The 72,089-nt window shown below is 36.6% G+C and overlaps 1 protein-coding gene and 1 non-coding gene across 2 annotated transcripts; one reads left to right on the plus strand and one right to left on the minus strand.

Annotated features, from left to right (window-relative positions):
- The first annotated feature begins 21,304 nt into the window (after positions 1–21,304).
- On the plus strand, positions 21,305–40,377 carry LOC110794930 (replication factor C subunit 2). Its single transcript, XM_021999895.2, has 12 exons — positions 21,305–21,483; positions 21,595–21,673; positions 21,808–21,887; positions 22,467–22,589; positions 22,776–22,845; positions 22,927–23,000; positions 28,934–29,054; positions 29,142–29,204; positions 38,615–38,674; positions 39,203–39,328; positions 39,413–39,496; positions 39,979–40,377. Exons 1-12 carry the CDS (start codon positions 21,440–21,442, stop codon positions 40,075–40,077), a joined length of 1,023 nt encoding a protein of 340 aa, XP_021855587.1. The 5' UTR covers positions 21,305–21,439; the 3' UTR covers positions 40,078–40,377.
- Positions 40,378–41,726: 1,349 nt separating this feature from the next.
- On the minus strand, positions 41,727–41,799 carry TRNAR-CCU (transfer RNA arginine (anticodon CCU)). The gene has a single exon. It is a non-coding gene; the product is annotated as a tRNA-Arg (tRNA).
- Between the last annotated feature and the right edge of the window lie 30,290 nt (positions 41,800–72,089).

Here is a 72,089-nt window from a genome sequence, read left to right on the forward strand (position 1 = left end):
CAAACTACCATAACCTAGCCCACATGGGAGAGAAAAACTATAAATAGACCCTCTCATTAAACCCTCACAAAATTTTCAGCACTCCCTCTCTCTCCTCTTTTTCTCTCTCCTTGCGGCACCCTCTCCTCTCCTCTCGCCCGACCAGCCTTGCGTGCAGCCAAAGGCACTCGTGCCCAGCCCCGTGCGCGCAAGCCCTCGCTGCCCCTCTCTCCTTGCCTCGCAGCGCAGCGCCCGCGCTGCTGCTGTGTGTCGCGTGTGCCTCGTCCCACCCAGCAGCCACGCAACGCGGAGCCTCATGCCCGCTCGTTGCTGTGTCGCGCGCCCAGCACCCTTGTCCCTCTCGCTCTTTGTCGCGTGCTCGTGCGCACTGCCCGCTGCGGTGCGTGCGTGTGTTGTCGTTGTTGTTGCGTTGTTTGTTCGACGCACACACACACAACACAATTAATTGTTGTGTGTGTGTGTGTTGTTAATTGGGATAATCAAATTTTATTTTCAAAAATATTAATTTTCAGTTTTAAATTGATTTAATTATTGTGATTAGTTTAAATATTTGGGTTGTTTAAATTAATTAAAACGGTTATGAACACCGTATTGGGTTAGTATTGTGCTTTAATTAAAGAGATTGGTTTTGATGATTGAGTTTATAATTTTCAGATTTAATAAGTTTATAAAGTGTTGATTTTTGAAGTCAAAACATGTTTTGGAGTAAACTATTGTTAGGGTTTTGATTTCAAATTAATTAAGCGATTGATTCACATAATTTAATGACAATTTAAATTATGGGAATCAACTTAAAATTTCATATTGTTTATAAGCTTTAAAAAGTTGGTTTTTAATGGTTTTAAAGCTAAAAAGTCAATGCTTTTATGTTAGGACTTGAGTTGACTATTTGAGACTATTAAATTAACGATTAACGATTGATTTCTAATTAAACTAAGAGTTTTAGAATCTTAAATAGTTGCTGGAAATTTAGTAAACATGGATAATAATTTAGTTCTCTTGTTTTGTTTATAGGAGTTAATTTCTAGTGAGTCGTGATTCGCACAGTGGCCCCCGTACTTAGGTATTCCAGGTACGTACAAGACTAGGGTGACCACCCATCCCTTGAGGACTTTATGAAGTGTATTGAATGCGAATCATGTGAACTTATATGTTGTTGTGAATTAATGATTGATGATTGGGAATGAATATGTTATTATGAATTCATGTTTGATATTGAGAACGGGCATGTTATTATTATTATCGAATCTATGTGAACGAGCATGTTATGAATTGAATTATGCTTTTATAGATTCTATTGAACTATCATGTTATGGACTTTTATAATCATTGAATTATGTCAAGCATGTTGTTCAAGTTGGTTTGCATGTATGAGTATTGCGCATGCAAGTTGTTATTATTGTTATGCTATAGTACAGGATGTCTAGCATATATATTGAGCCAGTCTAATATTGCCGGAGAGCAATATATATTCTACCAAGGGGTAGAATATGTTAGAGAGTCTATGTGAATTGAATTAAGGACAATTCGTGCTAAGGGCACACCCCACTTGTTAATAGGCAATGTCGGGTTATCTCAAACAGTGTTTTTGAGAAGGAACAATGGGAGTAATATCACTTGAGTCTATGTTTGATCACAAGTCTTAAAGAAGTAAAATAATGAAGAGTCGTGTCAAGTGTCGAGTCTTGTCTCCATGTTTGTTTGTCTATTCGTTTATTATATGGCTTTTGCATGTGGATTATTTAATCTGTCGAGTGAAGCATGTTAGGATAGAATGTTATTCTAGCTTGTTCGTACTCAGCTTTTGCTGACTTCGTGCTTCATGTCTTCTGGTCATGGCCTTTGCCTTAATGACCCTATGATGATCCATCAATTGCATTTGCGTTGTTGGGGAGTAGATTTTTAATAAAGCAGGTTTGTAGAGATAACTTGCGGGAGAAGTTATCATGGGATTCGTGTTGAGAGTTTATTCTTCCGTACTTTATAAACTCTATTCTATTGAGTTATGACTACTACTAATACTATTTTCAGTTAATGGATTTTAAATGGTTTAATACTTTGGATTTGGGCCTCAGCGGTTCCAACTTGTTTTGATAACCATTAACTATTTATTTAATATGTTTTGAAAGTTAGTTAATTCCGCTGCGTAATTCTGGTAAATAGCCTTAGCCGTTATCACGGTGGCGGTAATATCTTGGTAATTCCTGTGTTTTAAGTTGGAAAATGTTTTATAAAAAGCAAGGAATTATTAGGGTGTTACACTTCTGAATTCCTTGGAGGTTCTTCACCTTGAACTGCTTCTAAAGAGTTCTTGGTTCGTTGTTCGTCTCGAATCTCTTTGAGGTCTATTATTCTCCCACTTGTCAATTTGGAAATATGATTTCTTTCCAAAAAGACACCGTCACGAGCAACGAATACTTTGTTCTCTGACTTGTTGTAGAATTAATACCCCTTTGTTTCTTTTGGATACCCAACGAAGAACCATTTGTCAGATTTTGGTTCGAGCTTGTCCGAAATTAATCGCTTGACATATGCTTTGCAACCCCAAATCTTTAGAAAGACAACTTTGGAAGTTTCCCAGTCCATAATTCGTATGGAGTCTTTTCAACAGCTTTTGACGGAGCACGATTCAGTGTGAGTACTGCTGTTTGCAACGCATGTCCCCAAAATTGTAAAGGAAGATCGGCTTGACCCATCATTGACCTGACCATATCGAGTAAGATCTTGTTTCTCCGTTCCGACACTCCATTCCATTGAGGTGTCCCTGGAGCAGTTAATTTAGAAAGAGTACCGCATTCTTTTAGATGGACATCAAACTTGTGGCTAAGATATTCACCTCCTCATTCTGATCTTAGAGCTTAGATTTTCTTGCCATGTTGATTCTCTACTTCATTTTGAAATGCTTGGAATTTCTCAAATGATTCAGACTTGTGTTTCATTAAGTAAATATAGCCATATCGACTGAAAATCGTCCGTAAACGTTATGAAATAGCTGAAATCACCTCTAGCTTTCGTACTCATAGACCCAGATACGTCCGTACGTATTAGCCCTAGTAGTTCGGTTGCTCTTTCTCCCACCTTTGAGAAAGGGAGCTTTGTCATTTGCCAAGTAAACAAGATTCGCATTGATCAATCTTCTCTAATAGTCGAATGATTCTAGAATGCCCTTCCTTTGAAGTCTTTCCATGCATTTTGTGTTTATATGGCCTAATCGACAATGCCACAGATATGTGAGATCAGAATCACCAGTTTTAGCCTTTTTGGTATTTATGTTATAAATGTGTTTGCTCGTATCTAGCACATATAGACCATTTTCTTGTTGTGCTGAACCATAAAACATTCCATTCAAAGAAAAAGAACAACTATTGTCTTTAAATTGAAAACTAAAACCTTTAGATCCAAACTTGAAACAGAAATAATGTTTCTGGTGATACTAGGAACATAGTAACAAATTTCTAGTTCCAAAACAAAACCACTAGGCAAAGAAATAAAATAAGATCCTACGGCTAATGCAGCAATCCGTGCTCCATTTCCCACGCGTAGATCCATCTCGCCTTTATCAAGCTTTCCACTTCTCCTTAGTCCCTACGAATTGGAATATAAGTGTGAGCCACAACCAGTATCTAATACCCAAGAAGTAGAATTAGTAAGATTACAATGTATAACATACATGCCTGAAGGAGAAGCGACGTTTCCGTCCTTCTTCTCTTCCTTTAAATTAGGGCAATTTCGTTTGTAATGACCAATTTCATTACAATTGAAGCATTGCGATCTTGAAGGATAAGCGTTCTTCCTCATCTTGCTCTTGGAAGGCGCCAGTTGCCCTCCGGGAGTGGATGAAGATGCAGCCTTGCTTTTCGTCCCCTTGCACACTTTCTTGAATTTAGTGCACTTCACATTCAAAGGGTCTTGCTTGAACTTAAGGATTCTCTCGAATTTCTCGAGCAATATCATAAGTTCACTGAGTGTGTTCTCTTTCTGGTTAAAGAGATATTGCATCTTAAACCCCTAATAATTGCTATGAAGAGAATTCAGCACAAGTGCAATAGCTATTGGCTCTCTGATGGAACCACCAAGTCTCTCAATTGTGAAGAATAATCCAGTCATCATATTCACATGAGACCGAATTGATGTGTTTATGTCCATCTTAGTTGAGTAAATGCGCTTTTGTGCCTCTAGAAGCTCGTTCTCTAGACACGACTTGTGTGGGGTAATGAGTTTGAGATTGCTCATTGAATTAGCCAATTCATCAACCCCGTTGCCACCAGTTTGGCCCTTGGGTTGATACCTCACACGACATCTATCCCCACGTTGACTTAGGAGAGCATGAGGCTCAAAGGTAATGAACCTCCCTCTCCAATTTTCGAGAATAGACTTTAGGATAAACTCTGAGACAAGGTATTTGTGAAGTGCCCAATTTATGTACCTTTCTAGAGTCATACCCCACACATAATAGCTAGAAAAAGGTTGTTCTGTGACATAGCGCATGTCATTAACATTTAAAACATCGATAAGTTTCCTTTCCCATTCAAGAAAGTTAGTCAAGTTTAACTCGACATCCAGAATTTCCGATGATTTGATTGTTGTTTTGTTTACGGCCATTTGATTACTACATTTGAAAAGAATTTGCAATAAATAACCATTCATAACCTTAATAACTTAAAATAAATTCTAACATACAATCATTAAAGAAATTAAACATTTCATTCATGCAAAAGAAAAACATGGTCCAAAAATGAATGAAACGATTCCAAGACCCTAAAAGTCCTAAATCTTTAAGCAGCTTTGGCATGTCTTAAGTCTTTTAAGATTCTAGGTAAGCAAAACCTATTGCTAGTAAGCTCCAAATTACTCTTGGTTAATAAATTAATACCATAATTTATCCCATTGCCACAACATATGCCATTGTTGTTTGAGTTAAAACCACAATCAACGTGTTTCTTTGGGACACCTTACCATCGAAGTCAACTAAAATAGCACCTCCCTTTGGCGGAAACCTACTACGTTAGATCCTTAGATTTTTGTAAGTGCTTGATTTGGAAGGCAATTTTAACTCAATATTACTTTGGACCTAGTTGTTTCTATGTTGGTTCGATTATTTAGTGAACTAAATCTAATCGAGCATACAAACAACATTCATGCATAATATATTCATACATTCACAATATATAGTGCATAAATAAACTTGGTGAACTAGTATGGCCCAAAACTTTTGTCTTGAAGCATCCAATCTTCTTCACCACCTCGTTAGCTTGGCATCGTCTTGAACTTAATTCAATGCTAACTTAAAGTTCTAAACTAAAAATACTTGAAATAATTAAAAATTACATCAAAATTTCAATGGTGCGCAGACCATATTTAAACATTTTCTCCAGTTGCTATGCTTAAGTCTATTCGGGTAATCCTTGCGATTGTCGTGTTTCATGACTATGAAATATGGCAAATAGATGTCAAAACTGCCTTCTTGAATGGTGTTCTTGAAGAGACTGTGTTTATGACACAACCGAAGGGTTTTGTCGATCAAAAGAATCAAGGAAAGGTATGCAAGCTTAAGAAATCCATCTATGGATTGAAGCAGGCATCAAGGAGTTGGAATATACGATTTGATGAAGCAGTCAATGAATTTGGCTTCATCAAGAATCAGGACGAATCTTGTGTATACAAGAAAGTCAGTGGGAGTAAAATTGCATTCCTAGTCTTGTATGTAGATGACATACTACTTATTGGAAACGACATTCCTATGTTGGAGTATGTAAAGACTTGGCTTGGAAAGTGTTTCTCAATGAAAGACTTAGGAGAGGCACAATACATATTTGGCATCAAGATCTATAGGGATAGATCTAAGAGGATGATTGGACTAAGCCAGAGCACTTACATTGACAAGGTGCTAGCTAGGTTCAGTATGATGGAAGCCAAGAGAGGCCATCTACCCATGTCACATGGCATATATCTAAGCAAGACTCAGTGTCTCAAGACATCTGATGAGCGTAGAAAGATGAGTGGAATTCCATATGCTTCGGCTATTGGATCCATCATGTATGTTATGATTTGTACAAGGTCGGATGTTTCTTTCACATTCAGTGCAACGAGCAGGTCCCTGTCAGACCCAGGTGAGGCGCATTGGACTCAATTTCTGGTCTATGTGGTACAAATGAGTTGATTGTTAAAGGCTATACGGACGCAAGATTTCAAACCGACAGAGATGATTTTATATCACAATCTGGTTTTGTGTTCTGCCTCAATGGCGGAGCAGTAAGCTGAAAAAGTGCTAAGCAAAGCACTATTGCGGATTCTACAACTGAAGTCGAGTACATTGCTGTCTCAGAAGCAGCAAAGGAAGCTGTTTGGATTCGGAAGTTCATCGAAGAACTTGGGGTTGTCCCCTCCATTAAAGGACCAATGGCTTTGTATTGCGACAATAGTGGAGCCGTTGCCCAGGCAAAAGAGCCTAGGAGCCACCAGAAGTCCAAGCACGTACTGCGGCAATTTCACATATTTCGAGAAATCGTTGAAAGGAAAGAAATCGAGATTTACAAGGTTGGAATTGATGACAACTTCGTGGATCCATTGACTAAACCATTGGCACAAGTGAAGCAAAACTCACATGTATCAACCATGGGAATCAAGCATGTCGAAGAGTGGCTTTGATTTTCTAAGTTTTGTTTTAGAGCATCTGTTAGATCTGTGTTTAAAACAATGGGTTTAACCATTTCATATTTATGAAATTCTTTATTTCATATTCATTTAATTTTGGTTTATTATTAAATGAAAACTCCAAGTGATTCATTCAAATGGGATGTCAAGATGGATTCTTCGACAAAGAAACACCCATAAGTGAACTTGAATATTGAAGTCACAAAGGATTCCTAATCCAGATCATTGAAAGGTTGGACGACCAATGACTAATGAAGATTAGATTGCAAGTAGATTTATAGTTCGGTTTCTTGAACTAGATGGACTGGATGTCAAAAATCTTTTGCACAGATACTTATTGGGTCTTATATCGGATTGACCATGAGAACACTTTAAGAGATTAACGTCATGTCATAAGTAGTTCTCATTAATGGTGATTAGAACCATTCCTCAAAACATAAGTAATTATGATTTCTGGTTTGAAGATTAGTTCGCTTTGATGCTCGCTAAATGTCGCACCGTAAAAGGAGACTATAAAAGCAGTTATTGGGCGTACTATGAATCAAAGTGAGTGTTCATAGATTGCAAGACTGGATTGTCCTCCTATCTTTGACAGGATATGGTGTTGTTGTGTAACAAGGCCTCTCGGAGAGTTAGATACTGTAAAAATGCATGGCCCTGCTCAGAATGGTTAAGGCTTAACCTTCTATAAAAGTTTAACAGTTGAACTCAGTAATCCGAGAAACACTTCTGGACCTAATAGGGATGGCTTAGATCTTACCTTATGTTCAGCAAGTAACACTAAGCGGCAAAGGAATGTGAATGCACACTTGTCTGAATGACAAGTGGGAGACTGAAGGAAATATGTCCTTCACCCAAGGTGCATTAGTCTAATACCAAGGTTCAGATTAATTACGAACAATTAATGAAGGAAATAATGCCCTTGGTCCAAGTATGCATTCTATGTTAAGTCTAATAAATGCGGTTCAGTATTAATTAACAAGTTAATAATTCAGTGAGATCAAGTGAGCTGAATGCCTAGCTAGAGGCCGCTTCAGTTCAAGTGGAATTAATGATATTAATCCACAGCTTACTCTTGACTGAACCCGTAGGGTCACACAAATAGTACGTAAACGGATCAAGTATTTAATGGCATTAAATACTCCATCTATGAATATTCGGAACCGACGGATCTTGGTTTCAGTGGGAGCTAAGATCGTCACAGGCAAGAAATGAATACTCCGGAAACGATGATATTGCCGGAAACGGAAATATGGATCGTATCGGAAATATGAATATTATCCAAGTCGTAGATGTTGCCGGAAACGGAAACATGGTACGTATCGGAAAATATTATTGGAAATGGAAATATTACCAGAATCGGAAATATTGCCGGAAACGGAAATATTGTCAGAATCGGAAATATTACCGGAATCGGAAAATAATTCCGGAAACGGAAATATTAAATATTTGTTCGAAACGGAAATTAATTCCGGAATCGGAAATATTAAATATTGTTCGTATCGGAAATAGATTCCGGAAATGGAAATTTAATCGGAAGCGTATCGTACGAATTAGCATCGGACGAGGCCTGCCGGACGAAGGCCCAGCACGAAGCCAGGCCATCGCCCAGCAAGCACGCACGCCACAGCCCAGCGCGCACAAGGCCGCGCATGCGTGGGCCGTGCTGCGCGGGCTGCTGCTCGCACGCGCATGGGCAGCCCTTGTGGCTGCCGTGTGTGTGTGAGTTTCAGCTCATGCGAGATTCCTGAATCTGCAAGAGTCAGTGTATGATTAAATGTCTATTCCTATTGGATAAATTGATTAAGTAGAATTCGTGTAGAATTCTAATTCCAATTAATTCGCATCCTACTAGGATTACGATTCCTTTTCCATAACTCTATAAATAAAGGCCTAGGGCTCATAATTTATACACAAGTTTAAAAGTATTCAAAAGTGAGTTTTTTGAGAGAAAATTAAAACACCCATCTTGCCCCAAAAGTGCCGAATTTTCTGAGTACCTTAAGGGCGATTCTAGTTGGTCAATCTTAAGGCGGATCCGGACGTGCTGTGGACTTTCTACGGAGGGACGACACTTGGAGTCCTAAAAGACTTGTTCTTGTTCGGTTCGGGCGCAGCTAGGGAAGGCACGCAACAAAGAGTATGCATCTAATTATGCTATATGATTATGTGTAAATAATATGTTTCCTGGGTTAATGGTTTTTTCCGCATGATCTATGTAAATGTCATATGTATCATAACCTAACAGTGGTATCACGAGCCCCTTATTATTTTCATAATCTAAATTGCATGAACATGGTTAAATATTACAAATTTGCAAGAATTAAAAGGGGTGATTAATTTTCGTAATTGTTAATTAATTGCAAATTGCGTTTATTTAATTATATGTACGCAGTTTTTCGGCAGTTTCTTCATTACTCATCCGAATTGAGTGATTTTTGTGTCAATTCCGCATGTAAAAGGCATTCTAAAATTTTGACAAAAATAGTATTTTTCTGCCGAACCCAGAATTCTCAAATTCGAAGCCTAACTATGACTTTTCGAAGGTTTTAGTTTTTCGGATGCAAAATTTCGTAAATTTAAGATGTTAAATTAAATATTTGCGATTCTTGTTGATAAATCTTGAATTTTTGATTGACCTACTGCATATGTTTAACAAGTTTGAATGCCTAGTCTTGTTAATTATGCAATCTAATTTGTAATTATGATTAATTTGTTGAAAATTAGAATAATTTAGAATTAATTTGATTTTCATAATTAATTGTAATTTAATTAGAAACCTATGATTAAAAACCACCATAAAAATTGTAAATTTACGATAAATTTTAAATTTTTATGACCTAGACTTGAATCCATATCAATCGGAAATCAATTGGATAATAAATTTCCGATTTTTCGCCCTAAAATTATGAAATTAATATTATTTATTAATTTGTCATTAATTTTAAATATAAATTTTAAATTTTTTATGCGATTCGTTCAAATAACTTGCACGCACGAAGCAATGGACGCTTCGTGTTACCCTTAAGGGGTGTTGTATAATGCGGGCATGCGACGACGAGCAAGGGAGCTCGTCGCCCGTGCGGCACGAATGCAATGAGCAAGGGCGTAGTGCACGAGCGCAAGGCAGCAGCCCTGCCTTGTGTCGTGTGCCACGAGCAATGAACGGATGGGCATGGGCGAGGGGCGAGCCAAGGCAGTCGCGTGTGGGCAGCAAGCGAGCTGCGCCACAGCGCGCGCTGCCTCGCATAACAGCGCGCAGCCTCGTGCGCAGCGAGCGCAAGCTCGCGTGCCACGAGCGCTGCGCACAGCATCACTCGCGCGCACCAGCGAGCGATGGCTCGCGCGCACCAGCGAGCAATGGCTCGCGCGCACCAGCGAGCGATGCAGCGCCCCAGCGAGCGATGGCTCGCGCGCACAGCGAGCAAGCCAGCGCGCCCAGCGAGCGATCTCGCGCGCGCACTGCGAGCGATAGCTCGCGTGCGATGGGGCGCTGTGCGGAGGCTTGCGATAGGACAGCAGCAGCTATGCGACGAGCGCATGGGCTGCGCGCACATGGCCAGCAATGGCTGTGTGCGTGCGGCCCATGGGCGTGCAACGCGTAGGGTGTTTGCGTTACGATTAGATCGTTTTGAATGTTTAATTTGAAAATTTCAGTTCACGTAATTTTAATTAATTTTAAAATTAATAATTTGAATTAATTTCTTGGATTTTAATTTTGAATATTATAATTATAATAAATGGAATTTATTCTAATTATTTTACTAAAATTAAAATCATGAATTAATTTAAATGCGACTGAAATTAAATTAAATTTTTGGATTCAATTATAAATTTATATGAGCTTTAAATTTTAATTAAATTTGTATGTTTCCGGTTAGACTAGAAATACAATTTTATGTTTAAAATTAGTAAAGCATATGAATTTATTGGTTTGAGTGGGAGCGCTTTTTAGTCATAAACTCTTGATTAGGTCTACAAATCCTTAAGGTTAAAACAACTCGATTAGAATTAATAAGGACTGAATAATTGGTAGATTATTGGTGACCTTGATTAATTGCTGCAAATGTTTACGTGATGCATAATGTGTTTTACTAACCAGCTATGTGGGCCATTCATGATAATGAATGGGTGAATGGTATATATTGTATATGTACTGTTTTGCAGGTTATGAAGTGACTAGTATGGCCCAAATAGGATAGAAAATATGGTCTGCGTACCATTAATTTGAATGTAATTGGTCTAAAGTACCAAAGTTATTTTTCAATTCAAATATGGTCTGCGAACCATCAAATAGTTGTAATTAGTTATAGCTTATCCTATTTGAAGAAAATGGTGCCTCCCACGGAGATTTTCAAGACGGACTTTGAAGTCAAAGCTTCAAGATGAAGTCGGGCCATACTAGATCACAAATATCTTATGCATGTTTTAAGTTATTTATTGTTTTAAATATGTCTTAAAATGCATGAGATCAAAAGCTTGATTATGTTGCATGATTAAGGATTTTAGTTCACTTAAAATCTAACCAACATAGTAAGAGCCTTAAGTTCCAAACTTAAAAATTGAGTTAAAAGGTGCCATGCCAAAATATACACTTGCTTGGATATCCTTTACATCAATCTAGTAATAGTTTTCGCTCAGCGAGGTGTTACTTATTGGTCCTAAAGGGGCAAGGTACACAAATAATTGTGAGTACATGTTAGTTTTGGTGAAACTCAACGATATAAGTAAGGAGTCCTTTTATGTCGTGGCAAATTCGATAGGTTTACCTAATAAGTTCTTAGACGTACCTATCAACCAAGAATAGTTTCTAGACTATTAGCAAAAGGCTTTTGCTTACCTAAAATGTTTTAGAATTGAGTCGACAAACTGTGCTTAATTCTTCAATGGTTTTAGGGTCTTGGAATCATTTTATTCACACCTGCCGGAACAATAAAATCGAATAAAATGCTAATAACTTGTTTGAATTGCATGGTTGCTTTAATTTCAAGTTATTATTCATGATAAATGTTTAGACTTTGCATGCTTCAATGTATGTTTTAATTATTGTTTATAATTAAATATCTTGCACTGCAATAAATCCTTTTAGAAAGGTAACAGTAAATTTCCTCGATTGGTAGTGAATCCAAGAACGATTCACGGAAAAGAGAGAAAGTGAGCAATTTAAAATGTACGTTTCTTATATCGACTTTTATGGTTGTTTTCGAATATCAAAGTCGAATGGCAAACCAATTGGTGCTTGTGAATTCAAAATACAATGTAGTTTTGAGATCATAAAGCATTGAGTTTAAACGCTCAGCCTTACCAATGGTTAACAACCTAATATCTTTGTCCATTTAATTCTCGAATGAGTCTAGTCCCTAGACATTCGAATAGATCGATGCTTAGAGAACTTTAGAAGCTTCTGGTAAGATCATCTAGTTGAAACAAAATATTCAACATAAATGGTAAAGAACCTTGTTGGGGTGACATTGGACATGTCTAACAAGTATAAAAGTCAACACTAAAGAATTCAATTCTTAAGACTATAAGAAAGGGTACAAGAAATAGGAAAACGAGGAACAAATGAAAGGAATTTACGATTCCGTTTCTACCTATAAATTTATGTTTAAAGAGAAGTGACCTAGCAATCAAACTTCCTTGGTATCATATACCGCTTGAGGTTCTTACTTCGGTAATAACTCAAATAATGGAAGCTAGGATACACTAATGACCTACAAGTGGGAAATGAAGCATGGCAATGCTACATTAGTTGTAGGGTCATCTAGTTTGTTTTAAGTCCTTTCAAAGGCTGGAACTCAATGGCTATTTTGTTCCATAATCAGCATACCTAAATTTCTGCTTCAAACACAGAAAGACTCACATTCAGAAGAACAAAAACAATGCTTGTTTGTTTGTTTGTTTATTTGAATGAAATGGTCAATTACTGGTTGAGTCAATATGCTTGATTAAAACAAACAACTCTTTAAAGAACTTTACTAGGTTCAAATCAAACCCTTGATTTGAGTTCCATTAAATCTTTGGCATTGTTGCTTAGACCATATCAACAAGTTAACATTCATAAGCTCTATTTTGATGGACTTTTGAAAGTTGGTTGATTTCTAGATCAACTTAAGACAAGCTAGTCTTACTTGTTGAAAGTAACAAAGAATATGAACTATTGGTAGAACGCCTAGACGATAGAGTTCAAAGCTAAAGAAAGGTTTTATGACTTTATTATTTCACATGGATTTGAGTGAATATAGGTTTATTTACTCAAATGTGATATAAGTTGAATCTGTTTGGCTAGTTCAAAGATTCAGAAGTATAAAATCCACTCGGCAAGAAATCATAAAGATCTAGGTTAGATCATGTTGATGATTACTTGAGACCAAATATGATCATCAATGATTGTGTGTTGTAATTTCACAATCTAGCTCCATAAGATATGGCATATCTACGTTGGAATGATCGAAGTCAATTAGTACTTGATTCGATCAATGATGAATCATAAAGACTTTTCCTATAATTTCTAAAACAAATGCTCAACTACCACCAAACTAAACCAAATTCGTCAAAGCTATTGAAAAGTAATTTCAGGATATCTTTTCAATTATATATATCTAGAGAGTTGCTAAACTCAGTGGGAGCTTAGTGTTTGTTATTCAACAAACTAAGGCCCAAGTATAGATATATGTTTCATTGTGATTTATTCAAATGAGACACAAGGGTATTGTTTCTACCACAAATTTTTGAGAACATAATGTTTGTTTGCTCGAAATAATGTCCTTTTGGAGATTCGTTTCCAAAATGACAAGTGGGAGAAAATAGACCTCGAAAGTTTTCGAGGCGAACAACAAACATAAACGGACATTCCGGAGGCTTTTCGAAGTGCTTCAGAAAATCCGAACTTATTTTGAAAGGACTTTAGAAGTAGCTTTTAAAGAATAGACATCTCTTAGAAGACTTTACAAGTGCTTCAAGGAGAATAGAATATTCAAAGGACTCTCAAAGTGCCTGTTGATGTTCTATTGTTTGATGTTCTATACCCAAGTAGGCATAGAGTTCAAGTCACTGGAACTATGAGATTCTTCTATTAGATAGTAAGGAAACATAGAGTTCTGGTCAATGAAACTATGAGATTCTTCTATTCGATAGTGAAGAAACCTACAACTTGCAGTCAAACTATTATCATGTAGATTAATGAGTTTATGACTTGTAAGAAAGCTATGACGAAACCTAGATTCCCTAAAATGGTTAGAGGCCATATATAGACTCAAATGTTTTAAATGGTTAGAGGCCATAAAACATACTCAATGTTTTGATGACAAAATTGAAATTTTGTTGATTTGCAAGAATAGTTTCACACCTATTGGTTGCAAGTTTGTTTTAAGGATAAAAAACCATCAAACATGGAATTGTGTTCACACACAAAGCTAGATTAGTTGCTAAAGGTTACAAGCAAATTCATGGCATGGATTGTGTTGAAACCTCATGCAAAATCGTAATGCTTAAGTCTATAATTCAAGCAATGATTGCATATTGGTACATATAGCAATTGGATGACAAAACGTATTCCTCAATCAAATGTTGGAATAAACTATGTACATGGTATGTCATAGGATTTGTGGATCCAAATAAATGCTTGAAAAAGAAAGCTAGCTTATGAAATCTAAAGTACAGATTTAAGCAAGCAATTGGGAATTAGAAATGTATTTTAGTGAAGCTAATAAGTATTTTAGTTTCATAAAATGTACATGATTCTTATAGATATATAAGAAGTTTAGTGGGAGTACTTAAAACTTAATTGGTCCTATGTGTATTACACACATATCTCTCTATTGTGAAATAACATTCAAATGCTAATGACTTAGATTTGAAATAATTCATCAATGATGGACCATGGCGAAACTTAGTACATACTGGGTATTAAGATCTATTTGCAAAAATCTTATGATATTGTTTTGGATTAAGTAATGGCATTTACTAAATCAAACACGAAAGTCTCCATTGGAGATATTCGACCCATGTGAATAAATCTAAGTAAAGAATGTTTGAACTATGTATAAGCATTTACTAAGTTAAACATCAAAGAGTCTAAATGAGATTCTTAACCTATATTATATGTCGAAGAATTTAGCTGGATTCAGTATCTGCTGAAATTGAATAAGCTAAAGTTACATGAATAGAATTCAATTGGGAATTATTCTGCAAAAGAATTTATCATGTATGATATAATATGAGGATCGCCAAAAACGTATCGTATGACTTTAGCCATGACGAACATATACCAATCTCTATTGATCTAAGTGAAGATCAACTAGATTGAGACCAAGAATACTTATGGTACTTGAAAAGGTACATAGGAATAGTTCTTGATTCAAGGAAATAAAGATACGCTAAATATTGATGCTACACGCATAAACACTGGCAAAGGATCAAGCAAGACCCTTTGGAGTTAACCATTGATAAGGACGAGCTATAGAGCATCGTGTTTTGAAATGGCAACATGGATTGGAGACCATGAGTTGTTGCGTGGGAAATTAAAATATTGATTTCTATGTTCTAAGATATAGTTGGAGAGTCTTCCACATATCTATGAACTGCTTGGATAGGTAAATCCAAACAAAGCATCACTAGCAACCTATAAAGTTGAAGTAAAAGTAATTATTGCCTAAGAAGCAATAAAACAGGGTTGTTTAAAGTTCTTCACTGAACTTGGGTAGATCACCTATCTGCTGGCTTGATGATTCTTCATTGAAAAATGCGTAGAACCACTCTTGAAGCAAGAAAAACGTCTGCTAACTTGATGGTTCTTCATTGCAAAGTGAGTAAAACAACCATCGAAGTAAGAAAGACTAGATCACATAATAAACAAACTCGAAAAGATCTTATCATCATATCTCGAAGAACATTCGATGAAAAGGATATTAAGATTGGCAAAGCATGATAACTAAACCTATGCAACAAGTGAGAAGCAACACTCACGTTGTAGCACTGGAAATCAAGCATAGCTTTGAATTCCATGAATTGTTTTAGAAGATGGGTTTGAGGCCCATGGTTATAAAACATGGGGTTGAACATTTATCATATATGAAATGTATTTTCATATTCCATTTAATCTTGGTTTAGTATTAAATGATGAGTCCCTTCAAATTTGACGATATATTCAAGATAGACTGTCAGGACCAGTCCTGTGACTAAGAAATGTCTATCAAGTGAACTTGAATGTCAAAGGTTGAAAATGGTCCCTAATCGGAGTTTTCTATAAAATTGGACGCATAGAAAACGTTAGACGATTAGAATGCAAGATGACTAGTAGTTCTGTTTCTTGAACTATGTGGACATGGCAATGTCATAATCATTTGCATAGATACTTACTTTGGGAAGACTAGTATCGGACAAGACCTATGAAACTTTACTGTAAGAGATGAAAGTCTGTCATAAGTAAATTTCATTAAATTATTAGACACTAAATCCTCAATACCTGAGTGATTTGAGATTACTTGTTTGAGAACTGGTTGCTTTGACGTTGACCAACCGTCGCACCGTAAAAGGAGGCTATAAAGGCAACGCTCAGGTAATCACCTATCAAACGAAGTCTAATCTCAAGATCGCAAGATTGGGATTGTCCTCCCATAAATCGGGATGAGATGCTTAAAAGTTGAACAAGGCCACTCGGAGAGCTAGAAACTGTGAAATGCATGGCCGTGCTCGGATGAATCATAGGCTATGATTATCTGTTTATTTGATCAGTTGAACTCTGAAACCGAGGAACACCTCTGGACATAATAAGGATGACAACTCTTACCTTATGTTCAAGAGCAAGCATCGAGCGACAAAGGAATTAGGAAATGCACACTTGTCCCTAAGGACAAGTGGGAGACTGAAGGAAATAATGCCCTTGGTCCAAGTATGCATTCTATGTTAAGTCTAATAAATGCGGTTCAGTATTAATTAACAAGTTAATAATTCAGTGAGATCAAGTGAGCTGAATGCCTAGCTAGAGGCCGCTTCAGTTCAAGTGGAATTAATGATATTAATCCACAGCTTACTCTTGACTGAACCCGTAGGGTCACACAAATAGTACGTAAACGGATCAAGTATTTAATGGCATTAAATACTCCATCTATGAATATTCGGAACCGACGGATCTTGGTTTCAGTGGGAGCTAAGATCGTCACAGGCAAGAAATGAATACTCCGGAAACGATGATATTGCCGGAAACGGAAATATGGATCGTATCGGAAATATGAATATTATCCAAGTCGTAGATGTTGCCGGAAACGGAAACATGGTACGTATCGGAAAATATTATTGGAAATGGAAATATTACCAGAATCGGAAATATTGCTGGAAACGGAAATATTGTCAGAATCGGAAATATTACCGGAATCGGAAAATAATTCCGGAAACGGAAATATTAAATATTTGTTCGAAACGGAAATTAATTCCGGAATCGGAAATATTAAATATTGTTCGTATCGGAAATAGATTCCGGAAATGGAAATTTAATCGGAAGCGTATCGTACGAATTAGCATCGGACGAGGCCTGCCGGACGAAGGCCCAGCACGAAGCCAGGCCATCGCCCAGCAAGCACGCACGCCACAGCCCAGCGCGCACAAGGCCGCGCATGCGTGGGCCGTGCTGCGCGGGCTGCTGCTCGCACGCGCATGGGCAGCCCTTGTGGCTGCCGTGTGTGTGTGAGTTTCAGCTCATGCGAGATTCCTGAATCTGCAAGAGTCAGTGTATGATTAAATGTCTATTCCTATTGGATAAATTGATTAAGTAGAATTCGTGTAGAATTCTAATTCCAATTAATTCGCATCCTACTAGGATTACGATTCCTTTTCCATAACTCTATAAATAAAGGCCTAGGGCTCATAATTTATACACAAGTTTAAAAGTATTCAAAAGTGAGTTTTTTGAGAGAAAATTAAAACACCCATCTTGCCCCAAAAGTGCCGAATTTTCTGAGTACCTTAAGGGCGATTCTAGTTGGTCAATCTTAAGGCGGATCCGGACGTGCTGTGGACTTTCTACGGAGGGACGACACTTGGAGTCCTAAAAGACTTGTTCTTGTTCGGTTCGGGCGCAGCTAGGGAAGGCACGCAACAAAGAGTATGCATCTAATTATGCTATATGATTATGTGTAAATAATATGTTTCCTGGGTTAATGGTTTTTCCGCATGATCTATGTAAATGTCATATGTATCATAACCTAACAATTAATTCACTGAGATCAAGTGATCGGAACAGCTGGCTAGAGCAATGCTTCCGATCAGTGAGTTCTAATCTATATTAGGTTCACAACTTACTCTTGACTGAACCTACAAGGTCACACCATTGGCATGTAACAGATCACCGGATTAAATGAATCGGAAATTCATTTAATAGCTTTTCGGGAATTAGTTCGGAAAAACATTAATATACGATATGACGTTGGATCGGAATCGTATATCGTATTGCGTATATTCGTAAGCTAGGAGAAACGAATAATCGTATCGTACGACGGTGATTCGACAAGTACTATACGAAAAACAATAGCCGTAAGGCGTTGGTCGCGAATACGAGAAGGCAAAGCTGCCAACCCGACGAGCCAAGTGCGCAAGGCCCATCGAGCGCAACAGCTCGCCAGCGCGGAGCAAGGCCCATGACCTGCGGCTGGGCGCGCGCGGGACAACAGCAGCAACAGCGCACAACGACGAGGCCTAAGGCCCACAGCTGTGTGGCTGCGCGTTGCTCGTGGGCTTGTGCGGGCAAGCTGGCCGACCTTGGCCTTTGTGCTTTGGCCGGTTGGTGTTATAAGCTTAGGGTTATAACACCACCCTTCCCATTATGTTTTTCCAACATTCTACTTTACGTAATTCAGTTTAACCTAAATCAAAAGAGAAACCCTAATCTCTTTCGAGCCTCCGTTCAAACTGTTCTTCCCTAAAAGCAAAAATATCTTGAGTGACTTCTAAGCCATCGATCTCAAGACGGATCTGAACGTGTCGGTGAACCAAGTAGAGGAACAACATCTAGAGTTCTTGTTCGTGTTCGTTGTACGTTGAATCTAGGGAAAACACGCTACAAACGTAAGTCTGCTTGATCTATATTTTATACATGGTTCCTTGCTTTGGGGATTATTCCGCTGGTTAATATGTTTTTAACTGTATTCCCCTACACTTGCTTGGGACCGATTGGAAGCCCAAGGATACAACTAATTTGGGTTGGACCCAGAGGATACCCTGTACCATCGCCGCAATACTGGACACCGTCATTAACTCATGTCATCAACCATTAGCAAAACTGTCGCAGTATGTGGTCAATTTTAAATCCAACAGTCCCCCAAACCTCATGCTTTTCACTACCTCTCTCATACATTCATCAAATTTCGCTAATAAGGCGGGAAATATTTTAACTCGACATATCACATTCGGTTGCTGCTATAAAGTAAGACCAACCGTATCAGATCCACAAATGTTTATCAATGAACAATCTTACATACATATCAAGACCATTACCTTCCTAGTATTCAAAAATTGAGTCTTCACGACAACACCGCTAGCTTTAACCTTCTCTTCAACACTAAAAATCTCACTCTCCACCTTTTGCCTCTTGCGAACATGCTCATTTCCTCTCTTTCCGTGCCTTTTACTCTTTCCTCTAATCCTTCTAAGCAATAGTTTGAGCTCTTGTTCAACTAATGAACTGTCATTGTCTTCATCTGATGAACAATTGTATGACTCCTCCTCCGAAATGTCGCTTACCTGATCATCCTTCTGTTTGTTCTTCTTCATATCAACTTTCAATTTAGGCTTCTCCCCCTCATTAGCGCCTAGTACAGACCTCACAGAACTCTGAAATCAACACAGCAAGAACAACAACAAACAACATTACACACTATATGCATTATCGAATCAAAATTCGACTCGCCTCCCAATTGTCAAATCAATTGTGAACCTCATCACCCATTTTTTTCTGCTTCCCACCCCCGCTTGTGGATTGAATGACCTCTTCATACTTGACCTCATCTCAAGGCAGAAACCTAGCACCAACAAATTCCAGACAAAAACTATTAATTAAAACAATATTTCAATTCAACAACCCATTATTAGAGGTCTGTAGATTCAGAAACATGCAAAGTCCTTAATTAATCCATTAATTCAATTGGGAAGTTACTTTCCACCTTTAATCCTTAATTTAACTCAACGATTCCCATAGAAAGTAACTCCCCCCAATTTAATCCTTAATTAACTCCAGAAAATTGCATGCAAAATGATTATCTTTAAATTCCTCGAATGTAATGTAGGAATCATATCAGAAATCGACTTTTAGGGTTTTCAATTTTAGGGTTCATAAAAATCGTTTTAGGGTTCATATCAAAACCGACCAGGAACAAGTGTAAACTACAATTTAATTAAACCAACATCATTAATTAGATGAATTGTAAGAAGTAGAGCGAAGTAGGTCTGCAAAGTAATGAAATTGGAACTCATAAACTCGTAATGTAGACTGGTAATCAACTTTTATACCAAAATCAACATAAAAATCATTACATTATACCAGAATCAACATAGAAATAGATATCATGAATTAAATTACATACCTTGTTGATGAATTGCAGCGATGAACGAAGAATGATGAAAGAGAAAGAGGATAACGAAGGAGGAGAGAAGTAGATCACCAAACTAATAAAATAGGAGAGAGAAGAAGATACACATTTGGGAAGTACATTTGAAAATTTTAAAAATTCGAATTTCAAAACCAAAACGGGATAATGGCATCAATTCATGGCTGAAGTCAACCCCGTTTCATTTTCTACCGGTCCTTATGAAGTTACAATCATACCCTTGTTACCGTCGTGCGAAATGACGACAATGCCTCGCTATTAAAATTTTCGGCATGCTATCATCCTGCAGCGACTCTAGGAGCACCAAATGCAACTGATCTTTCTTAAAACCCTTTTTCAATTCAGAGTACAGGGTTAAAAACAGGGGCGGACCCACATAGATCCAGAGGGGTCCAAAAGGACCCCCATTATTTTTGAAAAAAACTGTAAAATGAATTTTAGGGATAATTAATTACACTTGAAATAGTTAAGTTATGTATAATTAACTTACATTGATAACAATGAAATGTACTTGAAGCATAATGGTGTTTGAATGCTATTTTACCCAAGTGGACAGGGTTCGAATTCTCTTAAGCGAAGTTAAAGATGATTTTTTCCATTTATCTTTTTTGTCTTTTACTTGTCCATCGTTGATCATCTAAATTCTTTATGTTTTTTTTTTCTTCATCGCTTTTTTTTTAGAATGGTTCATGATTTTGCTTTTACAAAAACACAAAAAATAGTAATGTTATTTTTTCTTCAAAAATATTTTGTATTTTTCATAAGATATACTTCTATTGGTAATTATTATAATAAAGTAAATCTCATTCAAAGTATGAAAAACTCGGTTTTTCCATTTTAAATTGAAATCGTGCCAAGTTATTGTTTGCAATTTGGACTAGGTGTTGAGTTTTATTGTTATGAAAATCCAAAATTAAAGTTTGTAAATTCTCCACATATTTTATTATGCATTTTTAATATTTCGAGTATTTATCTCTCAACTTTAACTCTCTATAAAGAGCAATACGAGAAATTTGAAACAAATCATAATTTTTTTGGATCCCCATTTATAAATTTCTGGTCCGCCCCTAGTTAAAAACCCTGGTTCCATTTGCTTACACCAGAGAAAAAGCGGGAAAAGTGAGCGCAGGCTACACCAAGGAGAGAGAAACTGTGTACTGTAGTGGCTATTGACAGAGGCTGTCGAGATGGCGCCATTGTTGCAGAGCTCTCAGCAATGGGTGGAAAAATAGTAATCTTTTCCAAGCTTTTCCTCCATATTCTCTTTACTTCTTCTCACTTGATTTTTTTTCAATTAATCAATTTCCAAAGTTTGAATTCGTATTTCTGCAAATTAATTCAGTCGGCCAAAGAAAGTGAAGGATGTTGCTCATCAAGATGAAGTCGTTAAAGTTCTCACAAACACTCTCGAAACCTCCAATGTAATCCAATTTTTAAACCTTTTTATTTTTCCGTATTTAATTTCTATTTTGTTGCTCAATTTTATTTTTAGTTTCTAAAAAAACCCTATAATTGTTATTGCATTTCTTATTCTTTGAATTTTTGGCTACGGTAGTGTCCTCATATGCTATTCTATGGCCCACCTGGAACCGGAAAAACCACCACCGCGCTCGCCATTGCTCATCAACTTTTCGGGTATATCAAATTTCAACTTCATTTTATTAAAGGTTGCTGGAAAATTGATTTTGTGTTATTATGCAATTATTGAATATGAGCTTATTTTTTATTTGTGGTTATGCACATGAAATTTGTTTTTTCTCTCATTTTAAATGTTTTTAATTTTTAATCTTTATGAGTGATATTTTCCCATTGGAATTAGCTGTATGTGCTAAAAGGTTATTGGAAATAAAATTTTGTTTAGGCGTACAATCTTTCAATAATAACATGATTTAGTTCGTGCTCGCTCTGTTGGTGAGCTTATTGACTTGCTGCAATGATATTACTTTGCAACGGTGTATTGAAATTCAGGCTTTATGTCTTCCAATTCAATAGGACAATTTGGCCATGATACTTGAATAGAATACCAGGAGTAGTCGTTTAATGTTCTGGTTCTATTGATCATCACAAGTGTAAAAATGAATGTGTGTTGTTTGGAAATATTGACAATAAATTCGTTAGTTTGAAACGAGCACTGGAACTTTGTGAATTGGATTTATAACCCTACTGGAGAGTACATTGTCTCTGGCTTGAATTTAATTGCATTGTGTTTTACAGGCCTGAACTTTACAAGTCCAGGGTGCTAGAGTTGAATGCTAGTGATGATCGTGGCATCAATGTCGTTCGTACAAAAATTAAAAATTTTGCTGCTGTTGCTGTAGGTTCTGCACAACGACAGGGGTAAATATTGTTCCATCAGCTCAACTGGATTTCTTTACTCTCTCTCTCTCTCTCTCTCTCTCTCTCTCTCTCTCTCTCTCTCTCTCTCTCTCTCTAGAATTAGTTTCTCTCTCTCCCGCTCTAAGTTACTTCGTATATGTTTTATGTTCTATGATTTGCCTAAATTTTCTAATTGGATCATTTCAGAGGCTATCCTTGTCCACCTTATAAAATCATAATTCTAGACGAGGCAGATTCAATGACTGAAGATGCTCAGGCAGGATATTTATTGATTTACTATCGTATTTACCCAAGTAATTGCATGATGTTACTAACTTATTATCATTGGTCTTTGCAGAATGCGTTGCGTCGAACAATGGAGACCTACTCTAAAGTTACAAGGTTCTTTTTCATCTGTAATTATATTAGCAGGTGGGTCTAATTTACGTGTGACTTAGTTATTATGATGATATGTTCTGTAACCTTTCTTTAGAAACTTGCTGCATCATGTACTTCCGTTAACTTTTCATGTATTATACTCTCTTTAGCATCAGTTATATTTGTTGTAGAGCTTGAAGTGCTTTGCATAACATGTGCTCAACTGCTCAGTTTGACAAATCCAGGGCGTGTTATCAGGCAAATAGTGAAATGGTTATAAAAGTTTACCTCAGTGCCACTAAAAGACATAACATCCAAATTGAATGTTAGAGGCGATCTCAGCATGCATATTGAGCATAAAAGTTCATGCAAATTTAATTTTCTGCAATTTTCTTAAGCCATATATCTCTTGGAAACCTGATGTTAAGATATAACATTTTTGGTTTGTACTTTGTAGTGAGAGTAGAAAGACTAGAAACTTAAAGTATGATTCAGAAAAGCTGGAGTTCCTAGACCTGCAAACTGAGGCTTTAAAACGAATGATGGTGACACGTCAAGGGTAAAGGCCATCAAGGAGATGTTATCTGCATTGTGGCTCCTTGTGTTTGTGGGTGGGTGTGGGTGTGGGTGTGGGTGTGTGGGGGGGGGGGGGGGGGGGGGGTGTTCATAAACTACCTTTTTTTTTCTCCCTTGCGTTGTATTTCTTTCTTTTTATATCTTACTCTAGTTGTTTCTTTTTTATTGGGTGGGAAATACAAAAATAAGCAACTTATCTTTTCAACTTTCACCTAAAGATAATGAGCTGACTCCCTCAAAAAAATAATAATATAATGAACTGACAAAAAATAGGTTGGTTTACCCCTCTCCAGTCTCCACGAACACCCCCTCCTACACCAAAAATAAGGACAAAGTTTCCATCTCTCCATGTCCATACACTGACTTTTTGAGCTAATTTTGTTCCAGATCAAGTCTGAAAATTTACTATGTTAGACCATTAGTGAAGAACACTTGTATCCAAGGCTTAGGATCATAGAACACACTTACCTTTCGAGTTTTGACAGATGAACCGATGCATGACTTATGTAACTGAACTGCTTGTAACATCTTGATTGTTTTGGATGACTAATCATCTAGGGCAACTGTTAACCTATCTACCTTTTTATTTATTTTTTCTTTTTCTTTCTCTCACAAGGTTTTTATCAGTCAATGATAGGTGAAATAAGTCGAAAAACTGATGCCTGGTACTATTGGTGTTCCTTATATGAGTCATATCTAAGTCAAGCACTAGTTGTCTAGTTCTAGGGCCTTCTCTAGTTTTCTATTCCCGTGTTTGACTTCTTTGACAGACCATCAAATAGAAGGACTTAGCTTCTGAGGCATGGTCGCTAAAGTATTTTGGTTCATCAATTTTTTTTAACCTTTTTTGGGAAGTGATTTTCTTATCAATCTATGAAAGATTCCAGAGGAACTTGAGGATTGTGAGGAGTCCTTTGTCTTTTCTTGTGGCTTCATTTTTTTAATTGGCTTCTTTCTTGTCAACTGGTCACTGGGCTGTTTTGGTATCTCCAGCATGGAAAAATATTATTAGGTTTAGTTGCAATATATATTGGACCGTGTACTATAAGCTATGAGGATAGTAAGACTTAGCGGCCTTTGTTTACTTATTGATCACTTGGGATGTTGGGAATGAATTTAGCTCTATTAATAAGCAGTGCGTTTGTCACTTACAAATGCAATTGACCTTGATGCAGTAACTGCAGCATGTGAGAAGTAAGTGGAACTTGAAACTTACAAGTTACAATTGACAAGTAGGGTTTTGAGTGATGAGTATGGCAATGTTGTTAGCAAAACTGTTGAGGTTCTTATAGATGCACGAGTCTGTACTCTGTAGTTAAAGATGAGCCTAAGTAGACACGCAAAATAATCTCTACAATTTCTTTATGAAATGTTTTTTCTTTCCTCTTGAAATCTACTGTTAATTGAGTTTTTTTTCGGATTGAACTCTGGGTCATTTTCTTCTCCGCTCACCTAGACTGATCAACTTTATTCATAAGTGAATTTTTATTGTCAAGAATACTTGACTTATAAGTGAAATTCTTTAAATTTGTATCCTGTATGAGAACTGGCTAGGTATTAAAATTCAGCATGTCGTTACTGGATTGTGGTTCACTGTTGTGCAGTCTCAAACCTATCCTATATTTATAATTTGCAAGAAATCTGGAGAACTACGTGTCCCTCCTTGAAAACATCTTCCCATTTTTTTTTTTAATTTTAAATTTCATGTCTCTTCACCACCAAAAAATTTCCATGCCCTTTATCTTTCATTTTTTTCTATTAATTTCAAGTATTATACCAATTTATATTTCTATCTTCAGTTCTTCACTGTTTTCTTAGTGAAACACGAAATGAAACACACTTACTCTTTTTTTATGAATTGAAAAATTAAACTCAATTTTAAACATAACAAAGGCGTGCATAGCACGGGATACGGGATCAATACTAGTTGCTATGATTACTGATCCATAACTCTCATAGTAGTGTACCCCACAATCAGGTGTAGCTCTCTGTCCTTGACTTGGCTTATTGATTTTAAGATAGGCACTCTGGAAATGGTAAGCTGCAAAATATCAGGGTTTTTCTTCAGGGGTGTAATCAGTTTATATTCTTTACTTGGTTCTGATTGCTTCTCTACTGGAGGCTGTTGCATGTCATCCTTCACCTGCTATTAATTCTTTCCTGATCATTTCTGTTTATTTTTTAAAAAAGTATCTTTATTTTTTTTTGGGGGGGGGGGGGGGGGGGGGGGGAAGAGGCACATTATGTCCCCTCTTCTCTCGGCTTCGTTTGACATTTAGTGTTTTACTTCTTGGCTCTTTTCCCCAAGCAAATAAATTTGTAGGACCTAGGAAGCAGCCGAAGAGGTTATGTTTTATTTTATTTTATTGTAGAATGTGAGCTAAATATTAATGATCCTGAATTCTAGGTTTTAATGTACCATCTCGTTCCTTAAAGTTCTTTACATTCACTATTTACACGGACTCCAATGTAATATTTAGCTACCAATATATCTGACTGTATTTGAAAAAATTATAAAACGTTGATACTTTGAAAACACATACTGAGACGAATATAATAAGATCTCAAATTATAATGTTTGATGTATATAATAAGTGAGAATTTACGATCAACGTTTTCATACTTTAAACACATTATTCCAAAGCGTAAAAAGCTTTTAGGAATGGAGGTAGTATAGTGGACTATCTTCATTTTAAGTTTAGAGTTAATTTTACCATTTAATGACTTTATGTATAAGGGTTAAATACGTAAATGTACTCTAAATGGTTATAATGTAACATGTTGCTCATTCATATTTTCAATAATAAACTTCCACATTTTTCTATTTGTTTAGTTAGATATAATTTGGTTGTCGATCTTACTGTATGTTTATATCTTATTATACATTTATCTTTCTAAGTGGTTGTAGTTATTTGGACTTGTTTCTCAGCATACGAAAGACTCATCATTGATACACACAACAAAGGGACTTAAGGGGACAATTAACAACTTATTAAACAAGATATGAATTGCCTCCCCGATCTAATGCCAGTTTTTATGTGAATGAATCAATTTGTTTCCTAACACATTAAAACTGGCAAAAGATCGAAAAAGCAAAACAAACCCTAAGGCAATTATCCTAATAGGACATATAGGGACATTAACCATTCAACATAAGCACACATTAAGAGCGGACATTACTGTCATTTTTAATTCTTTAATTCATTAACCCTTCCTTATATGCATCCACCCTTCTCATAATTATCCAAATAATCAAGGCAACATTATCATCAAAGCAACATAATCATCAAGACAACATCATCATACATACATGATCAACATGCTAATATACCAACATCATCAAAATAAAGGTAGCATTATCATCATGACACCATAATCATCAAGACAACATAATCATCAAGGCAACATCATCATACAAGTACAACATACATGATCAGCATGCCAAGATACCAACAACATCATAAAAAACAAGGGACATGCATACACTTCAATATTTCAACAGCAACATCAAAACAACAACACCATTGGCCCACAATAGATCACAATTGTTGGCATCCACCATATAACTCCATAAATAACAACATATCATAAATTAAATAGAGTTAAAAGGAGACAGACTTATCTAAGCATCAGATGTTGAAGCCGTTTTTTTTTTCCAGATCATCATCCTATGGAAACGATGTTGAACATTTCCCACTAGACACATCAGCAACACCATTAAATAGTTCAAACATTAAATAGTTCAAAGGAATCTGATTCATTGGGTTCCTTGCATGCAAGAGGGGACATCAAAGGTGATTAGTATCATCGGATAAAACAGAGGACCTCAAAAAAAATTCCAAAATAATTCTGAATAATTCAAAAATCCCCAAAATTATCCAAATAATTCTCATCAACGAAATAAAGACATGCAAATGAAGAACCATTTCAGAATTTATCAAGTCATGCACGAATAAATCCCAAATATAACCAAATAATTCAGATTAAATCCAAAAAAGCCACAAAAAATTGACATGCACATGAACAACCATTTTAGATTTTATCATTTCACTCATGAATAAATCTGAATTAATCCAAAAAATCCCCAAAAATTTCAAATAAATCAGATCAAGGAAACAATCACATGCACGTGAACAACCATTTCAGATTTTATCATTTCACTTACGAATAAATCCAAAAATATCCAAATAAATCAGAATAAATCCAAAAAAGTCCCCAAAAAATCCATAAATTCCAAATCGACGAGATAAAGATATGCACATGAACATGAATTCGAATAATTCATAAAACATTCAGATCTTATCAAATCATGCATGAAGAAATCCCAAAGAATCCCAAATATAACCAAAAAATTCAGAATAAGTCCAAAAAATCCACAAAAATCAAATAAATTCAGATCAACGAAATATAGACATGCAAATGAACAAGAACCCTAATTTCAAAGTTTTACCCATCAAAAAATCCCAGAATATCAAGATTTATACCTCATCTTGTTCGTCGTCTCCAAAAAAACACAGATCTGAGGGTTGCGTTTTTTTGACTCCACCTCTTCACCAGGCTCCACTTCCTCCTTCTCGAACCACGCTTTCAGATAATTACGAGTACTCGTATTCTCTTTCTGGGTCATCATCAGGTTATACAAAAACTCGCTAGAATAAGAGTGCTCGTTGTTGGGACAGTTACAATTTAATCCCCAATCACAGTTGGGATTAGGAATTCTTTGGCCAGAGTACCCAAAAAAAGACTGAAAGCGATCTAGAAGAAGACGAACCCATGAATAACAAGAAAACCCTAAAAATCTATGACTTTTTCCCCTCGTTTTTTCGAGAAAAATCAACTCGCACCGACGATTTAGGACCAACAAAGGGGACACAAATAGAGGGGATCTGCTCGTAAAGTGATTCCGATGAGAGTGTATGAAGAAATGGAGTCGAAAATACTTCAGATCTAAGAGATTTGAAGAGAGAAAGTGAAAACAGAGGCGGAGAAAGCTAGGGTTTCCGAAGAACAGAGGGATTATTTGAAGAGAGAGAGAGTAAAATGAGAGAGAGAGAGAAAGAGAAATTAGAGAGGAGTGGGTGAGAAATGAGGGAGAGAGGGGGTGATAACCACGTGTTTAAAGGGGAGGGAGGTGGGTGTATGGGGAATGATAAATTAATTAAAATAAGGGTGGTTGGGAAATTTAGGGTTGAAAAAGGGTAGAATTTTAGGGGTTTTTTGGTAAATAGTGTGGAATATTAGGGTAGTTTGGTAAAAAAATCGTTGCCAAAAATAGTAAAGATTCAGTGGGGAACAACATTTAGGAATGCCAAAAATAGAAACGGGAACAACATTTAGGAACAGAGGGAGTACATGTTAATGATTCTGAATTTTTTGAACCTAAATTAATGTTCGTGCTATGGTGATTGCAGGATCATAGAGCCATTGGCTTCAAGGTGTGCCAAATTTAGATTTAAACCACTTCCGGAAGATGTAATGATAACTCGTATTTTGCATATATGTGGAGAAGAAGGCCTCAATCTGGATTCTCAGGTATCTATAGTTGAGTGTCCGTCATTAGTAGTTTGACTTCTCTCACCGTTGCTCTACATTTATTAAAAGATCCTGTGATTTATGCAGGCACTTTCGACCTTGAGTTCCATTTCACAAGGTGATCTTCGTCGGGCCATTACATACTTGCAGGTATTTGACTGCTTACGTTGTTCCCACAATCATACAAATTAAGAGCTCATTACATTTTCTATTCGGAATAAGTCCCATAACCATGCGTGCCTATAGATGCATCATTCTATTCTGATTGCTTGTGATGTCCCATTTCCATCCTTTTAAGTGAGCATGTGTCTACGCATGTGTGGGCGGGTATTTGTTCTATCTGTGTTAGCATGTCAATAACGTGGAATTGTTCTTTGACATCTGCTTCTGATTCCCCCGTCTGATAGCGTTACTGAACTTTCTCAGAATTTTGACCAAGCAAAAATAACAACAATAGTCACCTAGCTGTATCTTGTCGTCGAACATAATCGACTGATCCATGTTAATGATAATAGAACCAACAGAAAAACAGTTTGCACGTTACTCTTTTTGACCGAACCGTTAACTTGCAGAATAAGAACTTCCTAAACTGTGTGAATGATACACCAACCCATCCACGACAATTTTGATTCTTTTACTTTATTTATTTAGTTAACTTTGACTACTAAATACGAAGTACAAATAAAAAATTTCTAATGTATTGTGGGGAATACTTTGAAATTGTTATTTCTTTATCATTCTTTCCCATGAATGGAAAGCGGAAATAACATTTAAATGTATCAGAAAAGGTTAAATTTATTAGTGGAATACATAGGGTTTCAAGTAGCAAATCTACATATTGAGACTTAAAAGGGGACAACAGGAGATGTTGTCCCTTGTGTTTGTAATTGTGTCTCCTTTTCACGACTATGGACAAAGTATTACTGAAAGAACTCAAAACGATCGCGGGTCTGGTTAATCAATGTAGAACCTACTTTTAGTCTCTGACGTTCTGACTTAGAGTCTTAGATGGTTAAGGTGGAGTTACTTTTTGCCCCCTCTTGAAAGTTAATCAATGTCTTCAAACAACAGTTGGTATCATATTGTGCTGGTGCTTCTAAGAAGAGACGCAAAACAACTCACGTGTACTTCTCCGACGTAAGTTATTCTAGGTCAGAAAAGAACCATTAGATACATCCAACACTTGCTTGAAGTAAACACTTGGGTTCTTGGGGATAGTACAAGAGCAAGGTCATGATGGGTATATCTGGATAGCCTAGTTAGCAAGAGCCTTTAGTTATCGAGAGCTCTTTAAATCGGTAGTAACTAGTGTGTTATAAAGATAGAATCGACCATGACACACCAACTACTTGTGAGCTTTTCAATGAGAGAACAAAGTAATACAATTTACTGCATGCCTTTTCTCTGCATCTTATTCACTTCGATCATGGGGCTTAACCAGAAAAGGGACCATACATCTGCAATAACCTAGGTGGCGAGAAGGGCATTAATGTATTATAACGACATCTTTTAGCTTTAATGCGTCAGGAAAGAGTCTACTTATTAGAGATCCTTGACAACCTATGACAATATGATGTCGCTATAGAAATGACTAATTAAATTAAGTGGGCGTCCAAGCCTCTAACGGACTCGTTATGCCAGTTTTAGATTTGTTCCTTCTTTGAAGATCAACCACGAAGTTTGAATTTCTCCAAATTCCACTATGACATATTTACCCCTATCTATTCCCTCTTTGTGATATATTTGCATCAACAATCTATTGCTTTATTAATGCTAAATAGGAGAACTTACATTACACCTTGTATTTTTTAGATGTGACGTAAAAACTTAGCAATCACAAATTATTCATTATATCATAAATAGTAATGGGAGAGTTATCATCTTCCATCTTTAGTGTTGATAAAAAGCTCAATAGTATCTTAACATTTATCCCAATGGTTCACTTTAATATTTTATGGGAGAATGTTCAAAACTAGTGTATGATGATTTACTTTGATCTTTGTTGGAGCTCTTTGAATATGACTTATTCACACTTTATGTCTTTTTTTTTTCTTTGGTAGCGGTCCTATGGGGTTAGTGTTATAAGCTTATTAGTCCTCTCTAACATGTCTATGATTTTGGCAAAGGACTTCAATAGTAGGCGTGAGTGTGTTGTTTTTTGATGATCACAATGGTATAGAGTACTTTTATAGCGGGAGTGAATAATAGTTTGGATGTTACATCGCTCTTGTGACCAATGATATGTTTGAGCAATGACACTGACATTGACACTACTAAACTACTAATTGGGGTTATTTGGGTGTATATATAAGTTAGACCATGACAAAGCTTATGATGATGCAAGTTAGAATTATTACATAAGGTGACGGAGTGTAAACATTTCATCTATACTTCATGTTTCATTTATACTTCATGGAAATGGTTCCTTGTTGCTTGAATCTTTATGATTTAGTGCCTGCTTGGTTAACAACAAAAAATATGTGAAGTTCTTATAGAAATAATAAAAAAAAACATGGGAAATGAGTTTTTCTTCGGATGTGAAGAATGTGAAATTGTGGTTGCAAAAAATATAGGACATTGTAGTTGGAAGTTCTTCTACCTACAAAATGAAGGAAATTACTTATCCCATGCCTAGGTCCCCTAGGTTAGTGAAACTTCACATGGGAAATAAAACATCCGATGTTCTACCAAACAACATTTTTGTATTTTCTAGTAAACCAAACAACATGCAAAAAACAACTTCTTTGGAAATACTACTTCCCTTGTTCAACCAAACAACCATTCACCGACCTATGAGATCTTTTATATTACTCTCTCCCCGTCCCACATTACTCGTTACACTTAACTTTGCACAAAATTTTAGGGGATAAGTGGTTGTTTGGTTATCAATTGTTATTTTATTGAAAAAGTAGATGTGGTAGGAGTTATTGAGGTATTTTTTAATTGAATGAGAGAGGGTGTGAGGACAAAACTTCTTTAAGTGGGAAGAGAGAGACAATATAATAATTGTGGGATCATTCTTAATTTAGAAGTGTAACACTGAAATGGACGAAAAAGGAAAGTGTAACGAGTAATGTGGGACAAAGGGAGTATAAAGGTAGGAGGATTCATTGAGTTGTTTTCTTGATAAAAGGGTGGGTTTTATCGGAGTTTCAAGGGTAAGAATGGATCGTACAATTCTTTTCCATGTACTTCCAACTGAGTACTTTTTTATTTTTATTTTGCTAAAGGTAAGTAGTATTAGAACAAATAAGCGCAAAACGTTGAACAAGTCTAAGAACAAAGCCAAGGTACTTGAGTGGGAGTTTACCACAATCTTCTCAGCTAGAATATCACAATCTTTAACACTCAATTTCTTAGAAGAAATAGGAATGCCAAGGTACTTGAGTGGGAGTTTACCAAGATTGAACTTGGATAACTGAACCATACTATTAAGGGTATCAGGCCTTACATTTGAAGCTTAGAGAGAAGACTTGCTAATATTAGCCCGAAGACCAGAAGATTCCGAGAAAGTATAGAAAGCCCTCAAAAGGAAGATTTCTAAATACTTGCAACACCTTTTTGCACACATATTAAGAAAATGGAAGAGAAGACAATTGGCTGGTCCCCGGATGGCCACATGGAACTTAAACCGCTGATTAGTCTACCTAATTACCCACCCACTTCAAAAACTTCATTCCTACCAATTGACGGACTATCCTATCTATTGCCACAATGCCACCTCCTCCGTTGCTACAGAAGCTATAGCAACCTCTACCTCCGCCGCCATAACCACCTTAAAATTGATGGGAAAATCAATATGACACCAAACCTAAGATATTGAGATGAAAAAATAAAAACTGAGATCAGAGTGGGGATACAAGGAAGGGGAGGGGGATATTGTCATAAAGTTCTAGGTCCATCTGGTTTGTTACTACTGGACAAAAGCACGGTGAAGGAAGGAGAATGAACCAGCCACCAACAATGGTGGTCAAATTTTGCCATGATTGTTTTAGTCTGAACCATAGGCAGATCTGACCAACATGGGCGTGATTTTGGTAATTTCATTGGATGGCGGTTTCAGCGAGAGTGGTCATTAGTGGTGATGGTGTGGGTCATGGTTTTGGTGAGAGTGATGAGGGTGGGTGGATGGCGGTTTCGGTGATGGTGGTGATTTTAGTGAAAGTGGTGGTGATGGCTATGGTGGACACTCTTGGTGGGGAGTGAGGAAGGTGAGATATGTTCTTTTTCTACCCCATAGTCAAATACTGTGTTGGGAGTCTTTGGACCGGTAGGATGTTGGGCTGGTGAACAATGTCTTTCTGTTTGATCCTTTCTCTTTAGCATTAGTACTTTTTGAAGAGTCTGAATAACATCAGTTGAGCCTTATGCTTTATTTAACATCAGTTGTGGCCTGTAGGACTTGTCTGGCGTTTCATTTGTGAATGTCTCTTATCACTTGTGAAAATGTGTCCTTTCAACTAATTTTTTTTAGTATTCTTTAAATCTAAGATTCCAGAAAAAGTTTAAGTACCTTATGTAGGCAATTTATCGAGGGAGTATAATTTTTGGTGGTTTGGAGGATGATGCCTTGTCCATTTCCGATGGAGCCAAATATTCATTTGTTCTTTTGGCTGTGGGATGTGATGGACTAAATCAAAATGGCTCTTAATACCTCTTCGCTTCCTTTCCATGAAGTAGAAGATGGTCGTCCCGTTGTTGTCCCGTTATCGCTTTTGGGTCAATTGGAAACAACCTCTCTGCAATTGCAGGGGTAAGGTTGCGTACGTCCGACCCCCCCTTACCCCGCTTCTTGCGGGAGCCTCTTTGAGGTAATGATAATGATAATGATAATGATAATGATGGAGGATGATGCCAAGTTAATCCCCTTTCTTCCTTAGTTTTCATCTTGGTGATGGGATCTATAGCATGTCTGTTTGTAAATAACTGAGTTTGCATAACACAGGCTTTAGTAGGTTGTTGCATTCTTGCACCATAATTCATGTTCAAAAGGCTCTTAGTTATCCATATCTTCTATTTACTCTTTACTCACGCTTCCTTGATATTTGAGAAATTTATGGGATGCCGTTGAACTTTTGCAAAGTGTACTAATACTGTTTATATTTGAATTGACGCTCTGAAACTTTTTTTAAATATGGTGTAAATCCATAAATATGCTTAGCAACTGAAAGGCAGTTAAACTTTTCTGCCACGTTAGCATTGTTTACTAAAACTAACAGCAAATTTAATTAATATGGACTTTGTCGTAATTTAATAGTTAAGATGCATACGGTGAACAAATCTAGGTATTTTAAACTTTGCTTAAAGTGTAATGGTACTTTTGAAATTTCCCGTGCGAACCCAATTAGAGATGCATGGGTTATTGAGGTTTGGTTTTCTGATCTTTGGAGATGATAGAAACCATAAGGACAAGTTTTAACCAGGGTGTACGTATCTCGGCAGATGTTCTACATGTGTGTTCGCTGAGTCCTTGGTTGTAAGGCTATCTAACATGATTCCTGCCTGGTCCCCCTTTTGGTAAATCTTGTTAGTCTCCAATAATGGAAGTCTCAAGTTTTTATTTTTTGGTTTTGACAAGGAGAGAGTAAGCTTGTTGAAGACCACCTTTTTTATCATACCATTTTATACATGTCTATCTTTACACTCTCAGTTGATATTGTTTGCAATTTGAAGGGAGTTGAGAGAATATTTTTACAGGATCTAATGCAGAATTGCAAGGACTATCATTCAGTTAAGTGGAACCAAGTTTGTCTCTGTCAGTAGGATGGTGGCATAGGCATTAGAACTCTTGTTGTATTATAGATGAAGCTTATAAGGTGAAGTGGTGTTGAAGTTTTGTTAATGATGATGGGGCGTTATGAAAGGACATAAGAATAGATTGTTGAAATGAGGTGAAGAATAGAGGAGTTGGTAGGTAACAAGGTTCATGAAGTAGGGATACTGAAGTGTATTGTAGTTGACCTACAATGTTTCAAGTCTTTGGTGAGTATTTTGATGAATTCTGTATCTAGGAAGTTGTTTCGAAATGATGTGGTATGGGAATAATTTGTTGAAAGTTTCCACATCTTTTCTGGATTACCTTTCTAGATTTCCCTATAGGTATGAAAAAATTCAATTACTTTCAAAGTTTCAAATGGAATTTCTTTGTTCATTGGAGGTTGGATCTGAAATTTATGATTCGCTGTGTTGATTCCATGACAGAAAAGGATATTATTTCCATTTAGATCTTCCGTAATTTTCTTGAACTATTGCCGACGATGCGACGACCACCGGAATTAAAATCCTGGTTCATGCAGCCGGCCCCATATTGGGATTAAGGCTTTGGTTGATGGTATTGTCTCAAATTTTCTTCTAAAGATGTATTGGGGTCGATGGCCCCTCTAAAAGCATGTTTTTTTCTTTGCTCAACTGTTAAAACAAGGTTTGTAGATATGATGCACTTAAGATTTTCAGATCAGCAGGTCAGTGAGCTGTGTCTATGGTAACTGGTAAGTCTGCAATTGTACATGGATGATCGTGCATTTAGTCCTTGGTTTCTCTCTCTCTCTCAGTTGTACTCTGTCTTGCTTTTTCCAATCTTATACAGATTATATGAGTAAAGTTACGTTCAGCCCTATAAGCCCACAAATGCACTTTCTGTACAGAAAAGTAGATGAAGGATTCTTGTTGTTAATGTGTAGAAGTACTAGAAGAAGCTGGTTCAGAAAGCCATTTGGTGGTGTATGTTGAAGGAAAAAGCCAACTGATTTTGAGGGTGAAGTTAAGTCACTTTCACTGTAAAATTTTGTTTTATGAAGGGGGTGTCAATGGTGTGTGGTTGAAGCAAGCTTTAGCAAAAGTAAAAGCATGTGTGCTTTTCTTGATTCAAAGCGAAATATGATAGTCTGAGACTCTGAAGGCATTACAATTCTTGCTTTGTCCCATTTGTATTAACGGGTGAGGTTTTGCTGTCTTACTAGCTTGTATATACAGAGTATTTCCTAATTAAGTGCTCCATAGATAAAAGTTGTGAAGCACGGGTACCGCAATTTAGTGAGGCCGTATCGGGTACCTCTCGGGTACGGGTACCTCATGGATACGTACCGGATTCGTATCCAAAAATTGGGTACGGTCAACACCATTTCTGGGTACGTTTCGGATACTTTTGGGTCTCAAATATAAGTACCCATACAAAAAAAGCAAAAAAATTCAAAGTATAAAGCCAACAACCAATATTCAAAGTTCAAAATTTGAGAAAAAAACATAAATCAAACCATTATTTCTTTAAATTAACACTTTACCTTGCTTTAAAATGATTATTCGGCCCAAAAACCTCTATTAATTACCTCAAATCAAAAGGCCCAAATTGGTATAAACCCTAATTTTCGAGAGAGATAGATTGAGATTAACCTGTCATTCTCATTCATTATCAAATTATATAGAATTCAAATACAAAATACTTAAAAAATTGTGAATCAATTATATATTACAAACTTATACAAAACCACAATGTTTCGTATTTTTCACTGGATTTGTCGCGTATCACACTTTCTTCCACTCTTCATCACACATCATCATCCTTCTAAGATACATCAGAAAAGTCCAATGAAATACGAAGATGATATCAGGAGATGGAGAGATAGAAAGGGGAGAGTCGGAGAGATATAGAGATAGAAAGCACGGAGATAGAGAGATGTAGTAGAAGAGAGAGAAGAGGACGAGGTGCGTCATGAGATGGATAGCGGCGTGAATGAATTAGTTAGGTTTTGCATTATAAACCCTAATAAAATAGCGGAATTCCTAATATAGTGGGTTGGACTCGGAGTCGGGTCAAGTCCGATAGACCTAAAGCAGGATCTGAGTACGACTCCGACTCCATTCGGACACGGAGTTTTCTAATCGGAATCGAATTTGATTTATTTGGATTTTTTTGCCATATCCTTGCCGTACCCGTTTCTTGAAAATTTGATTTTTCCGTTTCCAGTTCCCGTACCCGTCCCGGTATTTGTCCATGTACCCGTTTTCGTGCTTCATAGGATAAAAGATAAGAAGAGAAAAGATACTTTACAAAATTAAAAGTCTTAGGATTTGGTCTAAACACATATCACCTTGCAGCCTAGTGTCTAAATTCGCATAATATTGAATCTATAATCTCTTTAAAGTTTCAAAAAATATGTTTTTTATTTTTTTATTTTTATTTTTAACTGTTGGCGCCTTTAGCCACCTTTTTATCTTGTAAGCTTTAGCAACCTTTTTATCTTGTAACTTGTAAGCTCCAAGAACCTTTTTATCCTGTAAGCTTTAGCAATCTTTTTATTGATGTAAGCATGATATCAATCAGGTCATCTTCTAGAGTAAGCCAAAATTAGGTTGTAGGTAATTTGTCCCCTGTGAAATGAATGCTGAATAGGTAAGCTCAGTCCTCAGTTCCTTACCTTCTGTACTATCAAAATCTGGGAGAAGCATTGGTCATTGCCCATTGATGAGATATCGATATGGGTAAACTATATTTGAAGGTCTGCAGGTGTTATTTTATTTATCCATTACCTTTGATACCTGCCAACTTGACAGTTGACAAGCAACATAAAGGTATCGGAAATACCACCCTGGAGTTGAAATGCCCAAAAATGCTGATGAGTCAATGTTTTGAAAAATGCATGATCCTCATGGGTAAAAAAACTTAATTAAACCCTTGATTTGCACTGAGCCAGGACAAATGAATCTTTTTTCTTTATGACTTCTCTGATGTTTGTATTCTGTCTCCGTCCTGACAAAACTGACCAATGGGTCTTAATTTCTCTCTTGGCCTCTGTGAGTATGTTACGGTTGAATCGTTATCACTTGTTTTAAAAAATTTGTTACTCTCCAGATCCCTCTATCGGCGTCTCTCTCTCTTGGATTGTGATCTGCAACTTGATGAACTCTATCTCTGTTCTCTGCAAAGTATGGACAATTTGATGTTATTTCCTAATGACTGGGCTTGATTTGGGTAGTGAAGTTCCAATAATGAGCTAGTGGCTACAGTTCAAAACTTTAAATACAGAGTATTGATCATGGCTTGTAGTTTTGCAAGGATTTTCTGGAACTCATTTTTGGCCAGGGGTTTCTTTTTCTTGGTGTTTGGAAAATGCCTGTTTCCCAATTTCTGTTCTGTTCGTACGCTAGCTAGCATGCACTGCTAAGATACTATATTTTATAACTTCCAGAGTTCCAGTTGCTATAGGGTGTGGCCCTTGGCCCTCCATCCCCAAACAACCATTAAATTGAAACTTTTTGGTAGCGTTTGGTTTGCGTCTTTGGGAATATGGAAATCAATAATTCGTGGTTATATATTTTGCTTAGAGAGTTGATGTAGAAAATGGGCCGATAATGTATAAAGTTTTGTTTGCTAAGGACCATTAAAAGGATAAGTAACTATAACATTTAAGTGTGTCGGAAGAATTAAGCATCAGTGCAATAATATCTTGATTCATGAGAGCTTTATATTGCATAAAGTGGTGGTTTTATATCTTTATTTTGTGGGATGGCTAGTCATTAGTTTTTGTTTTGAGTTTTTGACTGACTGAAGTTCAATGTGACAGGGAGCTGCTCGCTTGTATGGTTCATCCATTACCTCCAAGGACTTAATTAGTGTGTCTGGGGTGAGTTATCTGAAAAATTTCCACTTTGATTAATTTAACCTTAATTATGATTTATGCCTATGTCCTGCTTGTGCTATTAATCAAATGAGTAATCTTATTGTTGTACAGCCAGCTGTAGTCACGATGACTGTTTAAGTAATTCATTCAACATTACGTTCCCTCAATTTTGAAACAAATGCCAGCATATCAATCATGGTTTTCCCAAAAAGTGAACTTTCTTGAAGTAAAATTATGGCAACTCTTCATTAGTGAACTGTTTTCTAACTTTCCATGATGCCTAAGACTAATACATATATATGCATAAAGTAAGGGATGCTTTTGTACATTTATGCATGAAATCTTTAACGGAGTAGTAGATTGCCATTTCTTTTAGTAAGAAAGATCGACTTCTCTCTCATCTGCTCATTCCATCCGTATGGGTCATGACTGGAACATATTTAATTGGAAGTATATTCTATTCAACACTCCACAGGGCTTTTGGTTCTCTATTGTTTTTCATGGCTAAAAGTTCTCTTTCATGTTCGAAAGGTCATACCAGAGGAGGTTGTACAGGATTTGTTGGCTGCTTGCAAGAGTGGTAACTTCGATTTGGCTGACAAAGAAGTGAATAATGTCATTTCAGAAGGCTATCCAGTTTCGCAGATGATTTCTCAGGTCTTATACTGTTTAGGTTTTACCATGTTTCTCTCGATTAGTTGCTTTCTGTGAGACGCTGCTTCAATTTGTGTGATTATGCAGTTATTTGATATTATCGTGGAAGCTGATGATTTGTCAGATGAGCAGAAGGCAAGGGTTTTTAAAAAGTTGGGTGAAACAGATAAGGTAAATTTACGTATGAGTTTTGTGTTTGTGGAATGGCTTTCATTTCATGTATGTTAAGGGACCTTTTTCACTGAGTTGATCAATATTCTGTAATATTAGTAGGAAAATCACTGTGACTAGGTAGCTAATCATACAATAGTATTTCATATGATTAAAGCTAGCTTGCTATATTCTTGTGTGAACTAACTAGAGAGTAGAAAAAAAAAGGAAAAAAAAAAGGTAACCAGAAAATGAGGAGGGGGGAGGGTGTTTACTTTCTGCATTTGTATAAAGTCTGTTAATCTCATGCCACATATTTTTTGGACAAAATAAGTAACAATATATAAACAATGTTTAGCGGAGGATCTCTGAAACCTTAAGCCTCTTTGTGGTAACATGTTTAGAAACGTTTACTAATAATATATTTGTAATAGACTTTTACCTCTCCCTTGAGCGTTTACCTGAGACATTTGATAACCTTTCATTTGTGGTATGTTTTGTAGTGTCTTGTTGATGGAGCAGACGAGTATTTGCAGTTGCTAGATGTTGCTGGTAACACCATGCGTGCCTTTTGTAACATGGCACAAGATTTCTCCTATTAGACTTGTTAGCTTTGGAGTATACAGTAGCTTAAACTTTCCGATATATCATATATGATAATATGAAACGATGTCAAATGAAAATTTTTAGAGACACATGCTGGAAGTTTTCATAGCCTTGTATTTTAGCAAAGTGAGCAGTGGGCCGACGGAAGAGGTTTCTTTTTGGAGAGGAAATCTAGTGTGTCCTGCATTAGCAATTATCTAATTATGAAGGTGGTCATTTTGTTCTCTCACTGGTCATGAGCCTCTAAGCATTATTAACAAGAAAAGTAAAATCATCAAACCTCTTATCCTTCACTATATCTAATACTCCTGTTATTTTTGTTTTTACTGTTTTGATTATTCATATTTGCCAATCCACATATTTGATCATTAAAATATTTACTTTCGTATTAGTTAAAATTGTAATATAGTAAGATTGATCAAATGGGACTCTACATGACTACGTTTTCTTATAATGAGTATAAATTAGTAAATTCCTCAAATTATAAATAGTCGCAAAATTCAAAACAGAAAGAATATTTAGGAGACAGGAGTAGTGAATCCTAGTTCTAATCAAAATATAAATAGTAATTTGCCTCCTTAGCCTAGATAAATCCAGAACCGCATAACTTGTAAATAGTAACTACTACTGTTCGGGTGCCTAAATTGGCTTACAAATTGAGCGTGCAGTACAAAAGCCCACCATGACTATAAATGCATGATACTCCTCTCATGTATTCTAAATCCTCTTTTCACTCAAGGCCCATTAATAAAGCCCAACATCTTTTATTATAGATACTGTAAATATATCGATTTATGACATTTCTCAAGATATGTTCATTTACTTTTCCCACACACATTTAACCTAGTAAGAGCTCTTTTATACTCGAACGTCTACTGACTTAGGCATTAGAGGGGTATTTCTCGGATCCACCGTCGAGGCTAGTTAATCCATTTTGTGTGCAAATATATTGAGCTCAATCACCCCAAGTACAAGCAAGGTCTTCTTCCATCATCGACTAAGCTTTATCCGAAACTACTTGTTACATACCCGGAACAACTACCAAAAAGTCTCGTTGTCAAAAAAAAAAAAAAAAAAAAACTACTACCAAGAAGATGAAGATCAATGACCGATGCTCATTTTCTTATCTATTTATTGCAGAATGAATGCAAACACAGTTTCGTAGTATACACATTCACTAACTCTTAGTGATGAAGCCGATCAGGCAAGAATTTTTAGTTTTTGACCAACAATTCAATTCAGGGGCCTAACATTTCCAGAATTACACTATCAATTCTTCAATATTATTGGGAAAATTAATGGCTACAGAATATCTATGAAGCTGTTTCTCGCTCAGACGCTCACACTCACTACATCCATCAACTTAATATAAATTGACTTGAGTAAATTTTAGATGAAAAGGCAAAACTCTTAACCTTACGTCCTTACATAGCCACTTTGAAATTTGTATATAGAAACCAATATCTCCAGCTCTCCATCCTTTGGCATACTAGTCACATATTCAAGCTCTAAACTTGGTGCTCACCATCCCCTTCTTCGACATCTGCAGGTGAAATGCATATTTGCTGAGATGATTGTCCACAGCAAGCAGAAAACACAATACTTCGAAATTATAAAAAGAAGAAAATCTTAAAATATCCAAGAACGCGCCAGGTAGGGGTCGAACCTACGACCTTCTGCTTAGGAAACAGACGCTCTATCCACTGAGCTACAGGCGCTTCTTATTATCTACTTTTGTCACATTTAATATTTATAGTTAGTGTACCGATTCAGAATTATCTTCAATTTTTTAGCAGTTAAACCAAATAGACATGTTTTATTTTTAAATAAATGTATCATTTTGACCGGTGCATTTATCAATGCATAATTGAATTTTGACTTGTGCACTCATCTATGCATAAGCGATACTCCGTACTATCTAGCTCTTTTTGTTCTTTTTTATTTTTATTTTTAATATCTTGAGTTTTACAACTCGCTAAATTTATACTCCCTCTGTATTTATTTAAGAGATACACTTGGTCGGATACGGGTAAGAAAAAAAATTGAATGAAATAAAGTAATAAAACAAGTGGGTTTGAGTAGATATTTTAATAAGAAAAACAAGTGAGGACTATATCATTTTAAAGAGTGAGGGGTGAGGGTGGGGTGTAGATATATTATTTAATTAGATGGTGGAGTTGATAAGTTACTAAAAATGACAAGTGTATCTCTTAAATAAATACGGCCGGAAAAGACAAGTGTATCCCTTAAATAAATACAAAGGGATTATTTACTACCTTAACTCATATTCTATTTTGGTGAATTATCGGCCATGTCTTTAAATTACATCGAATTTCTTTCAACATAATCCAAAATTAGGTTACAACTCGGTAAATTTATTTTTACTACTTTAACTCATATTCTATTTTGGTGAATTATCGGCCATGTCTTTAAATTATATCGAATTTCTTTCAACATAATCCAAAATTAGGTTGGAGAAATTTTGGTACTTGTATGTATTTTCTATCTAATTGGTGTTCATTTAAAGAGAATCAAGTGATTTTAAGCAGGTTTATGTTTTAATTACATTGAGAAATTTTAATTACATTGAGTTTCGAAACAAAACCCATTGTACACATGCCAGTAAGTAGGAATAGCCCCTCGACCATAGTAGTCAGCTCCAGGTGAACAGAGGTAAGTGTACTTGTAACTTTCATCACAATACTTTTGGCATGGGCTCAAATCCCTGTTATAGCAAAGTCCCCACGCAAATGGTGAAGGAAATAATGCCCTTGGTCCAAGTATGCATATAATATTAAGTCTAATAAATGCGGTTCAGTATTACTCCATCTATGGATATTCGGAATTGACGGATCTTGGTTTCAGTGGGAGCTGAGATCGTCACAAGCAAGAAATGAATACTCCGGAAACGATGATATTGACGGAAACGGAAATATGGATCGTATCGGAAATATAAATATTATCCAAGTCGTAGATGCTGCCGGAAACGGAAACATGGTACATATCGGAAAATATTAATGGAAATGGAAATATTGCCGGAATCGGAAATATTGTCGGAAACGGAAATATTGTCAGAATCGGAAATATTATCGGAGTCGGAAAATAATTCCGGAAACGGAAATATTAAATATTTGTTTGAAACGGAAATTAATTCCGGAATCGGAAATATTAAATATTGTTCGTATCGGAAATGAATTCCGGAACCGGGAATTTAATCGGAAGCGCATCGTACGAATAAGCATCGGACGAGGCCTGCCGGACGAAGGCCCAGCACGAAGCCGGGCCATCGCCCAGCAAGCCAACGCGCCACAAACGCCCCAAGCCAAGGCAGCGCCCAAGCCCACCGCAAGGCAGGCCCAGCGCGCGCCAAGGCCACGGCAGCGTGTGGGCCTCGAGGCGTGGGCTGCGAGCTCACAGGCCGCGCGCGCATAGGCGCCCCTCGTGGGCTGCCGTGCGTGTGTGTGTTTGTGTTCATACACGATTCCTAAAACTGTTAGGATTTGATATATGATTAAATTCCTAAACCTAAAAGGATAAATTAATTAATTAGAGTTCTAATAGGATTCTAGTTTAATTAATTCGTATCCTAGTAGGATTCCGGTTCCCTTTCCATACCTCTATAAATAAGTGCCTAGGGTCATTATTTAGAGATACAATTGAAGTATTCAAAAGGTAAGTTTTTGAAAGAAAAATTCAGCCATACACTTGCACTAACCTAGCCGAAAATCCTAGCACCTTAAGGGCGATTCTAGTTGGTCAATCTTGAGGCGGATCCGGACGTACTGTGGACTATCTACGGAGGGACGACACTTGGAGTCCTAAAGACTTGTTCTTGTTCGGTTCGGGCGCAGCTAGGGAGGGCACGCAACAAAGTGTATGCATCTAAACTTTGCTAAATGATTATGTGTAAATAATATGCTTTCCTGGCTTTATGGTTTTTCCGCATGATTTATGTTTATGAATCATAACCTAACAAATGGTATCACGAGCCTCTTATTATTTTCATAATCTAAATTGCATAAACATGGATAAATTTCACAAATTTGCAAGGAATTAAAAGGGGTGATTAATTTTCGTAATTGTTAATTAATTGCAAATTGCGTTTATTTAATTATATGTACGCATTTTTTCGGCAGTTTCTTCGTTACTCATCCAAATCGAGTGATTTTTGTGTCAATTCCGCATGTAAAAGACATTCTAAATTTTTGACAAAAAAATTATTTTTCGGCCGAACCCAGAATTCCCAAATTCGAAGCCTAACTATGACTTTTCGGAGGTTTTAGTTTTTCGAACGCAAAAGTTTGTAAATTTAAGATGTTAAATTAAATATTTGCGATTCTTGTTGATAAATCTTGAATTTTTGATTGACCTACAGTATATGTTTAACAAGTTTGAATGCCTAGCCTTGTTAATTATACAACCTAATTTGTAATTATGATTAATTTGTTGAAATTCGAATAATTAATTTGATTTTCATAATTAATTAATAGTTTAATTAGGTATCTATGATTAAAATCCACCATAAAAATTGTTAATTTATGTTAAATTTTTAATTTTTATGACCTAGATTTGAATCCATGTTAATCGGAAATTAATTGATTAATAAATTTTCGATTTTTCGCCCTAAAATTATGAAATTAATATGTTTTATTAATTTGTCATTAATTTTGAATTAAAAATTTTAAATTTTTATGAAAACGCTCATTAATGTTGCACGCACAAAGCAATGGAAGCTACGTGTTACCCTTAAGGGGTGTTGTATAGTGTGGGCACGCGACGACGAGCAAGGGAGCTCGTCGCCCGTGCGGTACGAATGCAGCGAGCAACATAGCGCATGGCGCGCGCACGAGGCAAGGGAGCATGTGCGTGTGTGCCGTATGTGCTATACGATGGGCGAGGGCGACGATGCAAGGCACGAGCGACGAGTAAGACGCGTGTGGGCAACGATGCTGCCGCGCCACAGCGCACCTGGCTCGCCCAGCCAGCAAGCAGAACGCGCGAGCAGGGAGCGATCCCTCGCTCGGCGCGCGCTGGCCTGCGCAGCAACACGCGACACAGCACAAGGCTGCGCGCAGCGTGGCCAGCTGTGGCGTGTGGCTGTGTATGCTTTGTGCTACGATCAATCGAGCGGGGCGCGCTGCCTCGTAGCTTGATGGGGCTTGGGCGCAAGCCCAAAGTGCCTCGTCTTGCGACTATTGGTACGTTTTGATTTTAATTTTAATTTTCAGTTCGGAAACGATTTTAATTAATTTTAAAATTCGAAATTTAAATTGTTTTCTTGGATTTAATTTTGAATATTATAATTATTATAAATTTTATTTATACTAATTATTTTACTAAAGTTAAATCTTGAATTAATTTAAATTCGTTTAATTCAACTGAAATAAATTAAATTAATGGATTCAATTATAAATTTATATGAGCTTTAAATTTTAATTAAATTTGTATGTTTCCGGTTAGACTAGAAATACATTTTTATGTTTAAAATTAGTAAAGCATATGAATTTATTGGTTTAAGTGGGAGCATTTTTAGTCATAAACTCTTGATTAGGTCTACAAATCCCTTAAGGTTAAACAACTTGATTAGAATTAATAAGGACTGAATAATTGGTAGATTATTGGTGCCCTGATTAATTGCTGCAAATATTTATGTGATGCATAACGTGTTTTACTAACCAGCTATGTGGGCCATTCATGATAATGAATGGGTGAATGGTATATATTGTATATGTACTGTTTTGCAGGTTATGAAGTGACTAGTATGGCCCAAATAGGATAGAAAATATGGTCTGCGTACCATTAATTTGAATGTAATTGGTCTAAAGTACCAAAATTGTTTTTCCATTCAAATATGGTCTGCGTACCATCAAATAGTTGTAATTAGTTTAATTATAGCTTATCCTATTTGAAGAAAATGGCGCCTCCCACGGAGATTTTCAAGACGGACTTTGAAGTTGAAGCTTCAAGATGAAGTCGGGCCATACTAGATCACATTTATCTTATGCATGTTTTAAGTTATTTATTGCTTTTAAATATGTCTTAAATATGCATGAGATCAAAGCTTGCTTATGTTGCATGATTAAGGATTTTAGTTCACTTAAAATCTAACCAACATAGTAAGAGCCTTAAGTTCCAAACTTAAAAATTGAGTTAAAAGGTGCCATGCCAAAATAACACTTACTTGGATATCCTTTCTTCATCGATCTTAGTAATAGTTTTCCGCCATAGCGAGGTGTTACTTATCGATACTAAAGGGGTAAGGTACACAAATAATTGTGAGTACATGTTAGTTTTGGTGAAACTCAACGATATAAGTAAGGAGTCCTTTTATGTCGTGGCAAAATCGATAGGTTTTCCTAATAAGTTCTTAGACGTACCTATCAACCAAGAGTAGTTTCTAGACTATTAGCAAAAGGCTTTTGCTTACCTAGAATATTTTAGAATTGAGTCAAAATACATAATGTGCTTAATTCTTCAATGATTTTAGGGTCTTAGAATCATTTTATTCACACCTGCCGGAACAATAAAATCGAATAAAATGCTAATAACTTGTTTGAATTGCATGATTGCTTTAACTTTCAAGTTATTATTCATGATAAATGTTTAGACTTTGCATGCTTCAATGTATGTTTTAATTATTGTTTATAATTAAATATCTTGCACTGCAATAAATCCTTTTAGAAAGGTAACGGTTAATTTCCTCGATTGGTAGTGAATCCAAGAACGATTCACGGAAATGAGAGAAAGTGAGCAATTTAAAATGTACGTTTCTTATATCGACTTTTATGGTTGTTTTCGAGTATCAAAGTCGAATGGCAAACCGATTGGTGCTTGTGAATTCAAAATACAATGTAGTTTTGAGATCGTAAAGCATTGAGTTTAAACGCTCAGCTTTACCAATGGTTAACAACCTAATATCTTTGTCCATTTAATTCTCGAATGAGTCTAGTCCCTAGACATTCGAATAGATCGATGCTTAGAGAACTTTAGAAGCTTCTGGTAAGATCATCTAGTTGAAACAGAATATTCAACATAAATTAAATGGTAAGAACTTTGTTGGAGTGACATTGGACATGTCTAAACAATATATAAAAGTCAACACTAAAGAATTCAATTCTTAAGACTATGAGAAAGGGTACAAGAAATAGGAAAACAAGGAACAAATGAAAGGAATTTACGATTCCGTTTCTACATATAAGTTTATGTTTAAAGAGAAGTAACCTAGCAATCGAACTTCCTTGGTATCATATACCGCTTGAGGTTCTTACTTCGGTAATAACTCAAATAATGGAAGCTAGGCTACACTAATGGCCTACAAGTGGGAAATGAAGCATGGCAATGCTACATTAGTTGTAGGGTCATCTAGTTTGTTTTAAGTCCTTTCAAGGCTGGAACTTAATGACTATTTTGTTCCATAATCAGCATACCTAAATTTCTGTTTTCAAACACAGAAAGACTCACATTCAAGAAAAACAAAAACAATGTTTGTTTGTTTATTTGAATGAAATGGTCAATTACGGATTGAGTCAATATGCTTGATTAAAACAAACAACTCTTTAACAATTAAAACTTTACTAGGTTCAAATCAAACCCTTGATTTGAGTTCCACTAATCTTTGGCATTGTTGCTAAGACCATATCAACAAATTAACATTCATAAGCTCTATTTTGATGGACTTTTGAAAGTTGATTGATTTCTAGATCAATTCAAGACAAGCTAGTCTTACTTGTTGAAAGTAACAAAATATATGAACTATTGTTAGAACGCCTAGACAATAGAGTTCAAAGCTAAAGAAAGATTTTATGACTTTATTATTCACATGGTTTTGAGTGCATATTGGTTTATTTACTCAATGTGATTTAAGTTTGAATCTGTTTGGCTAGTTCAAAGATTCAGAAGTATAAAATCCACTTGGCAGAAATCATAAAGGTCTAGGTTAGATCATGTTGTTTGCTTAAGTCAAGAAGGATCATCAATGATTGTGTGATATAATTTCACGATCTAGCTCCATAAGATATGGCATATCTAAGTTGGAATGATCAAAGTCAATTAGTACTTGATTCGATCAATGATGAATCATAGAGACTTTTCCTATAATTTCTAAAACAAAATGCTCAACTACCACCAAACTAAACCAAATTCGTCAAAGCTATTGAAAATTAAATTCAGAATATCTTTTCATAAATATATATCTAAAGAGTTGCTAAACTCAGTGGGAGCTTAGTGTTTGTTATTCAACAAACTAAGGCCCATGTGTAGATGTATGTTTCATTGTGATTTATTCAAATGAGACACAAGGGTATTGTTTCTACCACGAATTTTTGAGAACATAATGTTTGTTTGCTCGAAATAATGTCCTTTTGGAGATTCGTTTCCAAAATGACAAGTGGGAGAAAATAGACCTCGAAAGGTCTTCGAGGCGAACAACAAACATAAACGGACATTCCGGAGGCTTTTCGAAGTTCTTCAGAAAATCCAAACACGTATTCTTTAAGGACTTTAGAAGTGGCTTTAAAGAATAGACATCTCTTAGAAGACTTTACAAGTGCTTCAAGGAGAACAGAATATTCAAAGGACTTTCAAGTGGCTATTGATATTCTATTGTTTGATGTTCTATACCCAAGTAGGCATAGAGTTCAAGTCACTGAAACTATGAGATTCTTCTATTTAGATAGTGAAGAAACATGGAGTTCAGGTCACTGAAGCTATGCGATTCTTCTATTAGATAGTGAAGAAACCTACAACTTGCAGTCAAACTATTATCATGTAGATTAATGAGTTTGTGACCTGTAAGAAAGCTATGAAGAAACCCAGATTCCCTAAAATGGTTAGAGGCCATATATAGACTCAAATGTTTTAAATGGTTAGAGGCCATAAAACATACTCAATGTTTTGATGACAAAATTGAAATTTTGTTAATTTGCAAGAATAGTTTCACACCTATTGGTTGCAAATTGGTTTTAAGGATAAAAACCATCAAACATGAAATTGTGTTCACACACAAATCTAGATTAGTTGCTAAAGGTTACAAGCAAATTCATGGCATGGATTGTGTTGAAACCTCATGCATAATCGTAATGCCCAAGTCTATAATTCAAGCAATGATTGCATATTGGTACATATGGCAATTGGATGACAAAACATCTTCCTCAGTCAAATGTTGGAAGAAACTATGTACATGGCATGTCATAGGATTTGTGGATCCAAATAAATGCTTGAAAAGAAAAGCTAGCTTATGAAATCTAAGTACAGATTTAAGCAAGCAATTGGGAATTGGAATTGTATTTTAGTGAAGCTAATAAGTATTTTAGTTTCATAAAATGTACATGATTCTTATAGATGTATAAGAAGTTTAGTGGGAGTGCATAAAACTTAATTGGTCCTATGTGTATCACACACATATCTCTCTATTGTGAAATAACATTCAAATGCTAAAAGGTTAGGTTTGAAACTATTCATCAATGATGGACCAAGGCGAAACTTAGTACATACTGGGTATTAAGATCTTTTACAAAGATCTTATGATATTGTTTTGGATTAAGTAATGGCATTTACTAAATCAAACACGAAAGACTCCATTGGAGATATTCGACCCATATGAATAAATCTAAGTAAAGGATGTTTCAACTATGTATAAGTATTTACTAAGTTAAACATCAAAGAGTCTAAATAAGATTCTTAACCTATATTATATGTCAAAGAATTTAGCTGGATTTAGTATCTACTGAAACTAGAATGAGCTAAAGTTACATGAATAGAATTCAATTGGGAATTATTCTGCAAAAGAATTTATCATGTATGATATAATATGAGGATCGCCAAAAACGTATCGTATGACTTTAGGCATGACGAACATATACCAGTCTCTATTGATCTAAGTGAAGATCAACTAGATTGAGATCAAGAATACTTATGGTACTTGAAAAGGTACATAGGAAAAGTTCTTGATTCAAGGAAATAAAGATATGCTAAATATTGATGCTACACGCATAAACACTGGCAAAGGATTAAGCAAGACCCTTTGGAGTTAACCATTGATAAGGACGAGCTATAAAGCATCGTGTTTTGAAATGGCAACATGGATTGGAGACCATGAGTTGTTGCGTGGGAAATTAAAATATTAATTTCTATGTTCTAAGATACAGCTGGAAAGTATTCCACATATCTGTGAACTTCTTGGATAAGTAAATCCAAACAAAGCATCACTAGCAACCTAAACAGTTGAAGTAAAAGTACTTATTGCCTAAGAAGCAATAAAACAGAGTTGTTTATATTAATGAGTTCTTCATTGAACTTGGGAAGATCACATGTTTGTTGACTTAATGGTTCTTCATTACAAAATGCGTAGAACCACTATTGTAGCAAGAAAGACTAGATCACAAAATAAACATACTCAAAAGATCTTATCATCTATCTCGAAGAACATTCGATGAAAAGGATATTAAGATTGGCAAAGCATGATAACTAAACCTATGCAACAAGTGAGAAACAACACTCACATTGTAGCACTGGAAATCAAGTTAGCTTTGAATTCCATGAACTGTTTTAAAGATGGGTTTGAGGCCCATGGTTGTAAAACATTGGGGTTGAACATTTATCATATATGAAATGTATTTTCATATTCCATTTAATCTTGGTTTAGTATTAAATGATGAGTCCCTTCAAATTTGACGATATATTCCAGATAGACTGTCAGGACCAGTCCTGTGACTAAGAAATGTCTATCAAGTGAACTTGAATGTCAAAAGTTGAAAATGGTCCCTGGTCGGAGTTTTCTATAAAGATGGACGCATAGAAAACGTTAGACGACTAGAATGCAAGATGACTAGTAGTTCTGTTTCTTGAACTATGTGGACATGGCAATGTCGTAATCATTTGCATAGATACTTACTTTGGGAAAACTAGTATCGGACAGACTTATGAAACTTTACTGTAAGAGATGAAAAATCTGTCATAAGTAAATTTCATTAAAATTATTAGACACTAAATCCTCAATACCTGAGTGATTTGAGATTACTTGTTTGAGAACTGGTTACTTTGACGTTGACCAACCGTCGCACCGTAAAAGGAGGCTATAAAAGCAACGCTCAGGTAATCACCTATCAAACGAAGTCTAATCTCAAGATCGCACGATTGGGATTGTCCTCCCATAAATCGGGATGAGATGCTTAAAAGTTGTACAAGGCCACTCGGAGAGCTAGAAACTGTAAAATGCATGGCCGTGCTCGGATGAATCATAGGCTATGATTATCTGTTTATTTGATCAGTTGAACTCTGAAACCGAGAAACACCTCTGGACATAATAAGGATGACAACTCTTACCTTATGTTCAAGAGCAAGCATCGAGCGACAAAGGAATTAGGTAATGCACACTTGTCCCTAAGGACAAGTGGGAGACTGAAGGAAATAATGCCCTTGGTCCAAGTATGCATATAATATTAAGTCTAATAAATGTGGTTCAGTATTAATTAAACAAGTTAATAATTCAGTGAGATCAAGTGAGCTGAATGCCTAGCTAGAGGCCGCTTCACTTCAAGTGGAATTAATGATATTAATCCACAGCTTACTCTTGACTGAACCCGTAGGGTCACACAAATAGTACGTAAACGGATCAAGTATTTCATGGCATTAAATACTCCATCTATGGATATTCGGAATCGATGGATCTTGGTTTCAGTGGGAGCTGAGATCGTCACAAGCAAGAAATGAATACTCCGGAAACGATGATATTGCTGGAAACGGAAATATGGATCGTATCGAAAATATAAATATTATCCAAGTCGTAGATGTTGCCGGAAACGGAAACATGGTACGTATCGGAAAATATTAATGGAAATGGAAATATTGCCGGAATCGGAAATATTGCCGGAAACGGAAATAATGTCAGAATCGGAAATATTATTGGAGTCGGAAAATAATTCCGGAAACGGAAATATTAAATATTTGTTCGAAACAGAAATTAATTCCGGAATCGGAAATATTAAATATTGTTCGTATCGGAAATGAATTCCGGAACCGGGAATTTAATCGCAAGCGCATCGTACGAATAAGCATCGGACGAGGCCTGCCGGACGAAGGCCCAGCACGAAGCCGCGCCATCGCCCAACAAGCCAGCGCGCCACAAACGCCCCAAGCCAAGGCAGCGCCCAAGCCCACCGCAAGGCAGGCCCAGCGCGCCAAGGCCACGGCAGCGTGTGGGCCTCGTGGCGTGGGCTGCGAGCTCACAGGCCGCGCGCGCATAGGCGACCCTCATGGGCTGCCGTGTGTGTGTGTGTTTGTGTTCATACACGATTCCTAAAACTGTTAGGATTTGATATATGATTAAATTCCTAAACCTAAAAGGATAAATTAATTAATTAGAGTTCTAATAGGATTCTAGTTTAATTAATTCGTATCCTAGTAGGATTCCGGTTCCCTCTCCATACCTCTATAAATAAGTGCCTAGGGTCATTATTTAGAGATACAATTGAAGTATTCAAAAGGTAAGTTTTTGAAAGAAAAATTCAGCCATACACTTGCACTAACCTAGCCGAAAATCCTAGCACCTTAAGGGCGATTCTAGTTGGTCAATCTTGAGGCGGATCCGGACGTACTGTGGACTATCTACAGAGGGACGACACTTGGAGTCCTAAAGACTTGTTCTTGTTCGGTTCGGGCGCAGCTAGGGAGGGCACGCAACAAAGTGTATGCATCTAAACTATGCTAAATGATTATGTGTAAATAATATGCTTTCCCGGCTTTATGGTTTTTCCGCATGATTTATGTTTTGTCATATGAATCATAACCTAACAAATGGTCCACCCGTGGCAACTCCATAATCGCCTGATACACACAAAATCATTGTAAGCCTCCATATGATTGATGACAATCACTACAAAAAAACGCGGCACATTGTGATGCTTTTTTGGTCAAATTGCGACGCAATACAACGTCGTTATTTCACACAGTGACGCTCTTTTAGAGGGTCGCAATTTTCATTGACGCTATATTCCGATGCTTTAGAGCGTCGCAATTCGCACAAATGTCTATGTATTTAGCAACCACTATTGGGGATGTATGAGCTCTTTAAGTAGTCGCAATATTTTGACGCATAAAAGCATCACTATTTTCATGCTTATAGACATATTTCTCCGCAACTATCTAGCATATAGCGATTCTTTTCGCAACCGAAACATATAGACTCCTATTAGAGTCCCTATCATGTGCTTTCGTGCATTCCCTCCAACATAATTTAGACCTTTTAGAGCGTCACAATTTCAAAAAAAATTTCATTTTTTGTTTAATATATATAGCAATTAATCTAAAATCATGAATTTTCTAATAAAATACATTGACCATAAATGATCATAATCAAATACAAGTATAAACTTACTACGTACATTCTCTTAAAACAACATATATATAACGTCATGCTTTGATTCATATATACTTAGGGATAACGTAGTTAATTTACAAAAAGTGATAACAATCATCTATACATTATATTAATTTGCAGAGTCTAGTCAAACTGAAATAAAAGCGATATTGTAAAACAAAAATACCTTTCTAACTAGGATTATTTTTTCTACAAGATAGTCCAAAACTAAATAAAAACAACTTCCTGACTACGTAAAAACTAATTACCAAGTAAACCTATCTTTATGCTAGCTTAGCTTCAAGATAAATTGTTCATCTCTCGATCTATATTTTACTATTACCACTTGAATCATCAATAATCTGCAAAGAAAATTTAATATGTCAAATATATATATATACAAAGCATGATGAACATATTTTAATATCAAGGGATAACTAACAATAATCCTATTGATTTTAACAAAATTAAAGTATCCATTTTGCTGTTATTTGCAGTTTGATAATGTTTCAACATTTTATTTTGTAGTTTATACTACGTAGTTAAGAGGCGTAAGCATGCATGACAGTGCTCCTTATCGACTAATTATCATGTGCTTGGATTGATACCATTCAATATAAACCGAACACAACACTACCATGATGAAGAGTTGATTGCAAAAGAATGAGTCCAGTTAACAATGCAAAAACAAGTGATGGTTCGTCTCATAGTGTCTACAACCTTATAAGATGTACTAAGTTTCTGCAATGTAGCTGCATGGATATATATAAATGTGACTCCCTTAAGGACCTCAGTCATCTGAACATGAGTTTTTTAAATCAGGCAACTAGACAAGAGTTTTTTAAATCAGACAAGAGTTGTACCTAAGAAAATGTTGTGGGCTTGGAGGGGTTTTCTTCTATTTTTTTTAAACCCTCAACTATAATTTGCCAATTGGACACACTTATGTTGTCACCCTGGAATTTAGTTTAGACTGTAGACTATCTGTTATGAAAGATTCAAGAAAACTATACTCCTTTTTGCTGAAGTCTTATACTTTTTATTCCTTTAAACAAAATACTGATATAATTTCTGATTTACTAGTGCTAATTAAAACCGTATAATTTTTTCGTATATGCTGTCCACATTTAGGAATCATGATGAATTCTATGTAGATGTAAAATGTGTAACATAATGGACCAAAAGAACGTCTCTTAATAATCACAAGTTGTCTTCTGTTGGTAAATCGAGGTAAATTTGCCCAATTTAGTTACTTGAGCCTATAAAGCTTTCCTAGAAGCTAGGCCGCAGTGCACTACGCACTAAGACTCATTCAAAGAAAAGATGGTGAAATGACATATATGTCCCAGGCCTTTTATAAAAGGAAAATTTCCACTGTCCCTTTCTCATAAGTACATACAAATAGAGAAACTCTTCCCATAGGCAAAATCGGGTGTACATGATAGTCAAGTAGAAGTGCATGCTAGTTGCTAGTTGGTAAATGTTACAGCACTAAACCATTGAAGGTAGGGCCATGCGTCGAAACCAAGACTGGGATGACAAGTTCAACAAGTAGACATGTACAAATTGGTTTTTGTTTCTACTTGAACTTTGACACAGAATGCTCTAAAACCTGCCCGACCCCATAAAATACGCCAACATGGATGGGCTAAAGGCTTTAAAATAATGGTTGAACCAGAGATTTTTTTAGGGGATTTTTATTTGACGCCCTAATCTTTAACGCCCTTATTTATTACGTTAAAGTACAAGTTTACCCTTCCCTCTCTTCACCCTTCCTCACCTTTGTCATCTCTGTTAAGAACTCCGGACACCAATCCCTTCTTTGTTAAGAACTCCGACCACCCAGAAAATATGTGTTGGCTCCCTCACTGCTCCTCGCCTCTCTGTTTCGTCCTCCTTCTCCGTCTCGTCCTCGCCTTTCTTTTTCTCCCTCCTTCTCCGTTTCTTCCTCGCCTCTCTGTTCCTTCCTACTCTGTTTCGTCCTCCTTCTATGTCTCATCATCGTTTCTCTGTTTCGTCCTCATCCACCGGAAGGTATGAATTTAAAGTTTTTTTTTTTTTTTAATTTGGGATGCCGCGCACGACTTTTGCGGGGGAAGCCATGGCCGCCGCGCACAGGGTGTGCGCTGGCGACACGGATGTCGTGCAGATCTGGTGCACGAGCTCGGTGTCGCCGGCGCACACCCTGTGCGCGGCGGCCATGGCTTCCCCCGCAAAGGCTGTGTGCGGGATTTCAAAGGGAAGATTTCTTCATGTTATTATTAACCCCTCAGACTCAACTCCCTTCGATTGTGTTCTTGTTTAATTCTTTCATTTGTCTTACTCTTTTATTAATGCTCTAGTTCATAGTTTGTGATTTAATGTACTTGATTGTAACCCCCTTAAGAATTAACCCTTGATTTTCACTCAAAATTGGACTGATTGATTGGAACTTGGGTGTCGTTTATTCTGAAATGAATTTAATTAATTTTTATAATTCTTCTGTTTTAATTTAATTATATGAAATGTGTATTTGTAATATTTGTTTAGTTTAATTATAGATTATGGATTTATGGTGATGGCAAAGCTTATAAGCTTCTTGATACATGGTTGTCATGGTGTGAAGGGGAGGGAAAAAGGAGTAATGATGATGGTGTGAAGGAAGAAGATGGAGGCTTGTTGGAAGTACAGCTCCCGGAGCTGGGTGAAGATGATGGGTCAGTGAAAGTTGGGGGAAAGTTAAAGGGATGGAGTTTAATTTTAAGGGTATAATTGTTTATTCACATATAAAACGAGGGCGATTTTAGCGTATGTGGGCGTCGAATAACGATACACTTTTTTTATACAATGGTAGAAGTTGTAGGGGAATACAATTAAATACATATAACATGTGCGGAACAATCCCCAAAGTCAGGAAACATGTATAAAGCACAGATTAAGCAAACTTACATTCGAAGCGTGTTTTCCCGAGTTTATGATTCACGAACACGAACAAAGAACTTCAATCGTCGTTCCTCAATTTGGTTCACCGACATGTTCAGATCCATCTTGAGATTCGTAGCTTAGACAATGCTCAAGAGTGTTTTCTTTTTGGGAAGAACTGTTTAGTGTGGAGAGCAAAACTGAATGTACGTAACTTTAAGAATTAGGTTTTCAGATTGGAAAAACTGAGTTGGGAGTGTGGAATATAACCTTAGGTTATATTGTGTAACCGGCCAAGGCACAAGGCCTTAACCGGCCACACTTGCACACACTCACCGAAGCCCACACACGCGGCAGCCGAGCATCGCAGCAGTGGGCCGTGGGCCTCGCTGCTTTTCTCGCTGCGCTGCTGCCCATTGTGCGCGCACACGCTGTGCCGCGGGCTGGCTGCTTGCTGCACGCGAGCTTGCTGGCTCGTTGGGACTTGCGCGCATGCGCGCTTGGCTCGATGGGCCGGCAGCTCCGTTGCGGCTCGTATTCGGGACGAACGCCTTACGACTATTATTTATCGTATCGTATACGATGAATCACCGTCGTACGATACGATTATTCGTTTCGCCTAGCTTACGAATATTCGCGATACGATATACGATTCCGATCCAACGTCATATTGTATATTATGTTTTTCCGAACTAATTCCCGAAAAGCTATTAAATGAATTTCCGATTCATTTAATCCGGTGATCTGTTACATGTCATTGGTGACCTTATAGGTTCAGTCAAGAGTAAGTTGTGAGCCTAATATAGATTAGAACTCACTGATCGGAAGCATTGCTCCAGCTAGCTGTTCCGATCACTTGATCTCACTGAATTAATTGTTCGTAATTAATCTGAACCTTGTTATTAGACTAATGCACCTTGGGTGAAGGACACATATCCTTCAGTCTCCCACTTGTCATTCAGACAAGTGTACATTCACATTCCTTTGTCGCTTAGTGTTACTTGCTGAACATAAGGTCAGATCCAAGCCATCCTTATTAGGTCCAGAAGTGTTTCTCGGATTATTGAGTTCAACTGTTAAACTTTTACAGAAGGTTAAGCCATAACCATTCTGAGCACGGCCATGCATATTCACAGTATCTAACTCTCCGATAGGCGTTGTTACACAACAACACCATATCCTATCAAAGATAGGAGGAAAATCCATTATTGCAATCTATGAATACTCACTTTGATTCATAGTACGCCCAATAACTGCTTTTATAGCCTCCTTTTACGGTGCGATGTTTTGCTAGCATTAGAGAGAACTAATTCTCAAACGAGCAATCATATTTACTCATGTTCTGAGGAATGGTTCTAATCACCATTAATGAGAACTTATTGTGACATGACTTTAATCTCTTAAAGTGTTCTAATGGTCAATCCGATACAAGATCCAATAAGTATCTATGCAAAAGATTATGACATCCTGTCAACCTAGTTCAAGAAACCGAACTACAAATCTAGTTGCAATCTAATCTTCATTAGTCATTGGTCGTCCACCTTTCAATGACATAGATTAGGGATCCTTTGTGACTTCAATATTCAAGTTCACTTATGGGTGTTTCTTTGTCGAAGAATCCATCTTGACATCCCATTTGAATGTTTTGAATCACATGGACTTTTTATTTAATACTAAACCAAATTAAATGAATATTAAATAAGAAATTTAATAAATATGAAATGGTTAAACCAATTGTTTTAAACACAGATCTAACAGATGTTCTAAAACAAAACTTAGAAAATCAAAGCCATTCTCCAATATGCTTGATTCCCATGGTTGCTACATGTGCATTGTGCTTCACTTGTGGCAACGGTTTAGTCAATGGATCCGCGACGTTGTAGTTAGTTCCAACCTTGCAAATCTCAATTTCTTTTCGTTCAACGATTTCTCGAAGTATGTGAAATAGCTGCAGTACGTGCTTGGACTTCTGGTGGCTCCTAGGCTCCTTTGCCTGGGCAATGGCTCCGCTATTGTCACAATACAAAGCCATTGGTCCTTTGATGGAGGGGACAACCCCAAGTTCTTCGATGAACTTCCGAATCCAAACACCTTCCTTTGCTGCTTCTGAGGCAGCAATGTACTCGGCTTCAGTTGTAGAATCCGCAATAGTGATTTGCTTCGAACTTTTCCAGCTTACTGCTCCGCCATTAAGGCAGAACACAAAACCAGACTGTGATCTGAAATCATCTCTGTCGGTTTGAAAGCTTACGTCCGTATAGCCTTTAACAATCAACTCAATGTACCACCATAGACTAGAAACCGATCCTTAGTCCTTTTCAGGTACTTAAGGATATTCTTGGCAGCAGTCCAATGCGCCTCACCTGGGTCTGACTGGTACCTGTTCGTTGCACTGAGTGCAAACGAAACATCCGGCCCTGTACAAATCATAGCATACATGATGGATCCAATAGCCGAAGCGTATGGAATTTCACTCATCTTTCTATGCTCATCAGATGTCTTGGGACACTGAGTCTTGCTTAGATATGTGCCATGTGTCATGGGTAGATGGCCTCTCTTGGCTTCCATCATATTGAACCTAGCTAGCACTTTGTCATTGTAAGTGCCCTGGCTTAGTCCAATCATCCTCTTAGATCTATCCCTATAGATCTTGATGTCCAATATGTACTGTGCCTCTCCTAAGTCCTTCATTGAGAAACACTTTCCAAGCCAAGTCTGTACAGACTCCAGCATAGGAATGTCGTTTCCAATAAGTAGTATGTCATCTACATACAAGACTAGGAATGCAATTTTACTCTCACTGACCTTCTTGTATATACAAGATTCGTCCTGATTCTTGATGAAGCCAAACTTATTGACTGCTTCATCAAATCGTTTATTCCAGCTCCTTGATGCCTGCTTTAATCCATAAATGGATTTTTCTTAAGCTTGCATACCTTTCCTTGATTCTTTTGATCGACAAAACCCTCCGGATGTGTCATAAACATAGTCTCTTCAAGAACACCATTCAAGAAGGCAATTTTGACATCCATTTGCCATATTTCATAGTCATGAAACGCGATAATCGCAAGGATTATCCGAATAGACTTAAGCATCACGACTGGAGAAAAGGTTTCATCGTAGTCAACGCCGTGAACTTGCCTGTAACCTTTTGCTACCAATCTAGCCTTGTATATGTATACAATTCCATCTTTGTGTTTCTTCAATTTGAAGACCCATTTGCATCCTATAGGTGTAAACCCATCCGGCAAATCTACCAAATCCCAGACTTGATCACTACAACAAAATATGGTTTCAACAACAACAAAAAACCATTGGCTAATGTAAAAAAAATGTTGCCTCGTATCTAAGGCAACACATTAGAGGCGTCACTTTTGCCTTCGTGGCCTTTTCTTTAGGCAACACATATTTTTCAATGGCAACAATTATTGAATAACAGCGAAAATGATACCTAAGGCAACAGATTTACAAAGACAACAGAGCATAATTGTTGCCACCTTTAGCGACAATTTAAAATTGTCATCTAATGCCATAATACATAACGACTATTTATTTGTTGCATTTGTGAGTAATAATACGGAAGTGTTACCAATTATCCCAAAAGCAATAACTAGAAAGTGTTCTTATTAATCCAACAAACTAAAATATGTTACCCTTTCTTTCTCTATATAAGCAATTGATAATTATTTTAATATATTCTTTAAAATCTAAAAATATATAGAGTTTTAAAGGGTAACAAACAATTTCATAATCTGTAGACTTGTCAAAGTTCAAAAACAACATCTAAGCATAAACATCAACATCGACAAACATGTTTCAATCCCAAATACAAAATAATATACCAACAACGTATCGTCTAACTACTTAATATCTTATAATCAAATAAGGAGTACATAGATATAGAGCATAACGTCCAAAACGAGGTGTGATATTTGGCGAGCATAAATATCAATCATGGTTAGGTGAAGTCAATATCTTCTTCTTGATCTTCTTCATAATCTTCTTCCATGCGGTCCACTCCCTCTCCATCTCCCTGTAATAGAACAAAGTAACAAAGTTAAATAATCATTTCTAGAGTACAAGAAATTTGAGATTTATATCTAACATCGACAAAGAGCTAATATGTATGTCTAATGTAGCAAAATACAATTCATAAGATTAAAAAAATGGAGATATTTTGAATTTGAAGGTGCAAAATGATGCATTAATTAAGCATGACTTTTGGTTCTTATAATTCACATTCTGGAAGAATGTAGGACTTCAAATTCAGAGTATTGACACAATGTAAAAATTTGAGCATATGACCCAAATAATAAATTTCAAGTTCCATCAGTTAATCGAGTCTCTGTCCTAATGGAACATTTTTAGTAATAAAATCAGTCTCATATCACCATATTAGAACTAGTCCTTATTTACACGTTGAACTTAATAGTTCCTATATTGTTTTATATTTTTTTGGCTCAAGCATAGATCTTATGGTTATGATTTTCATCGCACAATAGAGATTCAAAGAAATCCCATTAAAAATCATCAACAAATCTTTTAAAACAAGTAACATCATTTAGTGGTCGTATTAAATTAAATAATTAAAAAAAAGTTGAAGTATGAGTTGACAACTGGTAATGTAGGACGAGTCTAGCCTCTAGCCCTTTAGGTGCCCTCCTCACTTCATTACTAACCTCTACCTTATTTGTCTAAGGTTGCACCATACTCATGAGCTATAGGTTTTGGTTGGGATGCCTTAATGGCTACCCACTTCCCAGACTCAAATGAATCTTCCAATTTAGCAGTTGGGACCTAGCTAATGGCTAGACAAACTTATGAGGTTTTGTGTGTAGTTGTGAATACTAAGTTTTGGATACCACTAATAACATTAAATTATTAGTACAATTGGGATCTAGTAATATTAGAAGATTAAAACATTATCCAGGTTCATACTACTCACCAAGATACAAAAACCCTTAAAAATATAGGCTAAAGCATTGCTTATACATTAAATCTCAGGATTTAATAATTTGAAATTGGGACATCCTATTGAAAATGAAGAATATTTATTTTATAAACAAAAAAACCAAAAACACCAACACTCAAACATACAAACAACCAACCAAAATACCAACAACATCAACCACAAACAACCAACCAAACAACAACTATAAAAACACACACAACAACAAGAAGACTATGTATAGTTATTGGTGTTGTTTGGTGCAGCGAGGAGAGGAAAGAGATGAGATTTACATTATAATGATGGTCATGGATTCCTGAAGATAATGATCTCATCAGCAACAAGGGGAGGAGAAGATGAGGGAGTACGAGCAAAAAAATAACAAAAGACGCAACAACAACACATAAGATGCGATCACGTGTTCAGTATATACATTATACTTACTCTTGTTATTATACAGTCAAGAAACTCCCTTATACTGTCCACAAATTACGCCAACAATCAAGGCAACATCATGAACAAGAACAACAATAGCAGAAAACAAAAACAACAACAAGCAACAATATAGTCTTTAAAAGCCATGTTAGGCTGTTAAGTTCAATCACCCCCCCCCCCCCCCACAGTAATATTTTTTGAAATAATTAAAAAAGAAGTCTAAAACAGTTTTATAAAGAAGGATATACCTGAGTAGATGTAGAAGCCAATGACTGAAGCATTTGTGTCGTGTTATGGCCACTTTGGGCATCCTTCTCGGATAGACCGCCAAGAAACAAAGAGTCTAACATACTTAGGTCAAAATTCATGTGAGGATTATGCTGTTTAAATTGAGAAAAGAATGATCTAAGACCATTAGCTATCTCTGTCCTATCTTCCTGTCTCTTATCTTCATAACCTTTTCTAACTATTTCTATCTCCTCAGCATGCTTCTTTTCCACCTCTTTCATCATATCCTTTTTCCTTAACTGAGTGGACGAAACACCCCTTCCATAGAGGGGAAACATAGGCTTCTTTTTGTCACCAGAGTTAAATATAGCAGAAATGACTTTGTGGCATCTTTTTCTGAATCTACTTCTTTAAGTTCATCCTGGTTTTTAAGACAGATAAACAATTAGTACGAACTAAATAAGTTCAACAATATAATATGCTCATATGAACTCTAATCTTACAATTAATTTGTCCCTTGGGTCACCAGGCTTGCGCTTTGTCCTCTTTTCTTTGCGTGTTTCTATAAACATTTCAGCTAGGGTTGGATTTTTTTTTGTTTTTCTCTCCTTTTTCTACACAAATCGGTAAGAGTAAATCATATTAATTTGGAAATTAGAGTAACATAGGAAGTCCCTTCAAAAAAAAAGTACTCACCCAATTTTCTTTGACCCTGGCAAAACTCTTTGGTCCTGCAGTATGCATGATATTCTTTTCCTTTCCCACTAGACGATTTGATGTATTTTTGTCACTAATTTTATGACAAAGATAATGCAATATGTAAACACCGTTTTCCCAAGAAAAGGAAGACCATGTGAGAGTAAAAGAGACTCTACGGATATAAATACCTTGTGCGGATCGCTATGCCAAATTTTCAACAATCGAAGGGGGGCGCAAACACCTGAAAAAGGGAGGATGATCAATCCAACTAAAACTTGAAGAAAACCCCCTGCTCCGGCTACCTGAGTAGTGGTTGTGCCCATCCCTATTCCTTGAACATTGATTTTGGGACCCGTTTTGGTCTGTTCTTCATCCTCATTTCATCATTTTTACATTCTCGGAAGTGCTTTTTTGTTCAAACTACACTTGTAGGCTCTCCAACAAGCGCCAATGGTCTGCAAAACCCATTTCTTGCCCTCAATAGGAACAATATAGTGTTTCTGCTACAACGAAGTAGTTCATACTGAAGTTAAACTACTATTTAGAGAGGAAAATAAGAATAAAGATTAAGAATCTGTAGACTAGAAGTTGAAGGAAATATCATAAGCAACGTTCTACAACATATTATGACATCATGTCATCCTTTATGCTTTTAATGTAGTTGATTATTGCACATACAAATTTGAAGGACTACGTGATTCCTTACCTAACCCAAGTTCCAAAATCCCAACCATTGACATGACATTTTTAGAGTTTGGCTAAGGCAATGTGAGATACTGAGCTATAATGAATTAAAGAACATGACTTTTCAAACAACTTCACTAAAAGAATTCACAATCGACTACTCTGGTTGTCATCCATTCAACCACAAATCCAACCAACATTAATTACATTAGAGTTGTAGAAACTAGTCTATCTGGAGAAAAGCATGGGTGAGTACTTGCTAGAAAAGGAAAATAAAACAAATGAGTACTTTTCAATAGCATATTGATCTAATCTAACATGAATTTGTTAGCAATGGGATTTCTAAGACTGTACAAATCATGAGATATAATCTAACATGAAAATATAAAAGACAGAACTCGGAAGAAATATAACAGAAAATTAACTAAAAAAATGAGCTTATTAAAGACATACACACAATTATTCCAACTTTTTTTGAAGTAATTATATTAGAAAGGGAACTTTTAAAAAAAAGCACTAATGTGTTCAATCCTGTCTCTTTTAAGATTAGATTCGATACATGGGACAAGTCAAATTCCATGCATCAATATACTAATCCTTCAATTCACTGATAAATAAAGAGAAAGAAATAGATAACCCATTCTGGTTTCTTGTCTACAGAGTGGAGAATGTTTATATGTTGGACGTTAGATAGTGCTTCTTGTTCAGTTTGTGGTTGCAGTCTTGGAGCTATGATCTGCTAAGTCTAGAGTTGTGTTGTTCATGTTCTGTTGGTGTAGGATAAGACTGGTGAAAGCCTAGGGGTTTTACCAACGACAATGTTTTTTAGCTTTACTAAGAGTGGTTTTGTTGTTCTGTTGCTGGTCCCTGTTGTTGTGGTGGTCCGAAGTCCACTAATTAATTAAGTAGGATTATTTGATGGCCTAACTTTTACTTACATGATATTTACATTTCGTTCTCTAGTTTTTTTTATTAGCTTTTAATTTCTGATTATGTGTAAAGCATCCAGAATCTAAACAAAGGAGATACTACAAGTGTTAATGACCTTATTATCTTAGATATTTGAGGCAAAAGGAAGTAATTTGGAGGAAATTTAGCAACTTACTCAAAATATCTTACCTCAAACAAATTTTGAAACTATAGTGCAGAATATAATCTACATATTTGATTAATAATTGACTTACCGTGACATAATCCCATAGTTCCTCTCTCTTCTCATTCCTTAATTTGGGCCAATTTGCAATAGTTAGGGGCAGGATATTTTCTTTTTGAGCTATCGTTCCCAGGAAATTTACGAACTCATTGCATGTTTCATCGTTAGGACCAATAGCCTGGCCATGCTCATTCAAGGTAATTTCCAAGCGTTATTCTTCACTTCGTCCATGGACTTTATGGCACATAGTTGGTCCTCTTCTTGGATTTTCATTTTCACCTGTCTCAAGCACAACTATTGTGAAGTTTAAAAGTTAGAAAAAAAATTGTGAGGAGTGAAACAAGAGAAAGAAAATCTTACCATTTTCTTTGTCAGTCTCATCCCTAGCTAAGTGTCCCACTTCCAGTTCTCCTGTTTCAGTAATTTCATTTCGGAAAATGATTTGTTGCGATGCATGACTAGAAGAAGACGAGCCACAAGTTCCTATTGTCGAAGAAGCCAAATGTAATTTTTGTTGTTGTTTCTTAAAAGCCATAGCCATTGTCATTGCTTTAGGAATCTGCAAACATACACAAACACGAAAAAAGAGATAAAATTAGTGTTAAAATCTGTAAAATATATATTGAATAAAAATGGAATTTTTTTTGAAATGATAAATACCTTTTTAGCCAATATGAAAAAAAGAAATGCATAAAATCTAGAGATAAGCGCAAAGTGATAATGTTAAAACATATTCCATTAAGGTTAATAAAGAAAATGCACAAATTCAAAAAGTAATCGTAGTCTACCAAGCTACACAAAGCATTTAAGGAAATGCACAAATTTTTAATATTGAACGCATTATAATAAGTTCCATAAAGCATATAAAGGAAATCCAAGTGAAAAAACAATTATGATCTTGGATGCATGAAATCCCATAGAGTATCATCTTCAGTCTCATCATCTGAACAATCAATCTCCAGCTCCGGTTGTGTATCTAACATACGGGCCGGGACATCAACTATTGTAGCAGGAAAGTCCTCTCTTAACCAACTGACATCATCATGATCATCAACAGGAGTCACAAGCTGAACACCATCATCACAAGGTTCACTCCAATAAGATACTCCAACATGATAATTTGAATCATAATTCACATCAAATAAGTCTCTAGGCATAGACTTCATGACATAATGATAATTCTTTTCTGCGGAATCTTGCACATAAAAAACTTGGTTTACTTGAGTAGCCATCACAAAAGGGTCATTAGAAGAGCACAACCTATTAAAATTAGCACGTGTCAGCCTATATGCATCCTCCTCTACTTGAAACCATTTACAACGAAACAATACCACTTTAAATTGGCCAAAATAGTCCAATTCTACGATGTCCTCCACTGCTCCATAATATGTGATATCCGCTACAACAGGATTTTGATCTCTAGAACTTGCAAAGCTCGGAGTTGAAGCCATTAAGCTAACTCCACTACACTGAGTAGTTCTTTTTGAATCGTATGCAAGTGTATGAAACTTATGACCATTTATAAAATACCCTTTGAATCTCCTAACAGTGTAATCGGGACCTCGAGACAAAGCTCTGATTTCTGTGCAAACATTTTCACCCTCTACAAATTCCTTGAACCATGCTCCAATATCCTGACTGTGATTTTGTGCTCTAGCCCACTTGGTCCGTTTACCTCGTCTACCTTCACTTCTCTGACCATTCACGAACTCTTGATGTTTACTACATTAATGTTCCAAACCAAGTAACTTATATTAATTAATCACACTTAAGAACAAAGACTAAAAATAATAAACAACAAATATCACTAAATTTCTTTGTTACCTTATATAACCATCAACTTGATCACAATTAAAAAGTACATAACGGTGCGCTTTTGTCAAAGTGTCTTCATCCAGGGAAACCTTTTTGCCTTTACTTTGCTTCTTCACGCCTAAAGGACGTCCAACATTAGGAAATATTCTAGCCTCTTCTGTGGCCTCTTCTAGGTTAGAAGCTTCATCATAGTTTCTTGATGGACAATTCAGATTTAAACTGAAATCATCATCAAGACACCGAGAACAAAAAATGAGGCATTCTTCTGCCAAGTAACCCTCTGCAATTGAACCTTCAGGATGACTTTTGTTTTTCACACAAGGCTTCAGTTTACCCAAATATCTCTCCTTCGAATACATCCAGCGATCTTGAACAGGTCCTCCAAGTCTAGCTTCTTCTACAAGATGAATTGGCAGGTGAACCATTATGTCGAAGAAACTAGGAACAAAGATCTTCTCAAGCTGGCAAAGTATGTCTACAATTTCAGATTCCAGATTTTTAATATCTTTAGGTTCAAGAACTTTCTTACATAGAACTCGAAAAAAGGCCCCAAGCCTAATCAAAGCAGAAGCTACTTGCTTTGGCAATGTTTTCCTAACAGCAACTTAGAGCAAATAATGAAGTATAAAGTGTGCATCATGACTCTTGTAACCAGTAACTTTTTTCTCACTGGATTGAACACATCTAGAGATATTAGATGCACATCCATCAGGAAACTTGGCACCTTTAATAACATTGCAAAACATATCTTTTTCTTCAGAAGACAATGAAAAACAAGCCTTGGAATAAGAATGCTTCCCACTATTTCCGGTCCGTTTTGGATGAAGTTCTTTTCTTATACCCATCTCCTGTAAGTCAAAGAGAGCTCCTACATGGTCCTTAGTCTTTCCCAAAAATTAAACAATGTCCCAAGCAGACTATCACAAATATTTTTCTCAATGTGCATTACATCGAGATTATGACGCAATGTATTAGTTTTCCAGTATGGAAGTTCAAAGAAAATTGATCTCTTTTTCCAAGGAAATTTCTTTCTGCCCTTTTTCTGCATCTTCCCAAATTTATTCTCAAACCCTTCTAAATCTTTAAGTACATCAAATCCTGAAAACGAAGAAGGAGGAGGCCTTGTCTCCACTTTCCCATCAAATGCTCGCTTATTACGACGCCAAGGATGATTTTTATCCAAAAATCTACGATGGCCCATGTAACACATTTTCTTGCTAAACTTCAGGTACTTGGACCATGTACCATGATTACAATTAGGGCAAGCAAATGTTCCTTTGGTACTCCATACCGATAACATCGCGTAGGCAGGAAAATCGCTAATTGTCCATAACAAGGCTGCCCTTAATGAGAATGTTTCATTTTTTATAACATCATAAGTGTCAATTCCAGATTCCCATAACTCCTTTAATTCCTCTACCAAAGGCTGTAAGTAAACATCTATATCATAATCGGGAGAATGAGGGCCGGGAATAATCAAAGACATAATATTGAACTCAGACTTGTTGTATAACCAAGGAGGCAAATTATACACTGATAGTACCACAGGCCAAATACTATAAGAGACACTCATTGTTCAAAATGGGTTGAAACCGTCACTAGTAAGACCAAGCCTCACATTTCGAATCTCCTTTGCAAATTCAGGATGCAAAGAATCAAAATCTTTCCAGGCTTTCCCATCAGCAGGATGCCTTAACTTTTCATCTTTGTCACGACCATTTTCATGCCATGTCATGAGTTCAGCAGTTTTAGAACACATGAACAACCTTTGTAAATGAGGTTTTAGAGGGAAGTAACGTAACACTTTTGCAGGAACTCCATGGTCTGGAAGCGCACCTTCCTTCTTTTGTTTCTCATCTAACTTCCACCTTGAAGCTTTACAAATATGACAAAACTTATCATTTTCATGCTCCTTCCAGTAGAGCATACAATCATTGGGACAAGCATGGATCTGTTTATAATCCAGTCCTAGTCTTTTCACCATCTTTTGAGCAGCATAAAATGAAGTGGGAAGTTTTGCAAATAGAAAGGCAACACATAATTGCTTCATTAGACGATCAAAAGACAATTCACTCCACCGACCAACACATTTTGAGAGATAGAGTCGCACTGTGAATGAACCAAATCCCATACTTGATTTTCAGACATGGAGTCTATCTCAGATTTCATGGCCTCTAACCATTTAGTTGAGCTTGGGCTCGTCATAACTTGCTTAAGTCATAGGTTCATCACTATCTAATATGAGAACATCTAAGTTTTCAGTCAAGAGGACACCTGTCCATCTGTCCGATTGAACCTTAGTTCTATGTGGCCTACGAGGGGAAACAACGTCTTGAGGAACTATTCCCACTGGCTCTTCTGAAGGCCTTGGAGGTTCTTCACCTTAAACTGCTTCTAAAGAGTTCTTGGTTCGTTGTTCGTCTTGAATCTCTTCGAGGTCTATTATTCTCCCACTTGTCAATTTGGAAATATGATTTCTTTCCAAAAAGACACCGTCACGAGCAAAGAATACTTTGTTCTCTGACTTGTTGTAGAAGTAATACCCCTTTGTTTCTTTTGGATACCCAACGAAGAAACATTTGTCAGATTTTGGTTCTTGCTTGTCCGAAATTAATCGCTTGACATATGCTTCGCAACCCCAAATCTTTAGAAAAGACAACTTTGGAAGTTTCCCAGTCCATAATTCATATGGAGTCTTTTCAACAGCTTTTGATGGAGCACAATTCAGTGTGAGTACTGCTGTTTGCAACGCATGTCCCCAAAATTGTAAAGGAAGTTCATCTTGACCCATCATTGACCTGACCATATCGAGTAAGGTCCTGTTTCTCCGTTTCGACACTCCATTCAATTGAGGTGTCCCTGCAGCAGTCAATTCAGAAAGAATACCGCATTCTTTTAGATGGTCATCAAACTCGTGGCTAAGATATTCACCTCCTCGATCTGATCTTAGAGCTTTGATTTTCTTGCCATGTTGATTCTCTAATTCATTTTAAAATTCTCGGAATTTCTCAAACGATTCAGACTTGTGTTTCATTAAGTTAATATAGCCATATCTACTGAAATCATTCGTAAACATTATGAAATAACTGAAATCACCTCTAGCTTTCGTACTCATAGGCCCACATACGTCCGTATGTATTAGCCCTAGTAGTTCGCTTGCTCTTTCTCCCACCTTTGAGAAAGGTCGCTTTGTCATTTTGCCAAGTAAACAAGGTTCGCATTGATCAATCTTCTCTAAGTCGAATGATTCTAGAATGCCCTTCCTTTGAAGTAATTCCATGCGTTTTGTGTTTATATGGCCTAATTGACAATGCCAAGATATGTGAGATCGAAATCACCAGTTTTAGCCTTTTTGGTATTTATGTTATAAATATGTTTGCTCGTATGTAGCACATATAGACCATTTTCTTGTTGTGCTGAACCATAAAATATTCCATTAAAAGAAAAAGAACAACTATTGTCTTTAAATTTAAAACTAAAACCTTTAGAATCCAAACTTGAAACAGAAATGATGTTTCTGGTGATACTAGGAACATAGTAACAATTTTCTAGTTCCAAAACAAAGCCACTAGGCAAAGAAATAAAATAAGATCCTACGGCTAATGCAGGAATCCGTGCTCCATTTCCCACGCGTAGATCCATCTCGCCTTTATCAAGCTTTATACTTCTCCTTAGTCCCTGCGAATTGGAACATAAGTGTGAGCCACAACCAGTATCTAATACCCAAGAAGTAGAATTAGCAAGATTACAATGTATAACATACATACCTGAAGTAGAAGCAACGTTCCCGTTCTTCTCATATTCCTTTCTCTTCAAGCAATCCCTCTTCCAATGCCCCTTCTCCTTGCAGTAGAAGCATTCAGAGTCGGCAGGAGAACGAGTCACCCTCTTCTGTTTACCAGAACTGGTGCCGTTGGACTTAGGTGTAGGCGAAGCCTTGCCCTTACCCTTCTTGCCCTTTCCCTTGCCTGATTTCTTGAAGCATTTTCCCTTACGCACTATAAGCATGTCATGCTTATTCTCTTGCTTGAGCGTCTTTTCAGCGCTTTTCAGCATCCCGTGAAGCTCAGTAAGTGTTTTCTCCATGCTGTTCATGTTGTAATTCAACTTGAACTGATCATATCCACTATGAAGCGAATGGAGAATGATTTCAATAGCCATTTCATTTGAGACGTCAGAATCTAGAGCTCTCATGTTCTCAAACAACCCAATCATCTTAAGAACATGTGGGCTCACTAGTTCTCCTTTCTTGAGCTTAGTTTAAAGGATCAACCTCTGAGTCCCAAATCTTTCGATTCTGGCTTGATCCTGAAACATGTTCTTCAACTCCGAGATGATTTGGTAAGCATCCGAGTTAATGAACGTTTTCTGAAGTTCTGGATTCATAGATGCAAGCATCACACATTTGACATCCCTGTTGGCATGGATCCAACGGTTAAGGGCAGCTTGAGTCACCTCCGGCCCGGCGGCCTCTGGTAACTCTTCCTCAAGGACATATTCTTTTTCCTCATGCATTAGAACTATTTGCAAGTGTTAGGTTATGATACATATGAATAAACATAAATCATGCGGAAAAACCATAAAGCCAGGAAACATATTATTTACACATAATCATTTAGCATAATTCAGATGCATACACTTTGTAGCGTGCCCTCCCTAGCTGCGCCCGAACCGAACAAGAACAAGTCTTTAGGACTCCAAGTGTCGTCCCTCCGTAGATAGTCCACATCACGTCCGGATCCGCCTTAAGCTTGACCAACTAGAATCTCCCTTAAGGTTACTAGGATTTTCGGCTATTTGGGTTGCAAGTGTTTGGCTGATTTTTGCTTGAAAATCTTACCTTTTTAATACTTCAAATCTCGATGTAAATATGTGACCCTAGGCACCTATTTATAGAGTTTATGGAAAGGAATTATAATCCTACTAGGATATGGATTTATTAATTAGAATCCTATTAGAACTCTAAATAATAAATTTAATCTTTTAGGATTAGGATTTAATCAATGCACGAATTCCGATAGGATTAGGATTCGTTACGAACACGAGCACACGCACACGCATGCACGCCCGCACGCAGGCCTTGCGGCCCACGCCGAGCGCACAGCGCATGCGGCCTCGCAGCCCATGGGCTTCGTGCGCGCCCGCCATTGCTTGGCTGGGCCTGGTTGAGCACTTGGCGTGCGGCTTGCTGGGCGTTGGCCTGGCCTCATGCTGGGCCTTCGTCTAGCAAGCCTCGTCCGATGCTAATTCGTACGATACGCTTTCCGATTAAATTCCCGTTTCCGGAATTCATTTCCGATACGAACAATATTTAATATTTCTGATTCCGGAATTAATTTCCGTTTCGCACAAATATTTCATATTTCCGTTTCCGGAATTATTTTTTGATTCCGATAATATTTCCGATTCTGACAATATTTCCGTTTTCGGCAATATTTCCGATTCCGGCAATATTTCCATTTCCGATAATATTTTCCGATACGTACCATGTTTCCGTTTCCGGCAACATCTACGACTTGGATAATATTTATATTTCCGATACGATCCATATTTCTGTTTCCGGCAATATCATCGTTTCCGGAGTATTCATTTCTTGCTTGTGATGATCTCAGCTCCCACTAAAACCAAGATCCGTCGATTCCGAATATCCATAGATGGAGTATTTAATTCCATTAAATACTTGATCCATTTACGTACTATTTGTGTGACCCTACGGGTTCAGTCAAGAGTAAGCTGTGGATTAATATAATTAATTCCACTTGAACTGAAGCGGCCTCTAGCTAGGCATTCA

This window comes from Spinacia oleracea, chromosome 4 (assembly GCF_020520425.1).
Source record: "Spinacia oleracea cultivar Varoflay chromosome 4, BTI_SOV_V1, whole genome shotgun sequence".
NCBI lineage: Eukaryota > Viridiplantae > Streptophyta > Magnoliopsida > Caryophyllales > Amaranthaceae > Spinacia > Spinacia oleracea.

What these genes read in the sequence shown, in the direction of transcription:
- LOC110794930 (XM_021999895.2), top strand. Translation starts at nt 21,440, where the DNA reads ATGGCGCCATTGTTGCAGAGCTCTCAGCAATGGGTGGAAAAATA. An exon ending in CAGCAATGGGTGGAAAAATA is followed by an intron (nt 21,484 to 21,594) that starts GTAATCTTTTCC and finishes AAATTAATTCAG; the next exon opens with TCGGCCAAAGAAAGTGAAGG. An exon ending in GCCTCAATCTGGATTCTCAG is followed by an intron (nt 29,055 to 29,141) that starts GTATCTATAGTT and finishes TGATTTATGCAG; the next exon opens with GCACTTTCGACCTTGAGTTC.